Source organism: Saccoglossus kowalevskii, chromosome 4 (assembly GCF_978046115.1).
Source record: "Saccoglossus kowalevskii chromosome 4, keSacKowa6.1, whole genome shotgun sequence".
Taxonomy (NCBI): domain Eukaryota; kingdom Metazoa; phylum Hemichordata; class Enteropneusta; family Harrimaniidae; genus Saccoglossus; species Saccoglossus kowalevskii.
In genome coordinates, this window is record NC_140644.1 from 4439147 (window position 1) to 4511235 (window position 72089).

The window sequence follows — 72089 nt, forward strand, 5'->3', positions numbered from 1 at the left end:
GGTGTGAAGTATATTGTATACCAAACTGCAAAATTTACATATTTGATGGTTTATTGTGTTATGAACGTCAATATAGCATCACTCGAAATACACTGATTTGTTGAACAAACTATGACCTCTTTGCTAAACAAAAATGATTCGTTCATACTGTTGCAAACAAAGCGAAATTATTTTGCACTGGAAATCATAGATAGTAAAATAATATTGGGATCATGATAATTTGTTCTTGTTACATTCAAAATATGCGATTACAAAATGCTCATTTATGCAAATTTAATTTTATATACACAGATCGTGCAACTACTTACACTATATTGCAATTCACATAATGGACACAATGATGGATAGTGAGGAAAGTACTATATTTCAGTGCATATGATTATATTTGTGACGTTACTCCTGAGTGAATTAACTTTCATTGTCACCATGCGATGCGATTGTTATTCAGATTAGTAATGTGTATAACAAACTGTGCTTGTTATAAACTACCACATCAGTTGCTTTGATACGTGGTATCATATTAAGCTTACAGATCCCAAGGAGCGTGTTGCTCGACTTGGCTACCACAATTTCAACCAACCCTGGTCCAACCCCTGTTACCGTTGCTGGGTCAATTGACACTTTTACCTCCTCTGTTTAGCATTTCCTGTGGTCATCCAACTGCTTGGAAGAAGTGGTTCCCCAAAAAATGTGTACATTTGCAATGAATTAGGCATCGTCACTGTAATGGCTCTCACTTTGTTAGGACCAAAGCTAGGACAGATCACATTTTTGTGTAAACCCAGCCACCCAACCACTCCAACTCCCCATGAATAATAATATCGTTTAAAAATAACAAAAGTGGTCCCCAATGCTATCTAGTCACTAACTCTTCATATCTCCAACAACTGCTTTCTGGATCAAAACACCCTATGCTTCCTGTAACTAGCTTCCTGTAAGACCGAGTTTCTGACTAAGGATTTCTTACACTACATATTGAAACTGGATCATTTCAATTTAAATGACAATCAACACGCAACAACTAGCGCATACCATTCTGTAACCAGGGGGACAGGATGTGTAGTCCTCAAATTGTGACACGTCACAGTGGCTAAAATCCGATATCTAACAGTAAACATATGTTTATATTCAATATAAAATAATAAGGGTCCTATTATTGGAAATATCTTCCGTGTTATTTCATGCATATGGTAAATACAGACTGTATTAAATGATGGATTTAAAATTATTTTGTTTTTTTACAAATTGTTTCAGCTTGTAATTTTATCGCCGTTGATCGTAGCTGGGGCACATCCATTTCGAGCCATTTACAATATTTGTTATTTCCGTTTGCTTTAACACACATTTCTGTTTTTTCAGCTTGTTTGGTGCGAAAAGATTGCAGGTCGCTCTCAAAATCACCTTTGTAATTTTTAATTCGGCGCCAAAACGTTCGGTTAAAATGAATATATAGCTGCACATCCGCTGAATTCCATTTTGAAATAATTCGGTTCATATGTTCAGTTATTGGTGGATTGTTATTACCGACAACTTTCATCGACTTGTAGATTACATCATCATCTTTCCAGCACATGAGCTGTTTGAGTAGGACCATTGATTCATCCATATATTCTGTAATCATGACTAAGTCAAATTGTTGTTCAAGTTCGAGTATTTTTTTCTCAATTGATGTTTGGTCGTTGCAGTTATCATCGTCACAACCTAGTCCGTACAATTGTCCATTGTGTAATCGCTTTCTCAATTTTGACTTCATGTTAGTAGGGTTAGTATAATTGTATAAATTAGTTACAAATTCAGCGAACGGGTTTTCATAATTTAATAGCTTGCATGAGACGTCAGCATGAAAATAATAAAACGAAGATTCCAAGTGTTTAAATGGTGAACGAAGTAAAGTTATAAACTGTGCGCGTTTGACCAGTGTATTGAGTACTTTATAATTGTAATGCTTGACATGACTAACTAAATAATTATATCCTGGGAATTTGGGATCACAGTCGTATTTTCTGACCCCTGCTGTATTATTTTTTATTTCCACTATCATAGAAGCCGGTTGTAGTGCAATTGCAGATATCAATTTATTATTCAGACCATAGCGAAAGAGAGTAGCTCCAACAGTGCTCCCACCAGTCTTGTGAGTTTTAACAAATACAAAATTCATTTTTTTGCATGGAATTGTTTGTTTCCTATTTGTAAATGCAATCGTGTTGTTCTTATTATTACCCATGCTGCTCTTTACTCGATCGGATACTAGGACATCTGATGGTCTTAAACCAGTTCTAGAATAGGTTAGGTAGTACTTCTGCAAATGTATACACAGTCCCAATAATGCAATTACCAATATAGTTTTAATAGCCACAGACTTCATTGTATCACACAGCTGTAAATATACATTAAAATTAAAACTCAATAATCAAAAAAACAAAAAAAACAAAAAAAAAACGTATTAATACAAACTGCTAATGACACAGACCGTATATGTATAATGTGTGAACATGGAGGCTTTAATTACGAATATATCAGTTTGTGTTACATGTATATTAAACTATGTATCAAAAATCCATAAAGAAAAGCTAAAATATAAAATTATTTTTTTTTTGGATTTGCATTCGAAAACAATATGAAGAATAAATATAATAAGGATAATACGTAAAGCTATAAGGGCCATCAACAGTATAAATTGGATTGTCAGATTTTTTTTTATTTTGGAATGACATTCATAATCCATAATTGTATGAAGTCATTGTGTAAATTACATTTCGGAAAACACTATACATTTTGGCCATTTTTTGCCGAAGTGACAGTGACACCACATGTGTGATTGAAAAGTGCGTTTTTTTTTCTAGCTCGCATTCCATTGATCGGAATATTTGTTCGGATCACCCATGTACTAATAGCATAAAGTGATAAAGTGTGGGAAGTATACAATTTGCTATGCCGTATGTTCAGTCGACGTTATGTTATGTCAGGTAGCTCCTGTCATATGACAAATGTTGGAACTAGTCTCGTGGTTTGACCAACGTCAAGTTCTCTATCTTGCTCTTTCAAAAGACCAGTGGTGAATTCAAACAGATGTGGTGATGATATTTCATATATGGATAGCAATACTTACCAAGTGTCGTGGCAGACACAATGTATATACTTATTCCATATTATCTATACAGACTATGCTGCAGTTAATAATGACATGGGATTACACTTTCAAGTATTAGACGGAGCAGCGCATTAGTTGCAACAAGCTGTACATCTTTAATGACCTGTTTGATAATTTATTATTAATCGTGAAATAATTATGTCTATACACTGTAAATCGTTGAAATAACTGATTGTCGACACTACAAACCATAATTTTCACAATTATGCATGATGTTCTACAGCCAGAATTAGAGATAATTTTGTTGGTAATAAATGTTCAGGGGATCATTGAAATGTTAATCACATCGGAATCAAGGTAGAGTGATAATGTATTTTGGAACGTACTAAACACACTATTTCTGGATAAGTAATCTTACATATACTTAAATACTGTATGTAGCGTAAAATATGTGGACAGAAAGATATCAAGTTATTGCTTTTAAATTATATCTGTTATGAGTTTTTTTTACTCACACATATCAACTAATACTCAGGTGACCCATAAATACATTTTTGTTATGGTCATATTTACTTCAAATTTAACAAATTTAATTTATATAGTACACATTCTCATATAAAATATCTGCTTACAACTGGGTTTTAATTCGTGTCGAATGGTCATTCTGTGCACGTTTTCGACACAGGTCGACAGTCATCTCAAGTGCCAAATCCATAGCATGTGTCAATAGAGTGGTATAGGTGTTAAGTACTGGCAAACTAAATCATGCATATGTATGTCTCTAAACGCATATATTTTGGTTCATTTAGTCATCTTTTCTGAACTCAGCAACCCTCAAACCCTAATATTACATCTAAGAACAAACAAAAAAAAACGTTGAGATTTCACGTTTTCCCCGTAAATGAGGTGTTGGCTGTTTCCTCTCTCTCCTCACTTGGTGACGCATGTCATGCTATAAACGGGCAACTGTACTCATTTCGCCTAATCTCCCGCTTTTTCGCATTTTAATCAATCAAATATCACTTAATTTTCGACCAGAAAACGACCATATTGCTATCCCTTCCTTTTCTCACTCGCTTATTAAAAACGCTCTCCGCTTGTCCAAACACTGATCACTCACTGACACATGAGTTTGTCGAAATGGCTGTTTTAAGTTTGAGAATACTACGAGTATTAATTATTATCGAAACATAAGGCGGAAATTATTCAACAAGCGGTTGCGAGTTAAACAAGTTAGTGAAAAGCAGAAGCGAGGAAGTTGGGTGAAATTAGTGCTGTACATTCGGTCGGAATAAACATGTCCTTTGTAAAAAATGCAAGATCTATCATTTTGAAGCACGCCAAATACAGAATAAATGGAGTTTTTAATATCGACATCGCTCGTATTTTTTAAATGAGCCAAAACAAAAGAAAAATTACATGCTGCTTAAGCTATGACCGACCGAAGATAATTTACGACATTTTAAAAATCGGAAAAAGCAACCAAAAAAAAAACAACAACAACAACGATTGGTTATGTGAAATTGATTAGTATTCATGTAGGTCCAATCAGTATTGTTGTATCATCTATTTCGTCAACCGAGCGTTACAACCCAGACTTAATCAACGTATTGTATTAGTATTGCCAATTTCATTTCTTGCTCCCTGGTCAATGACTCCAGAATCAATTGAGTATAAGTACGTTATTTTAGAATGATTTTGATTTGGTTTCACGTGATATTTAATCTGATTTATCATATAGCATTATAAAACGGAAATCCTCGGCATGGGTCAGAGTACTAGTATACCCCAGACCACTCGTTTTGATGTATGGTCTGGGTGTGGCTTGTGGGTAAGAATAGAAAATGAAGTCCGACGAGATTATGATTATTTAGTTTTAGATTTTTGACAACAGATTTTTACTATTGAAAACAAAATTACCATGTCTAGGGGTGAATTGTTAATGGGTGAAATGATGTTAAAAACATAAATTGTTCATCGTCTTGCATACACCTTACAGTGTACATCAGTTTTGTATTCCAAGATTAATCAGGGTTTATCTAAATTGCATTGAATGTATACTATACTGATGATTCCCGGAATCCGTTCACAAATGAGGAAACAATTCCGACACGTGGTTTCAAGCACTCATTCTGTGCACAATATCAGATGAACTTACTAAGGTTTTATTGGCACATAGTCTAATTCATAGGGCTCTAAAGTGGTGATCGGTGACCGAACGCTAATAAAAATTGGCCTTAGTTCGCCATTGCAAAAAATACATTTATATTCAATACAGTAGGTAGTTTATCGCTAAAGGTCAAGGTTTAAAATCCAGCCCAGGCAATTCATGTTTGTGTAAACATTGTTTATGTTTTCTTGTAACTAAATCATTTAAAAAAAATATGTTTGTCCATTACAAAAAAAGTCTTATCGTATTGTATAATGAGATAAAGTTATTTTTCTCACAAACCGAAAAGTACTACCGCAATATAGCTAAGAAGTAGCTTCATATTACAATGTTGTATAATGAGATTTTTTAAATCATTCCGCGACATTAAAATTTATATGTCTTTAACATGAGAAATTACATACACTTCACCGGAAACAGTTTGCTTCAAAAATTATATCAAAATGGCAGTAAATTTAATTTGTGATTGATACAACAAACTATTAAAAACGATTTTTACCTTGGTGGATTACTTTATCAATTTGTGTAACAGTGCCAGTGCGCTTCGCTGCCTCGACCCATTTAGTGAGCGTTATTTTGTAACACGGCTGTTCAAAACTAATGTCAGTCCTGGGGAATGGTTCGTAGCATCAGTGGCTGAATGCATCCAGGTTTATCCTGGTGTACACAATTACACTAAAACTATTGTATTTTTTCAAGCGCAAATTTGTATTTATTAAGTCAGAAACAGGTTTCTTCTCACTGGTTCTCAGCCACTGGCATTAAACAAATGAACAACATTACTGGCCCAAACAGTGTAAATAAACAGTATACCAATTAGTACTTCACACATATGTATATCAATGCAAGTACACAACATAAACACTAGAGACCAACATGTGAGGTGTGAGGTCAGAGGTCAAATATAACATTGCAGTGGAAATGAATAGTTACTTGGCAATACAATGCAATACATGATCACGATTTCATTCGTTCATTTGCTGTACCTACCTTTAGGAATGATTTTCAATCATGTGCTCAATGTTAAACAGCTCTGCTGTTGTGTTTTCAATCTGTTAACTGTGTGGCATTACAGTAAATACTTGTTAACTATTAATATTACCCAGTTCAGGAACGTTGCATTGTTTCCTTGCGTTCAAACTGGTAAATCAGTGAAAAATATGTTTCCAACTTTGTACTCCGATCGACGCTCAGCAATGATGACGTCACAGCCAGTAGCGGGGATCGCCTGGTAAGGGTGAGTAGTCCATGCAAAATCATAAATCGATATAGTTTCGATTTCAGCACTGATGGGGTCGCCGGTTTCGCAAATCGATAATTAGACTGGTACGATATGTACTTGGTTCTACTGTACATTCAACTGCTTAGTACGCAATCTTGGTTCCTTCCCATTCCTTACATAAGGCTAACAGTGTTTCCCTCCATATAAAGGGTAAGCGAACGCCTAAAGTTGTGAACATCGTTACATAATATCTCACCATGTGGAATAGTAAATGATAACATTAACAGTGAACAACTGAATTAAACAATATTTGATATATAATCTAAGTAGGATTAATTTTGTTTTCATCAACACTCAAATTACGCCATCCTACATCGTGTTAAGTTATAGATGCAAGTTCGTGGGTACTTAGGCGCTTTTTATTACACTATATACTGTTAATATTGTACAGGTCTGTGAATAGTGGAACATACTCAAAAATACACAAATAGTAAAAGTAAACACGGTGAAAATAAAGGAATGACAAATATTTCAAGAAACAACAATGTTTAAGTTTGGGACTGAAACAGTCATTTTAATTATGAACATTAGCAAAATGGTTATGCAAATTAGTCATTATCTCCGCTTGAATGTCTTTTTCAGTTTGCCAGGGAATCTTTCACACTATGTCACAGAGTGCTTGATTTTTCCTCGGTGTTTGAAACTGCATATAGTTGCCGATTTTGCTGTTATTTCGAAGGTATTTTTTTATTTTCAATTAACTGAGGATTTTTTGTTTGTGTATTTTGACATTGAAAATTTAGTTATCGATGAGAACAACATCAGTGGCGATTGTCCGAAGCATGGCGATGCTATAATCGCGGCGATTGTGACAGCGAAACGAAAATTGTTAAAATGCATTCAGATAAACATGCGTGAAAACATTATTTAGTTTCGTCAACAATGCCGATAAAGCTTAAAATATATGCACCAATATAACAAAAACAAATCGCGGCCTTGTGTTTACGGGCCCTCCCCCTGCATGAAAATAAATAAAAATGAAATTATTTTACAGTATACCATTGGAACCTGTCTCGCTAGAAGTTGTCGACATGTTTGCGAGATGAGTGTGAAAAAGTTGATTTATCATTACTGTGCGTATTCTTTGAGGTACGTTGAGGTATGTAAACAAGGAGCCAGAACAGGAAGTCACACACCGCTTCACCGCACCGAGGCCAGCAGCTCATTTGCATATATCATCAACAGTCAATGAAAGAGCAACGTAAAAACATTGTTAATCACATACGCGTTCCTTATATTTTAAAAATTGTTTTTGAGTATGTTCCACTATTGACAAAGTTCCGAAATTTTAACATTATCAAGCCAAGACTGTATGGATAAAAATAAAGCAGTGATATAAGTGTTAAGTGATATATGGAACTCTTATTTTTGCCAGACATACGCGGTAAAGGGTTAATCTTTTGAGCTAGACATGTAAAATTGGTAATTGGGTTTTCTGGTTTAGAATCGAGGAAGAAATACCTGAGGCAATTCTAAAGCTAGAAACTTCTAGGGGGAAGGGTTCTCAAACTTAAACTAAACGCACATATCCACAAAAGAATAGCCGAGTTATTTAAAATTTAGCCTATATTCTTTCATTTCATTCAGTTCATGTTAGACACTGACAGTGAAGCTGATATTTCTTCACGAGACAATGAGAGCTTGTTTCATAATTGGGTAATCATATTTTCCCAATATGCAAAACAGTCAATTCTACCCAGTTGAAATCCACTTCGCAGTAACACATATATAATTTGCAATCAAGTCAAAGCAGAACTACAGAGCATGCGAAAATATGTTTGATAGTTGCCAAAAATTTAACCAAAATCTTGGGTGAGCAGTATGACAATGGTCAGGGAAACCAACATTTAAATTTGCATGTGCATGGACCCTACAAAGCTAATAAAAGCAACTTACCAAGCCCATCATCCAACTACAAATGTTTACCAAACTTAATTATACATTATAGATACTCTAAGCTATGCTTTGGTAATACTACTTGTTGTCGTGGTGCATTTAGTAAAGTCATACAATATATTGTCTGTGACCTAAAAGGTGTAATGGAGACGAAGTTGATTGTGAGAATCGAATTGCTGTACAGTTAACATTCAGTCATACAACACGTGATACATATTATCACAATACACTCCATAGCCCACTGACCATAGTACTCTCATTAGACAAAAATGCAGTAGCTCGCTTCAAACAAGTACGAGCAAAATTGTGATACATCTTTTTAATTACTGCTGTGGAAGTAATCTTCTAGTCAGGGAGGACATTTATATAGTTCTTGTTGAGATTATTATTTGTTTTCATTGTTCATACATACTCATACCCAATTTTAGAGATCTGGTGGTCTGTGAGTGAAATTATTATTAGAGTAATAACAATTTTAACTATTCTGTTCTTGTGATTTATTGATTTATTTTAATCATTCAGGTGTATTTCCCTTCGTCCATGATTTTGGTTAAGGTAATATACTTTTCTCAAAAAAATGCCACTCTGGCAATGGACAACTAAAAAGAATTAAAGCTCCAAAAAACGTGTAATCACGTTTACTATCATACCTTTACTGACCTGTATTTATTTATGTTTGGTAAATCATGTTGTATAAGCGACCAATGAGTCGTTTTGAGATTTTTTTCTTTTTGATTTGTGTGAGCTATTAATGTGAACAATGATTCTTTATATGAATAGAAGGTAACTATTTTTTACACAACAGTTCGTTTTGAACACATGTATTAGGTATAGTAACGACAGGTTAACACCAGCTGACATTTCAAAACACGATTAATCGCATGCATTATCATGTAATTACAATTTCCAGTCAGATTACGTTATAACATGAATTAAAAAGTTGTATTCAAATCAGATCTACGTGACCTTTATATGTGAAAGACGATAGAGGCTAAATATTGTAACTTATTTGGAATGAAGCTACTGATTTTTATTTAGTTTTTTTCTCAAATTGTTGCAGTTTGTATGTTTAAAGCAGTGGTCCTGCTGGGGAACATCAATTCTGAGCCATTTACAATATATGTTATTTCTATTTTTTTTAACACACAATTCTGTGTTTTCAGCCTGTATGGTGCGAAAAGATTGCAAGTCGCTATCAAAATCACGATTGTAATTTTTAATTCGGCGCCAAAAAGTTCTGTTAAAATGATTATACAGCTGAACATCCGATGTATTCCATTTTGAAATTATTCCTTTTATATGTTCAGTTATTGGTGGTCTACATCATCATCTCTCCAGCACATGAGCTGTTTGAGTAGAACCATTGATTCATCCATATATTCTGTATTGATGACTAAGTCAAATTGCTGTTCAATTTCATTTATTTTTTTCACAACAGATGTTTGGTCGTTGCCGTTATTGACATCACAACCTACTCCGTACATTCAGCAAATGGGTTTTCATATTTTAATAGTTTGCAAGTGACGTCAGCATGAAAGTAATAAAACGAAGATTCCAAGTGTTTAAATGGTGAATGAAGTAAAGTTTTAAACTGTGCGTGTTTGACCAGTGTATTAAGTAAGTTATAATTGAAATGCTGGACATGACTAACTAAATAATAATATCCTGGGAATTTGGGATCATAGTCGTATTTTCTAATCCCAGCTCTATTTGTTTTATTTCCACCATCATAGAAGCCGGTTGTAGTGCAACTGCAAATATCAATTTATTATTCAGACCATAGCGAAAGAGAGTAGCTCCAACAGTGCTCCCACCAGTCTTGTAAGTTTTAACAAATGCAAATTCATTTTTTTGCAAGGAACTTTTTGTTTCCTATTTGTAAAGGCAATCGTGTTGTTCTTATTACCCATGCTGCTCTTCACTAGATCGGATACGTTTACGTGGATATTAAATACGACAAGATGTCAAATTCATCAGTTGAAACACCAAAGAGAAACACATGCCGCAACTGTTTTCATTTAAGTTAAAACCTCAAGATGGCAAGATGGGTGCAACATGCGTTGTGGTCATGCCACACTTAGCTTAAACATTCTAAAAGTGCTTTTTAAGAATCCCCATGCCATCGATCGATCTGAATATTAAGTCAGAGCACGAAGAGCTTATTGTGTATGTTGTATCGTCAGGCGAAAGTATGCTAGCACTGGTTTCGTGGTTTGAACATCACATGCTACAAAGCCATTGCAAGTTCTCTGTTTTATCTTGCCTTCTCTCTGGACGAGTAGTGAACATTAATTCACACTGGTGTGACAATGTGTAATACATATATAGGCAACACTTACCAAGTATCAAGGCAGACCCAATGTGAATATTCCAGATAATAGAATGAAACCTTGCAACAGTTATATAATACACAGGATTACAGTGTTATGTTACAGTACAGTACATAACATTACAGTGTTATGTTGCTGTACATCATTAATTTTTTTATATTTTCAATCATAAAATATTTTATTATGTCGTACATTATAAGCCATTGAAATAACTGGCTGTCGTTTCACAATGTTTTGCTGTTAGATTTAGGCTCTGAAAAACATACTTTTCATAATTTTGCATTTGCAGTATGTGATACAGCTAAAAATATAGATAAGTTTGTCGGTAATAAATGTTGACATCGTGTAGATCGTGGAGAAAATTAATGTTAATCGCATAAAATCAAGGTAAAATAGTAATGAATGTTGGACAAAAATTAAACACGCTGTTCTCTATATCGTAAACGAAAAACTAACTCTACACATACTTATATAGTAATAAGACATAAGGTGTGCTGATATTCGGCTACTGCTTTTAAATATGTTTCTTTTCACTCATAAATATAATTTACTCTGGTGAATCCAAATTCCGTGAATATTTTTTGTAATGATCATATTTCCTTTAAAGTTACAATTTTAATTCATAAAGTTTACACTTCATATGAATAACAAAGCACATTTACAAACATATGACTGTAAAATGATTTCTGGCGATCCGCTCCGATATGAATGCTTTAAAATCACTTTTGGCGATCCAGTCCGCTCGGATTGCCATTAAAATAATTTGCGTGTGCGCGCGTGTGTGTATCTGTGTGTGTGTGATTTACCTTCTTTATGGAAAAATTCTTCTGTGATTGTTTTCGGTCGGTCACTTCTCTTAAATTATAGACCTTACAATATACATTGTAGTTTTGTATTCATATATAACTCAGGATTTTCCTTATTGCGTTGAACGAATGTACTATTCTGTGAAAATGCATATGTAATATTTTTTTGTTCAACACCTTGGTTCATATGGTGAACATTAGTCACTTAATTTAGTCGGAACGTTTGCATGCAACGTTCTGCATTCCAGTTCAAGCCCTTGCTGATGTGATTTCAGAAACAGTATATTTAAACGAATTTGATATACCATAATTACATTTTGAAGAAATTGCAATATATTTGGAACATATCGTTTAAATAACAATACAGTCACTAACACGTTGTTTAGTTGATTTACCGACTTAAAATGCATTTTAATTGACTATTGATAAATGTTCATACAATGCGAAAAAACAACAACATTAGAACAGATCGCACATGTATATTAAGCTACTTGAGTTACGTAATATTATTATTAAATGTTTATGGGAGATTAATTTTTCGTTCACAAATGATAAATTACTTTCAACAAGTGGGCTCAAGCAACATTGTGTGCACAGCGACGTTTTATTGGCATATAAGCTAATTCCTGGTAATCTTAAGTAATGATTGAGGTCTTATCAGTTCGACAACAATAAGATAATTTGGTAATGGCAAATGAAATGTGAGTAAAATCCTGCTCTAAGCAAGTCATAGTTTTGTAAATATTGATTATGTCTTTTTGGGACAAAAATCATATTTATAATTTTTTGTTTATAAAAAAATCAATAACATATTATAGTTGTTATCTTTGCCTATTGCAAAATAAGTTTATTCATTATGGCAGAATACTTAGTTTCAATACTTTTACTGTTTGAATACACTGTAACAAAATACGAGTCATTATTTGACATCATATTTGCCATGGAAACATTAACATGTCATTTTAGCTGTGACAAACCGATTCGCAATTGACGAATCACGCTTTTTATTGTGCCCATACCAAAAAAATGTGTTAATGACGTTTGCTCAGCATCTACAACTTACATGTGACAGTATGCACAATGTCAAAAACATTTTGCAATATCGTTCGACCTCGTTCGACAATATAGTCTCCAAATAACGTAGGCTAAGTAAGTGATGATTGTTTATCTAACAACGAAGTTAAAGTTTTATAATTACAATGTCGTGTTCCCTTAATAAACTATAATTATCCTAATCAGAGTGAGCCCCCAATACTTTATCTACAACCTGACAGCCACAATTATATACTAGTTACAATACTCTGAAGACATCGCAATCAATAGAGTCCACCCAGTAACATATGCAGGCAGCGTATAAGAATGAATATACATGTGATATTCAGTCAGTAGTTGTGTGATATATGAAACGCTCGCTTATTGTTGCCAGACATGCGCATAAAATATTTAGCAATACTTTTTTTTTATTTACAACTGCATGTTCACCACACATGTTCAGGTTAAACATATTAAACAAATAACCCGTACATCTAATGTAATTACAACTGTGTTGTTTTTATTATGAAAATAAAAACATGTGGCACTTGATGGCGCCGAATAGTCTGTACAGGCAATATCTTTGCTATCTGCTCCAATCATGATCCGAAACTGTTAGTTGTGATTGCCATGAAGACCAAGAACATAGATACAACATTGACTTCTTGCAGCTAATATGTGATAACAAAATACCCCGGAACAGGAGGTAGCACAACCTTAATCCTTGTGATTGACATTTTGTGGGTAAAGTGAACATTATTTACACCTGTATTATTTTATCAGTGTCCTATGTTGTGTTCTATCATGTTTCTGTGCTTGTAAAATATTGTTCTAACTTGAACAATATCGAATGGTGGAGTTAATGGACTTGCGTGGGATATTAATTTGTTTTATTAATCGCTTACTACCAGGCGTTTACTTTGCATAAGCGAAGATGTTTGTATGATGTTCCGATGGAATTGTATCATGTATATACGTTTCTCAAAATATTTTTTATCATATCGTAACATTTAACGATTGAACTCAATGTACTGAATGCACATACACACAGTATACCTACCACATGACCTACAAAACTAGTACATACACAATACCTACTCTACATACTGTCCTGCACTGAACGCCACAAGATCATAAAGGTCAATAAAACGTAACTAATGTAATTCTTGTTTTATTGTGCCATACTAAGAAGAATGTCATGTTTAATTATTGTGAATGTATTATATAATCTAATTAGCTTAGTTTTGAATAGACAATTTAGCAATTTATATTGAATTTGAGTCGGGATTTTACATGTTGTTCTCTAGACATGTCATGAGGTCATCATGTGATGCAGCAGAAATTTCTGGGAAAATATTGCGTTATTTGTGAAAAACTCACTCAAAAGCAGTGAGTAGACCATGAATGATGCTGATAAAACTGAACTTGTAATCTAAAACGAGTTTCTTAATGCTCCTTCGACGAATCTTCGACGAATTTATGCACAATAAGAACTCGTCATATTGAAACACTTTGCTATGATTTATTTGCTTTCTATGTGACTGCAACGAATTACAAATTTAAGAAATGTTATGGAAAGTAATTTGAACTGTGTAGTCCCATACAAGAAATGTAGAAGACATGGGTTTTTGATGAATTGTCATTCTAATCTTCTGATCATCGCTGAACTCTGAATAACGTCTTAATAAGATGCATACTATGCATACACGACGTGATGCCAATAACGACGACTTATGTGATGAATGAGAACAGCGCCTCTATTCGAACGGGTAAACATTTTATATCATTTTTATGTTCAAAAAACGTAGCGCCTCTACTTTTTTTTAATTGTCTGAGAAGTTTATCGATGTTGAATAGCGGACCTCTAGTGTCCGAAGACAGTGCTCAATGTTCTCTGGTTCCTAGGGTTCCCCGGTGAAGGACAAGTAGGTAGCAGGTAACTAGTAATAATCACATTGTTCCACTGGGCTGGGATTCGGGTCCTGGATTCACGTGACTAAAAGAGTGATTCGAAAACATACCAATTTTCGCTCTCCGTAAACAAGTCAGTATTATTGCAATAACGCCATTGCCATTCAGTCTGCTTGCTTAGACCTCATATTTGAGATGGTTCTGGCATTTCTCGTTATTTGTGTTCAAAGTAGTAACAAAGGAAACAATAATATATTTGCACAACCTTTGAGAGTAAAATGAAAATCCTGCTTTTTATATAGTACGGCTACGAGCGTGAGCACGGATGCCGGGTTACAATAGAGAATAGAGCAGATAGTGATAACGTGATGGACCAATCAGAATGCCGAAACCATGTCATATTTCCCGGTTGTCAGAAACCTAAACATCGCATGGACCAACTTTAGATTATTTGTTTTTTGTCTATAAGTTCAGAACAATGCCACTCCCACATCCACACAGATTAATAATATTTCAAACAGTGCTGTATTCTATATTCGAATTAATGCTAACTTGTGAAAATACAATGCAAAACTGGCTAGAAATATACGGTTGGTTGACCAAGCTCAGTTGGTCTCAAATCTTATTCCAATCCCAACAGAAGTCATTGCCCTCGGCAACGGACTCAAAAATATACCAAGCCAACCTATCACACTATCAATGCTCAGAGACATGTCTACGCTATCTAGAAGAATGCGTATCAAATATTTGATGCGTAGTAAATCTCAACAACATCCTTTCACAATGAAATCAACACTAGACTCACATATCAGTAGCCACTATATTGAGGCAACCAAAGTTGAGATATCAAAAATAACCCCCAAAAACATGAATTCTGCCGAAAAAATTAGCAATAAATAAACTACATCATGATAACACAATTGTAATAAAACCATTCGACAAAGGTCGTGGCATTGCAAACATGAATACAACTGACTATATATATGAAAGCCTTCGTCAACTTAACAAAGAGCAATACTATACTCGTTACAGAAATGTATGATCTGGAATTAATCGATTACGACACGTATAAATATACAGACCCATTTAACTATTTAAAGTTAGAACGCCCCGGTGGTATTGCTCTGGTCCTACAGAAAAAATATCAGAATATATTTTAATTCCAATCGTTAAAAGGTAACATATATACATCAGAGATACTATTGATTTTATTAACATAAAACCATGGATGTTGTATCAATGTTTCGAGCAACCGCTTATGCAATGCAATCGAATTACAATCACAATGATAGTCTTTTGAAACCAGTACCTTTGAAATATATAATCAAACTCCTTGAAATCATTCTGGAAAGAAATACATTCGAGTTTAATAATGAATATTATACATAAACATGCGGAGTTAGCATGGGATCACCATCTTCACCTGTATAAAGGACAACGCTTCCATGATATGAATATATTAGACGTGAAAACGCACACCAAGACAACGGAAACGTTTCAATATTTGAAACCCAATTGTTGTCACCCTATATCAGTATTTAAATGATTTATTAAAGGCGAAAACATACGGATGCTCGAACATGTGATAATCTTACAAAAAAACGTGATTTTTTATTGAAAAATTGCGTGATTACACAGATAGTGATATCGAAAGATGCTCTTCAATTAATGAACATGACAATCGTATCTCACATTTACGTGAATAATTGCCTAATAATGAAGGGAAAACTACATTCAACTACATTCAACCCATATATACAAGGGTCTAAACTCAAAAGAGCCCTATTAAAAAAATGGAACATAATTTGAAATGAACCGTTAGTCAGTAACATTTTTCCAAATCCTCCCCTTATTGCATTTCGTGTAGAAATAAAAACTTGAAAGATAAACTTACATGTTCTACTCTACGTACTGACAAACTCGTGGAAAACGACACACAAAACGACGAAGAATTACTTTCCATTTAAACTAAATTGCATAATGAAAATAATAACGTCAAACATTTTGAAAGCTAAATAAATTGAACGATTCGGTCAATTACTGTTTCGACTGATGAAGGGTTCAAAAAAGAACCCGAAACAGCACCATCACACAAGTGAATAACCTTATTAGTCTCCGTCCGTCCGTGCGTCCGTGCGTCTGTACGTCCGTGTGTCCGTGCGTCCGTCCGGAGTCATATCTCAGAATCCCTTGGACCGATTCTGTTCATTCCTTGCATGTGCCTAGTACTCTATGTGGTACATATGCACATGCAGTGGTTTAGCGACTCGATTCAAAATGGCCGACTGGCAGCCATCTTATTTTTTGAAAATGTTGTATTTTGGACATGCTTTGTCAGTTGTCATTCAAACTTGGTACATAGATTATACATGTTAGGATACATGTCCATGACGATTTATTTTGCAATTGGATTAAAGATGGTCAACTGGCAGGCATCTTGTTTTGGGTTTTGTATGCGGTATCTTGGACGTGCTCTGACAGTTTTCATTCAAATTTGGCACATACATGTACTTTATACATGTTAGGATGCATGTTCATGACAATTTGTTTCAAAATCTGGTCAAAGATGGCCGATTGACAGCCATCTGACTTTTTGGACTTACTACTATATTTCCACAATGTATGTACCATTTTCATTCGTATTTGGCACATACATCATACATATCAGTGTGTTTCATAATCAGACCAAAGATGGTCGAATAACAGCTGTTTTTATTTTTGGCCATATTACTACTACACGGACACGTGTTTTACAATCTGTTGTATGCACCACTTGGAACTCAAATTTCAAGGACACGCTCGCGACAACCGCTCAGCTTTAATACGACGAGCACAAAGAGAACTTTCAAAAATTTAACGGGGACTGTGTCATTTTCAATGACTTGTTAAGAATAAATTTGAGTGCTGTAACGACATAGGCTTTCTTTGTATTCAGTTTCGTATTCTAATATTGTTTCAGTGTTTACTTCTATTGGGATCACACCTGAAATATTTTAACATGGAATAACACATATGTTACGTATTCAGTTAGCTAATGCAATACTGCCCTCAGTCGGTGAGGTGTTCGTAAATCCACCATCTCCCATCGGTATTTGTGGACGCTTATACATTAACTGAATCTTTGGTCGTACAAATTGACTCTTGTCAGAGAAACGTAGGTTGATAGGATCTTAATTGGGGAGATGATATTTGTGAGATATCACATGACTACCGAGGCAGGAATGCGATATTAAACATACACAACAAGAGGATGTCACTCTGTTATAGAGGAATAACCCTTACAACATAAGAGAACCTTCCAAAACATTTTGTAATGAAGCAAGTGGGCGATATCAGCTCTGCGTTTTAAAACGGTATAGCCCCATTGATACGCAGATTTTGTGGAATTCGTCATCCGCACCTGGATGCATCTTAGTTTTATACAGCCAATCAAGCCACGGACATTTCGTATTAACCATATTTAAGTTATTTGATTGGCTACGTAATATCGGCTGAATGTGCGTATAAATGCAAAATCACACATGACCAACTTCACCCTATTCTCATTGACGCGCATCGTGGAGAGATGGAAGCATATCCCACTTTCTCGGACGTTTCCGACGATGAACTAATAGAAGAAACGCAGGCAGCTGAATATTTGAATCAGCCCAGGTTTCATAATGTCGATATTAAATCGGGTACTGTTCCACAAGTAAGTATTTTCTCACTTCATTGACTACAATTTACTGGTTTACCATATCCTTGTATTAAAAAAGCAAACTTGTTTTACCATATTGCAGGGAATCCAGAGTGAACGGTTTTGCGACCCAGTGTCGGATTATGCTGTACGGGCCGTCGCTAAGGATTCAATACCAAAAAACACGTAACGCGACGTAACATGTGGGCTCTGCATACATTTAATGAATAAGCGATGGGACAAAATAACATCTGACTGAAAATAAAAACTGATGAAAAGGTGAAAATTTACGCTTTTAAATATTCTAAGTAATGAAGTGCTTGATTCAGAAATGAAAAGATTGCCCAGTTTGGGGTTGGGATCAAAAACAAAACAAGCAGAGGTAATTACCAAAGATCAAACCGCGTTACTGTGAAAAATGAAGCTGCAGGAGACTATTCTCTCCGGGTTCTTGTTCGCACTATGGTATTTCTAAATGGCAAATACTTTGCCCTCAGAAGTGGAATGAAACATCGAGCTCTACGTTTTGACCTACCCCAAATCACTTTACACGAGTCACCAGGTGAAACGCCTTATTTTAAGTATGCAGAATACGTGTCAAAAAGCAACCAAGATGGTCTAAAGCATTGCAGAGTAAGACTAAAGAAGGTAATGCATTATGCAAATGCTGAGAACTCCCAACAATGCCATATTAGAATGTACAAGAAGTACACATCACTCTGCCCACCCGAGGAAAAACAACCCAGGCGTAAATATGAAGAATCCGACAAGATATGGATTACTAAGCAGCCGATTGGTCATAATTCCATTCAACTCGTGGTGCCAGATTTATTCAAATCTGTTGGAATCGTTGGAAACTTTACAAACCATAGTCTACGTGCTACAGCTGCGACCAGTCTTTATGAGCATGGTGTTGATGAGCAACTCATAAAGGAACGAACAGGACACCGCTCAGTAGAAGGTATCAAAACAGAACATTATTAATATTTTGCTATCACTGTAAACTAACTTAACTAAAGAAAGTAGCAAAGCACGTTTTTACTTGTTGATTTTTCAAAGAATTTTAAATGAATGCATGATCACATGAAAAACTTTAAATTTAAATTATCTTGACAATGTTTTTTTTTAATCTACATGTGTTCGGCTTCGTCACGGGATGATATCACGACCGTACCAACGGAGTGTCATTTCAAGGCATGATATCGGAAATGACACAAGACGAAGCCGAGTGTTATTTCCGATATCATGCCGAAAGTATGGCAGGTCTATAATATCGCCCATTCCCTTCAAACATCGCCTCAGTTGGAGGTTGTTATTCAACAAAACAAGCTTAAAGTCTATTTTGCGTATGATTTGTGTATTAATTAATAATATCCATAACGTGAAAAGAAAGTAAATAGAAAAATATTCTATCACCGTTTTCAAAAAATGATTTTATTTTTTTGACCAGAATATAAGTATTACAAATTGAGAAAATAAATTGTATAACAAAATTATTACCTCCGCCAAAATGTTTCAGATTTAGTACCTCAAGTAGTCTCTGAATCAATATTAATGTTATTAAAATATGACTATAGTATAGTAAAGAATCATTGGTAGCATTTTATTAAAGCATGCCTTTTATGAAAGCCTGAAAGCTCTTCTCTAAAAAATAGGTCGAATTCACACCAGCAATGGAGTAGCTGCATATTTGGCATAATTCATTGGAAATGGATATATCAGGATAAATAATTTCTACTGCTCACATATCTACAGACTAACATCAGAAAATGTACATGAAGTGGTATTCTATATATCAGCTGTCGACATAGCTAAAATTACCTGTAAATTGAAAGGGCTTGTAAACTATTTAGTACGTCACATTAGTAATGAATGCTATATATCAATAACTCGAAAAAAAAACAAACGGTGAACTATTATATATTTTTTTAATTCCATGACCACATTTTTGTTACACTGCTTTAGTGAGTATGTCAAGTTGAAATGGTCAATGTAAAAGTCGTTCAGTTTCAGCAATTCAAACATGTTCACAGCATACTGTGAAATCGTATTTTATGAAATAAATAACACGTAAATTAAAAAAAAACACATGAGAAACATAACCTCAAACGGAAATCACCTCACTGTTGTATACCTCTATACCTCTGGGTACATTTATCAATTGTTTATTGATTTGACATTATTTTTGAATGTCTGTGTTCTTTGGTTGTGATTACATACGATTGTAATGTTATTTTAGCTAGTTATCTTATCCTTCTTACATTTTACTATGCTTTGAACACGCGCATCTGAAATAAACGAAACGTTGTTCGAATCTAACGACATGTATGTCTTATTGACTGCACCTCTCTTATATATCTTACCAATTTGGGATAATTATTATAATTATTTATTTATATTATACACATACACATACACTTACTTTTAATTTTATTTCAATTTATTATTTATTTGCTGGCAGTTTTTATATGTTATATATGCAATAATTATAAATGATAAATTGGTGAGAATTTGGATTCTCGTAACTAAACTGTGTTTCAACTTTATTTTTTGCCTACCACCTACACATCGGCGAATAGTTCACCATTTTTGGCGAAAATTATATCAGCTGAGCTGCAAGAAAGCGCCATTTTCTTGCTCTAGTGTCACAATCATTTCCAATATTTCAAAATTGCAGAAGAGCAATACATGTCTAACAATTTATTTAGAACTCAATAAATTAACTTCTACAGTATTATATATTCCTTCAAACAATGCTACAATCAAATCCCGAACCCAAATTACCTCAGTTACTTTAATAATAATACGAAATTATTTATTTTGATACATTTTGATCAACAATCGGCACTTACAGCTGAAATTCAATTCTGTAGACGTTTGAGGTCCCATCGTCAACAAAACATCCAGTGCAAGCGACTGCAAACAGTTTTCAGTCTGTGTTCGTCGAACCGGTGGAAGAAATCGTCACACCAGAGTAAGCACGCAAAATAACCGGCCAAATTGGAACCACCGTACAATTATAAAAATCAAAGAGTTATGTTCGTTGCATTTAACGAGGATGCACTATCCGAAAAGCATGTTTTTGCAATCGTTTTTATCGCTGACTATGTAGAACGGCCATTTTGTTTCAGTGTGTTTGTGACCGGTGACGTCACCAGGCGCCCTGTGAATGGTTTAGTAAACCAGTCAGAGGGGATCTCTTTGAAATCTCGTTATACATGCGTCTGTTCAGATGTATGGGATGATAGTTAAAGTTATACAAAATAAGATGTACGTAATAATAAATAATATAAATATATAGTAAAAATAAAATATATATAAAATAATTGTTTGTTTCAGATTTACATCTTACTAGCTAACTTACAATACGATACAACTCTGCAACATATACGTAATGAAATGAAAATAAAGGTACAAACTTACAATTTATGTCGATATAGTTTTAGTAAATCTTAATTCCAAACATTTCCAATTGACATATAATTTGTGTTTTATTCCTTGTTTCCTGTGAGCAAATATGCCCGGTAACGTTTCTAGCGGGTAATTATCATTTGAGAAGAGAACGAATTACTCTATGATACATAAAACACTGTACGCTACAAATGTCATTGGACATAGAGTAACAAATGTAGATAACCACTGTACTTAGCGTGCTGCTTCTTTCACAGGTTCACGTATATCATTCTTCACTACAATATGAATGTCCCGTAATATAACATACCGTTACCCATCTTTGGACATTCATCACTGTGTAATTTTATAAATCATCCGACGATATAACATTACTTTATTTCATCTCATCCATGCTGAATTCCAAATTTTGACGTTAAACTTAATAAAAAAAAAGCTCATGGAATTATTATTTTTTAGTGATTATTGTGGCGCAAAAAGTACAAGCATATTTATATAAAAGGATTAGAACAAAGTTCTTCACATAAAAATGTATCTGTTGCGTTTCAGAGTATAGAGATAGCCAGCCGAATGGAACAGATGAGTTTTGTATGTACAATCAAATAGGCGATTATCAAGCTGAGGGTACATCTTAATCAGAATAATGAATGCCTACCAGTGGAATACTGAATTCGAGAATGCTCGTTTGCGACTGTCACACCATCATGCTAAATTGTCTGTTATACAAATCTGGCGCAGCGGTTTTTTCATTATAGTTATAATATAGTGAAACGTGTATAAACAACTTGCGTTGAGTGCGAGATGGTCTGTGTGTTTGTTTGGGGATTTAATTATTTTAACAATTAATTATTTTATTTCATTTGAAATTGCAGAAGTGTTAATATCAGAATTATTATTGAGTTTTTTTCAAACTTCTGCCAGGAGTTTGTTAAATTAAAAAAACATCGTTTAATTAGGTTAATTAAATCGCATTTTAATTGTATGTGTATTTGATGAAATGAAATGTGTGAAATGTGTGTTGTATCACAAATGCTGTCAACATTATAATAGTACTTCAAATGTTATGCAAATCATAAATTAGTTGACTAGTTATTTGAGATGTCACGAACGAGATATTTCGTAAAAGTCGTTCTGATCTGTGCCCGTTCGTAGTTTGAAAACAAAACATTGAAAAATGAACAATTAATTCATAAAAGGTCAAAAAAGTTAGATATTGAATAGATTACTTGATGATGATGTGAATCATCATGGTGTTAGTGACAATATTTCGTGATTCAGTAAACTAGTTACGGAGTGATTAAATAGTGCTGGCGTCAGAAAGAGAACTTCGCGGGAATATCCTTCGGGTCCACACTTCCGCACACTATTCAGTCGTGTTCACTGACTTTTTATGTTCAACGGATTTCACAATTCACATTTTTTTCGGTTTTTACAGGTTTTGTCAAAATAATATCACTGTTTTCTTCTTGGGGATTTGAAAACACTGCTGCCACTTCTGATGAAGGAAAACCCATGGAATAGTCCAGAATCATTGTGATATTGCTGCCATGGTATAAGTTCAGTCGCCGTCGATTAATTTATGTATTACAAATTGGTTCACCGTAAAAATATGCAAGATTTGGCAAAACCATAATTAATTGTTTCTGCTTCCATATGACAATATAAAATCTGTCCATAGCTTTGGTTAGTGTTTTATGTTTTAGAACAACGGCTTGTAAATAGAGAAAACGCCTCATTTGTAAAGACCCAGGTATACTATAAATACGCTTCTAAACAATAGGGATTATTTCCTTGCTTGCCCCGCTGTAGTAAACAGCTCCAACCAAGATCCAAGAACGCATTTTCTCGAACTTACAGGTCGGTTATGTCGTGGATGTATGTGACTATGAATTTCACAGCAGTGATTGTGTGTACGAGTTGAAATTTTGGCGGATAAAAGTCAAAAACACGAACCGCGGAAAGGGACGCGCTACTAAACTTGAATAATAAACTGCTGTCAATCAAAGTCACGTGATGTTGGACCGCTGAAATAGGATGCTTCATCTAATCTCCACAAATATTTACACAGTTCCTAATGCGTTTCTCATTATCACATAGCGGATTCAACGAAGACAATGACAAACGTGTTCCCAAATTTAAAAGTCGCCACAGAGAGTACGAGTCAGAAATACGCCTCGTTGTTTTAATGGAATGAATTTAGTATTGTTCACTGTTATTGTCCGAGGGTGTGTACGTGGTGATAGAGTATGTTTCGAAAATAACCCAGCCTATGACGGTAAATGGATCGTAAATGAGACTCGAATCACATGATCTCTAGGGTTGCCGAGGACGGTACACTCGTGACGATTTTTATTTTCTCTAAAATCGTTTCTTTAATGTAACTACAAAATCTAGCTTTAACAGTCATGCAGAAATATATATATAGTCGTTCTGTTTCCGTTACAAGTGGCTGTAGTCGGTCAACAGGCTTTTTACGCAGTGTTTATAAACGGCAGAGAAACAGAAACTTTAAACTATCTTTAAAAAAAATAGCTATTATACTAAGCTACACTCGAACACATTTGATATTTACGGCTTTTCTCTTTTTGAAGAATGTGGGTGGCCCTGAAAAGGGCAGTTTGTTTTGTGTGTAACGAGTATATACTTATTTCAATTAGGGTACAATGAACGAACTTGTTGAACAACACAGATTGGAATGATTACCCTTGAGTGACAACAACATCATCGGTAATCATTAACTGACGCTTGCGTTCAATATATCGATCGTCGTTCCAAACATGTTCCAATATTTCTCGTACATCCGACGTCTTATGGCAGCATTATTATCACACGAACACGTAAAGTGCCGAAATGAAAGTAATCTCCAAAATACAGTATTCACACCTTGTAATGTTCGCATAAAGGCATCTACGTCGTGGCAATTTATCCACGCATTTATTTACGTGTGACACTAAGGGTACAATTTTGTGTCTGGTGTTAGAAAAAGACGGACAATGCTGTTAATAGTAGTAACATGGGAGAGGGTGCATGATGTTCTACCGGTGGTCGTAATGTGTGCGACGTGTCTTACCTAGTAATGAACGCGCACACTTGTTATTTATATAACTTCATTAATTGTAAAGGTAGACTCGCCTGCATGTTTAGCGAGAATAACGAACACCTGTTATTTTCAAAATGATGTCAGACGCCCAGTCTGGAAGTAGTTTTTCACATAAATTAGCAACAGCACAATTTCACAATCATGTCACAAATTTTGAGAAACATTTCGCTTATTTATAGTAAAACAGAACAAATAATTCCGACACGCCGACACCACGTCGCGCTCAACTTGACTTTTCGATATGTCGGCATGTTTCACAATGAAAATGGAATTTCATGCAGTGATGCATCGTCTCAAATTTATTACTGAATCTTTGATATCACCGCGTATTAGTAGCAGCATTTATGAGAGTGAAGCGTAAGCGCCGTGCAATGAATATATTTTTTTTATCGTTCACCGCAGCGAGACACCACTCTAAGCATCGTGCATCGTAATTCAACGATAGGAGGATGGAAAATGGCATGATACGATAAATCCGCAGTTCAGTCGAAGGCTATTGTTCATATAAGCATGAATCAATGCCACATCACTTCGTAACACGTCCTTTATTAACTGCGTTATTAGTTTTTTTCGCTACTGGGTGCTTATGTAGCTCAGGTCCATGCTCTATCGAGGCAAGGCTGACTGGACCGTTACACGCATCGATGTTTATGGAGATCAGTGTTATCAGCTTGTAAATAAACTACGGGTTTCTGTAAACATAGGCTGTGCAAGTGAATAACAACACTCATTAACATAGCCCCGGGCAAGTGTGAATGAGAGGTGTGGCTAATGGATTGGGCCTGTAATGACTTAAAGCTTGCAGACATCACTATGTCACATGGAAATTTGATACATAGCGGAGAAAAAGAAAGAAAACGGAAATAGACTGTAGACTTGACGACCGTCCCGGTTTTGGGTGGAGACCAGATACATTTTATCACAGATCTGTGGCGAATTACGGATATTTTATACACTCCAAAATGTTTGATACCTGTACGGAAGACAATGACAACGTATTTGTAATGAGTCTATTGGTCGTTCTTATTTACGACTCATTAATTGAATTCTTACAGGTGTGACTTAAATTGAACGAACGCTATAAATACAGTCACTTTTAAATAAAATGTGACCAAAACAGAAAATACTGATTAATAATGTTTCGTACAAACAGGATAATTGTTTCAAGCTATCATACTTTTCAAAAGAGTGAGTTGACAAAATGAATGAATAAACAAATCTATGTTCATGTTTACATACATCGCGAGTTACGAGTCCAATGTGTTTCATATTTTATTGTAATTGAACTAATTAACATATAGAAAATAAAAATAAAGCTATATTCACTTACCCGTGCATGCATATTCGTTATTCATCAAAGACGTTCTTTCAGTGTTGGCTGTAGGCAAGCAATTTGTTTTGTGACACGTTAATCACAGAAGCAACGCTTTATAGCAGTGATTAAATGTTAGATTGCGTGAGTGAGTACGATTAAAGAACTTTGAGCTGTGATAATCTAAAACATGTTTTTGTAAGTCTTATTTTATTGTGTATACAATTTTTAATATAAAGGATTTAATTACGAATAATTGAATGATACATACTCTTATGCGATCTGTGTAATATGGCGCTTTACTAAAAATACAATATTATTTTATACTTTACCTATCATCGCTAAAGTGGTGTTTGATAGACACCAATTCGGATAATAACATCGGAGAATTACCATGGTATGGTATGCTTAGTGAATACTGAATGTCAGGATAAATTGCTAACGCGTTGAGTATATTATTCAATATTGACTCGTTGTGACATGGTTAATCTCTAGTTTAGAATATTTGCAAGGGGAAAATAAAATAACAATGATACAATTTGATATTATCAGTCGTTGAAAAACACATTATTGATTTATTACATATAATCTATGAAATACATTATCATTACGACAACAATATTTTAACTACGTATTATATTAATTACATCCTACACAAATTTTATAAACCAAAATCTTGAAATATTTTCGAATTACCTCTTCTAGATCTCAATAAATTCTTTTCATTTTATGGGCGAAAAATAATTACATGATTATTAGCTGCGAGGGATTAGAAAGTTATATTGTAAACCAGTTAACAAACTAACCGCGAATATATTTGTTTTATTAGCGGTTATTATGTTATGAAAAAAAAATAATTAGAACCAACGATTAATTCAAATGCGATTAATGAAAAACAAGTTCAATATTACCAAGTAATTTAAATAAGATTATTGGATCGTTTCTAATTACTAGTTATTAGAATATGTATATAAATATTTGCAACCCAACTGGTTGAATCAATCAAATTCTATAGGAACTAACTAACGTACTTAATTGTTAATCTAAATTAGTGTATTTTACAATTCTGTACTTTGTAATTAGACTTATGACAGCAGCTGTAAAGTACACATGCAATTAAAAACATATATGTCTGATAACTAATTGTTGTATAGCCTGTAGTTTTGGTGCAAATATACCATGGATATATATCCCGATTCCCATGTAGTTCACAATTAGAGTAGAATTTAGTTACAGAGATTTTCTTGCTCAGATTTAAATTACTACTTTTCTATTGCAACACTCATACCGTTGACAATTTCCGTCAAAATGTTATTGTATGCTATATTCAAACAACGTTGTGTTTGGTAAAATATACACACGTACATTACTTGCTCACGCACTCATATTCACGTAATAGCTTCATATTATAAATTACTTTGGTAAAATACTAATGCAATCTAGCAAATATATAGGATGGTATAACAGCAATATTCAGTATGCTACAACCCTGACCAACAACCCAGTCGATCACTGCCAAACTTTGAATTAGTTTAGAATCTAAAATAGGTCACTCGCCGACTATCTACCATACAATGCAACACATTGTAACAAAAATTGAAACGAGTTGTGGGAAATATTTAAAATGGTCTCTAGTGTGTTAATAAAAATCCACAAGTGTTTGATACTGTGATTAACTCCATGACACATCACATGTTTTTACATAACAGAGTCTAATCACTGAGTTTGTTTCAGCATAATTGTTGGACTGCACACCCTGACCACCCCTATAGAATAATGGTATGCCCAAATTGAGTTGCATGGTTGTTGTGAAATAATAGACTGCACAGTATATATGGCAGCAATGACCTGCTGCCCCTATTTTTAATTAGTATAGATTTGATACAATGTGCGTTTATTGCATAACCAAAATTAGCATTGTATCTACTCTGACATGGCTGCCGGTTATAGTAAACCGCCACTTTATTCAGTCATTATTTTTTATAATTTACATAGAAATAACCCAGATCAAGTGTTAAACACAGTGTTAGAAATCCTCAGTCAGAAACTCGACCAGATTTGAAGCTGTAATATCCCGAATTCTAATCCCTGTTTCCAATCACCTGTTCCATGTATGAAGACTTCACCTGAATTCACTATCTAAATTAGTAGTAGAATAACAGAATATTCCATGTATCTGTGTAAGGCATCAATCTATTAGCTGTTTGCCGAAGTGTGGAAATTTGCCTTTCAGCATCGATCGATTATTACGATTGCAATTATTTACTGTATATACCCTTATTCAATCTAGCTTAAGAGGTTAGCATTCTATAGCGTTAATTTATTGTATGAGTAACCTTATAAATTGTGTTGTTGTGAATTATTGCATTTATTTTACACAGCGGTTGTCGTGACGATATACGTACGATAAACGATCCCTATGCCATGACAAGTGAAGACTTGTAAGATAAGCACGATACCGAAGAAGTAAATTATTAGACCTCTACTAAAGATAAGGTTTCATCTCGCAAATACAAATGCAATATTATACACACATGGGCAATGTGGTAAGAATATGGATAAGTAATCACTGTATAATTAATGCTTCAATCCACTTTAAGATAAGCTGATACCTCACCAATGTTATGCATATCCGGTTCGTTAATTTTTACTACCACACATATGAAGCTTTGGTCAGTATAACCTTTATAGCTATGATGCAGGGAATGAAATTATTGTTTGACCGTGTTTTTAAAAGAAATGATTGTACTTATTGTAAAAAGAATGTTTATAAATGTTTCAGTGATTCAAGTTATACATCTTTCTACCCGTTTGCTTCCAAACATCGTAGTTATAATAGTATAAAACAAATGTAAACTGCCATTCATTTTGGAAAATACATAATGATGAAATACTGTTGCCAAATAAAAAAAACAATATATCTGCATTAATTGCTTTCATCTTATCCGATCAAGATTATAGTTTAGTAATGATATTTGTTGTAAATATTATAATCTGAGGAATATTTTAACAGCGGAAAATAAATTTCCGGCATTGAATTGTTGTACTTACTATTTCTAATAATTTCATTGTTACAAATAGGAGAACAAAACTAAATGTAAATAAAATTGTTCAGACAGGGATGATTATGTTTTGTGAAAAATCATTTGAAATAAAATCGACGATTAAATTGAACAGGATAAATGATATCGCACAAACAAAACCAGGTTCAGTATTATCCACTTATTTCAAAAGGATTATTGGATTGTTTCTAATCACAACAGCTCAGTTCAAATTGTAATAGAAACAGTCGAGGCACATATTTGTTTCCATGTCAACCTAGGTCAGCTGCATAATTAAAAACGAAGTTCATATTTGGTATCGCATCCTATACATAGATGTAATGGTAAAATATGAAAAATGTATTTCAATTGACTGTATTTTAATTGTTTTAATAGAATTAATTAAGCGGGATGGCAATGAAGCAACTTATTTCAAATATTCGTTTTGCTGTACAACTTGTCACTCTGGTGCAAATATACGATGCGTGCAAGTATGTATTGCCAAGTTGATTAAGTACGCTTACTCACAATTAGACTGCCTTTGAGACTAACATTTAATATTTAAGTATAACGCACTAACACACATAATAATATTAAAACAATAATGAATGGCCCACAGTGCCATTCTCTGAATACAACATAAAGCTTTCGAGGATTTTACTATTGTCGTTATAAAGAGCCACCATCAGAATTGAACAGATAATATACTTGCATACAGAGGTTTACCTGATCGTATAATAAACGTAATAAGTGACACGCAATGAACACCTCTCATTCTGTTACTTGTGATTTATAATATGAAACCTAATTCATGTTTCTATAATATAAACTGTCATCAACATATTGTAATGAACAAAAACGCTGATTCCGTATCTGCAAATGCATGAGATCAATACATAATGCCACGATATTTTGCATTAGGTTTTACTGGGTGCGACTTACACAGTGCAATGTACAGGGCTATTGTTATTTAATATATGATTACAAGATTAATGTATATACAGTTAATAATTGTAATCGCAATAATAAACTGATGCTGAAAAAATTCCCCACTCTCCAGCGAACTCCCTAGCCTTTTACTACACTGATGAAACACCTGAACTTTTTCTTATGCATGGAGTATCGGCGCCGAACCGCATTTCTGCTACTACTGCTAGTCCAATAGGGTTAAATATTTTATGTAGTCAGAGAATTATCTAAACAAAACCTCGTCATACTTTGAACAACTCACTGGAGTCAAGAACCAGCTTCCGGTAAGGTCGAGTTTCTGACTAAAAGTTTGTTGCACTACATATTGAAACTGAATTATTTCTATTTAAATCTTGAAAAGACGCAAACTAAATGATATATAATTGTTTACAGAGTATATGGAATGACAATCATGATATTCATGTTAAACCAATTTAAAATAGGAGAAGCAAGTCATATTATTTTTATTTATACAAAGCGCTAACGAGTGCATTTCACACTTGTGTCGCAAATCTTAATGCACATATTTTAATAAATAGTGATTAGGAAAGATCCAATACTGGTATTTAAATTACTTGGTAATATTGAACTTGTTTTTGATTAATCGCATTTATGTTACTCCTTCTAATTATCTTTTTTTTTCGAGCCTAATAACCACCATTGTATCCACGGTTAGTTTGTTGCATGTGTTTGCAATGCTGTTAACGATTGATTTACAATATAACTTTCGAATTCCTAGCATTTAATAATCATGTAAATATTTTTCCTTCATGAAAAAAATGAATGTAGCGAGATCGAAACGATATAATTAAAATTTGAAAATATTTTACAGATTTTATATATAAAAATTAAAATAATTAAAATACAGTTGTCATAATGACAATGTACTTTACAGAATACATGTAATAAATTAATTATGTGTTTTTTCAACGACTGATATTGTAAAATTGTTATTTATATATCAGTCTGTCGAGTTATTATGAATCGTGATTGTAAACAGGTATTTGACATGGTATTATATGCTAAAAACATGCCTACATGGTTACAAGAAAATATGTTTACCGGACCAATGTGTGCTGCAGTTGAAGGCAATACACCTGTTGGCATCATCTGAGAGGCAGGTATCCCGACTGAGTTCTTCCTCCTGACACATAACACAAAGCCGGTGCAAAAAATACAGCGCTTGTTGTGCTGATAGACGCCCAAGTTGGTTGCCACACTTTGTGTATCACCATTATAATTAAAAAATAGTATAACGCATACCCTAGTGTGTTAAGCTATCAATGGTAGCAAATAAACCAAGCCCCACTGTTTCGTTGAATGAATTATGTCATTAGCCATTAGCCTCTTTGATTTTAATAACGTTGCTCTTGCATATTTTTCTAAGACATACTTGTCTACCAGGGACAATATTCTTTTTCATGCAGTTCTCTCTGTTCGAATCTGTGAAATAAGTGTAATTTTTTTTTCACAGCAATTTTATTCATTTTTGCGATATTATTTTATTATTACAATGTACTATTATCTGTCAACTGCTACTTATCAGTAATATTGACACATAATTTTGCTATTCATTGGGTAGACGTTTTTTTCCATTATTTCTCTTTGCATTTACTGTTATGAAAGCAGTGCTTTTATGTACATATTATTTATATTATCACCTGCTAGGCTGTTTACTATAAAATGGGTCACTGACTCGACTAGTTCGGTAGAACTTCATTTTATCAGTAATGTAACACTGATTTTTATTGTTGATTTGTTCATCTAGCCGTGATGTGCACTTAACAAGTACAATAATGTATTTAGGGTTAGATATTAAACACGACTAGATGTTAACCATTCATTATTCACAACTACAGCAGCGTATTCTCCCCAAACACGTAAGTTGAAAGGTCACCCCGTCACTGTATGTCACAGTGTACCAGCAGCTGTTTGGAATTATATAACTTAATAACTTGATAAACAGTATCCATGTATTGTGACATTTTGGTTCAAACTGCACGTCATTGATATACGATATCATTTCTAAGTTTCTATCGACTTTCACGTGCATGTGGGACATTTTAAAAGTATTTGTTTGAATTTGGATACTCCTTCTCAGTGACAGCGATGAGAAAAGTGCGACATATTGCCATACCACTGCTAATATTACCATTGATATCATTAATTGCAATAGCTCGCATGTATAATAGACATGCAGCGTCATATGGGCGATATAAACAACAAGTTTCTAAAACTATGTATAACGTGCCGCCGAGTCGACCATCGCCTGCGGTGATGTTGATCGCCAGTTACAAGATGAACTTTTTAACCAGAATCCAGATATGTGTTACTTTTTGAAACCATTGTTTGACACACAACGTAAAATTCCAGTATCAAAGCCACGTCAACTTTAAAATAACTGTAGGTTTCCAGATTACTACTTTGATATGATAAAAAACTGTTCACTACGAAATCGAGAAGCAATTGTTTCAAAAATGTGTGTCATCGTGGTTGCAGCTGCCAAAGCACTGTATTGTCAGAGTTTGTGCAAGGTTGTGGGAATTATAAGTACATAACAATGAAAGTATTACGTTTACAATCACTAGAGGTGTTAAAACCATTGGTATTGGAAGAGAAAATTGATTTGAAGATTATTCACCTCATCCGTGATCCAAGAGGAATTGCTTGCTCCAGAACATGTAAAGGCTTCTGCGACGTTCGGCGGCGAGAAATAATTGAGAATCAATGCAATCTGTCGATTTGTTGCACATGATTGTAAACAGGTATTTAACATGGTATTATATGCTTAAAACATGTCTACATGGTTACAAGATCGTTATAAAATTGTTAGATACGAGGACCTTGCATCCGATCCAATCACCATAGCTGAAGATATACATAAATTCTTGCACATGGATACACCATATGAAGTGACATCCTGGATAGAAGAAAACACAAAACACGAGGAACAAAATGTAGAACGTTTAAAGAGAAGTCGTAACTCATCAGCCACTGCTGGAGTAATGTACTTGTCTATCAAAAAGCGAAATGTATTCAATCCGTGTGTACTGATATTATTGAGGTAATGGATTATAAAATGTTGACTTCAGAGACTCAATTACAAAATCTCTCATACAGACTATTTTAAGAATCCATTTTTCTGTTAATTGTTTATCAATTTTCTCGTGTATGTTCATTACGTACTATAATAAAAATACAGCAAACTATTGGTTAGCCATATTATAGGATATGGTCAATACTTTTGACTTTTAGTGTTGTGTTTCCAATGAAATATTTGCAACACTTTGTTCTTTTATCGGCTGTCAGATTGTAATTATGATAATCCATATGATGATTATGCAATGAAGACATTTACCTGTCATAGGTTTAGCAATGTTATTGTTATGTGAACAATACAAATACAGTTAAAACACACATGCAAATATCTCCCGAAAAAGTAGAATATCAACGCCAGTTAACATGAAAAATAAGAATAAGCACATGCCCATCCATTAATTCATTCAGACATTCTACATAATACGAATGATGCTAAACCAATCTGCCTAGGTGATGTATTTGTCACCATGATATCTGATAAATGCTTGAATTTTAAAATAAAATTACGTTTTTCTACAAAACGTAGGCTTAGCAACTTAGTCAGAGTAGCCATAATGTAATGGAGCACATGCAATCACGTGCTTTTAATGTCCATTTTGCATACACGTATAGTTCCGTTTTGTCGGCGAAGCACACTTTTTATTTTTTCAGTACGATCCACTACGAGGAGCTCCGCGGTTACCGGCAGGAAACCACTGGTTTGATTTGATCATCTCTCTAAATCACAAGCACATCTGGTAGATTCCAATTGTCCTTCCGGAGTAATAACCAAGTATAACATGTCAATTACCTTTTTGACAGTTATCACACGGCAATGCACACTGGTTGTTCCCATGACTCGATGCACACTTTTATTTGCAGTGTTGAGGTAATATGAAAAAAAAAACATAGAATAAAGATACTGACATTGCCCATCATCAAGACTGAACATGGACAATTTTCAGTCCAATATTCAGCAAATATAAGGCCTTAAGCATTAACCTACTGTTTACTTCTCGTGCATAGTTTCAATAAATTAATGGCTGGTGATCAGTTTGCAAAATAAAATCTTTACCATATGAATATTGGTGGAAAATATGCAATACCCAAATCACAGCCAAACACTCTTTTTCAATTATAGAATAAGACTTCTATGTGGCTAGTAATTTACGACTAGAATATGCCACTGGAAAATTTTCTTTCGCATATTGCTGCAATAAGCAAGCTCCAAGCCTAACTCCTGATTGCACCTCAAAACAAAACTCATAGTATATAATTATGCAACCTTAAAATTGGTTGTTTACTTTCAAGTGATTTAAGGCACATTCCTGGTTATCTTCCCAGACTACCTTTCCTGGCTGATGCTATTGTAACAAAATTTTAAACAAAATTGCGATAATATCCAGCCATGCCTAAAAATGACCTTACTGACTCTACTGTATGGCTTCTACTTATCTGGCAATACTTGCAAAATACTGTCACCGACCTGGTGACCAATACACCTTAAATTTGTAAAACCAAAGAATCACCTTGAAGGTCTTGCAGTTAATCCTGCCTTCTTTAAACGAGTCAAAACATTATGTACACTATGTCCATGCTCCTCCCACGATTTTGAATAAATTAATATTTCACATAAAAAATGAACAGATTTCGTCCCATGGGTTCCAACTCTGGACGGACTTTTTTTTATCTGGAATTTATTATTTTAACGCAAACTGTCAAATTTCGTATCTTCTCATTGTATCAGTTCCTAGTCCTAGTCAAATTTCAAATTTTTCCAACACTTTGGCTTTGGCTTTAGATCGGTGTATGTTCAAATGTCATAACCTTTGTTGTCGCATTGTTTGTTCAAGGTCAGTATGTCCCTAAACTTATAGTTCCTGTCTTTCCATCAGGTGAGAGTACCACCAAATTTTGCTCTATTATTTATTATTTCATAGACAAGCAATTTAAATACGTGAATATCATTCATTCAGTAATATTAAAAAAAAAACATTAATGTAATACGTTATTCAAACAAATAATAACGTGCACTATAAAACACACCGATAGTCAGTTGTGACACTATACATAGTTCATGTAATATTTATATTATGAATTTTGGATGGAGTTTAGTTAAAATCCACCTTACCAAGATGACACAAAATAAGTGAAACACTGTAGTGTAATAGCATACTAGACTGTCACTAAAATTTCAAGTAGTTCAAGACTTCAGTGACTTCACTTATGTTACGTATCAACCTTCCTACAAAAAGATAACATTGTATCTAGCTGTAGCAATTTTCCACAGAGTAGCAGTGGCAACAAAACATAAGGCAGCTGCAAAATACACATTTAATTAAAAAAATAGTTGTTTGGTAGCGCATCCTAATACTGTATTTTAATTGTAAACACAACGATTATCCGAGATGCATTTCGTATTTCAAGTGCATAATTTTAATTAAAATGCATTCATTAGAATGGCAATAAAGTTACTGCATAAATTCGTTTTGACATATAAGCTGTTGTCCTGGTGTTAATTTAAAGATGGTTTCTACAAGATATATTAAATAGTATTAAAATATAAATTTTGTGAGATTCCCTTAATCCGATTCAAATCCCTTGTATTGATATTCACTGCTGTTTGCTAAACTTAGCAGGTATTGACTTTTCAGACCTCCACGGTCGAGCCACGGCAGGCTTTTTAGCTCATTGTTCTGATGAACTGGGGTAAAAAGACATTTCTTTGAAGATCGGGCTTATATAAAAGTACACATGGATAATTACAAATGCAGTGCTTAGTAATGAGTTGTTATATTAAGGTATGTGGTACATTGCAGTCGACACTCCTTAATGAATTAGACCCAGTTTGTGATAGTAAAACGTTGAATATTTTGTTCCAGAGTGATGCTAACAAAAGCGATTGATGTTTCACTTCATTGTGAGATGGTAGTACCATGTCAAACTAAAGGAATCATCCCAGACACATAGTAAGGAATGGTGTTGCTTGATGACAGAGGCCCGATTGCAGTAAGGAGTGATGGTGGGGGCTAGATCGCTAACCACATAGGGTGTTATAGTATGGTCCTTGTGCGTCGCCAATAGTTCTACTAAAAAAAGATGTGATGAGATCTGTTCTGTGTTGGTTATAGAAAACTGAATGATTAAATAATAAAGATGATGATGATGCTGATGATGATGGCCAAATCGCCAGTATAGACTATTCCATGTATGGAGCTTCCTGGTTTTCAATTTTAGAAAGTGGGTTCAAATGCATCAATGGCGGTATTTAGTTGGGAGATTTATGTCATGTTCTTCCTATGTCCGAGCACCTTATGAAGCATATAATAGCTGAATTACAGTTGGCGTACTTGTATTTAGATGGTGGTATTGTTTACAGTAAAGATGTAGATGAACAGATGTAGAAAAAGTTCAGTTCCAAAGGATGGAGTGGTTTCTGAGGGCGCAGTTAGTATCAGTGTCACCATGTACCTAGTTCCGCTGCGCCGTTGCAAAGATAGATATGTTTGACAGGGATACAGAATGTAAAGCTGTATCTGGTGTGAGCCCCGTTTTATCATATTCACAGGCGAAAAATATTAATATATGTAGGACACAGAAACAAGTGAAATTTGAGTAGCTGTCTTACATAAATCATGTATGAAGAGGAAAAATTGATAGTGTGTAACAGCAGGTATTACTGTAGTAGAAGCAATTTTGTGAATTTCATGAGATACTTATGAGAAAATTAAAGCTGTTATCCAGCTCTAATTCGGTAATCAGTAATAAGTTTCAGGTGGAACATCTATCCAGGTGAAAATGAACCGGAATTAAGAGCAACCAGAATAGTAGAAAGAAGAATGCTGGACACTATAATGTACAGAATCTGATTATTTAATCATTGGGAAACATCATATGATAAAGGGCTGAACAAACTCTACCAATCTAAACTGGTACGCCCAAGAAGGAAGTCTGAATATAAATATAGTGTATGTCTTTATGCATATATAAGTGTAATCGAAAATGGTGATCCCAGCAAATATTTGATTATTGCAGAGAATAATAATGATATTCAATCAAAACATTAACCACTTACAAATGTTTCAGGTATGTGTACATACAAGTTTGGAGAGGCAACAAGTAGATGTTGAGTACAATAATTTGTGTTCTGCTTGTGAGCATTCCTGTACCTAGAAATCAGAATAGTAGAACAAGACCACTGACAATCTACTTGAATGATCATGGTTTTTTTTGATTGAAAACATGTGGACAATGTGGTTTACAGGAAAACACAGACACTGTGATTTCCAGAGCCAAAGAATATAGCATGGAATTACGGGATATTCCCATACACATGGCGAGCCTAAAAAATGAATCCGGAATTAAGAGTAAACCGGGATAGTTGGCAAATCTGAATATCACTTCAATTGCGATTGAGAGTCTTATTGCGGCTCATTAAAATGAACGTGAAATAAAAAGTGTATGGAGCTATGAGACATAGGGTGTTGACTTTGACACTGCCTCCGGATGCTCTGCAATGTGATAGATGTGAGGCATTGTTTAGAAAGTACATATGAAATGAAAATGATATGAAAAACTGACCAGACATAGTGAGATATGCAAAGGAGCTAGGAGACCCACAGAAGATGACCAGATATACCAAATTCCTAATGAAAAGTTGAAAATTCAGTGGCAGATCCATATAAATTTATGTGACGGGTTGGAACCGTGAAATATAGAATCGAAAATGATGGCAAATTAAAGTTATTATTAAAGTTGTATTGAAGCGGGGGAGTCGTCACCTGTGCATGTGACAGATGGCCATAGCGTGCAATTGTTTATAAACAATGGACTACCCATGAGCTTTTACATTTTTAGCGTGTGTTATCGTCGCTTGGGACTCAATTCCCGCTCGTGCGCAGGTGACGACCCTCCCGCTTTAAGATAATATAGGCACAAATGGGAATGATTATTTGAGTAAATGTACAGAATACACTGTAATAAATGTTAAATAATGGCTGAGGTAGGTGTTATAATCATTATATGCTACCATACCCATATAGTTAATATGCTTGGGATTATAAGACTTCTATAAACTTATATATTGTATTATCGGTGTGAACTAGCTAAACTTAGCTTAGCAGACGGGTCGTGTCAATAATCTGTTACAGTAAACGATCTACAGTACTGTTCTGAGATGCTGAATCATTGTATAAAACTATATCTATATACCTTACTATACCTTTAAGTTCTTAGGTGGGCAGACGTACAAAGCATATTTGCATACATTCTCGAACCTATTGTACTTAGTTGACGCTAAAAAGACCAGAACGATGTAACAAAATATATACACTAAAACTGTGTGAGTTAACAACCTTCTAGATATTCTGATGATATCTCATCAGATTATTTGTTATTTTTCCTTCAGCGAGTGGTTTAATGCAACACAGATGGTCGTACATCTGAAAAAGACTTGCAGTTTTTGCCGTAAACATTGTTACATTTGTGAGACCCATTACGATATTTGAGGAGTTTGTGACCTTTTTTGCAACATTGAACTGACTGGGAGAGTTTTTCCCCGTTAACCGACTTTTGATGTTGTTCGAAGTATTTTTCAATCTTGAAAAATCTGTGACAACCTCCGTACTTTTTCCATCGTGTAAAGCAGTCCCGTTGAAATCCACAACTCAAACAGCCAGTCGAAAACACGTGATCGTAATGCTTATGATAAGACTTGACACACCTCGTGCAAAAGTACGCCTTTCCCAGGTCATAATTTTGATGATGTTGTAGTGTTCGTTTTCCAGAAAGAGATAAATGTCCTTGTAATCTTCTGTGCCATTGCCCACAAAACTGGTAGAGCCAAGTGATCGTGCGACAATATGTGTATTCTGAAATCTGGTAACACGCTCTGGAATGTTTTAATCTCTTCTATGCCACATGAACCCTGTTCAACTCCGGCATTCCCCCAAAAAGTTCTTTAGCTTGGACGGTTTGCATAGAGTGTTTCCCATTGGGCATTTCAACAGATGGTGATGTTTTCCTCGATGGAAATATCTTGGTAGAATTGTAGAATCCTGTCCACTCTGAACATCCATCACCTTGTCAACATTCATATCTTCAGCAGGCATATAAACTGTAGCCAAATTTCGTTGTTCCAATTTGACGTGTTCAGTACTTAGTTTGATGTGTAAGTTGAATGTGTGAAGGCCACCGCCTTAGACACCTTTAACTGCTTTGTAATTGGTTAAGTTTTAGAAAAGTAATAAACAGTCTAAGTTGTTGGTCAGAAAAACGAACACTACAACATCATTTTTATATCACTGTAATAAAATTCCAAAAAAAAAATATTGAATTTCTTACACACGGGTGCAAATTTTAGTATGTTGTAAATACACCTTATATCGTCTTTACGACCACCATGTTGATATACTGAAGTGGATGGATACTCTATGTAACTGTTTCATCAATTTTACTTGTTTTATGTAAAAAAACTTGGTTAGTGCGAAAAAACATCGTGTTTGTTATTAACGTATGCAACGTGAATGTTCTTGTGTGTGTGTGCGTGTATGTATTATGTAAATTTAATTTAATTTATTCAATTTAAAAAAAAATATTTAATTTATACAAAATTAATTCCATTGTGACGTCATTACCTTTCACGGTAATTTATGATAATTCATGCTCACACTTGCATTGTGACGTCATAATTCATGCAAATTCATTCGCGGATTCTATTGTGACGTCGTAATTATTCAATTCTATATATAGTGTATCTTAACTACTAATCTTGTGACTTCCAACAAGCTATACAGTGGAAGTTTGAGTCAACATTTGCTGGCTTCAGAAGTTTATATTTCATTCTTTTTTGTCCATTTATCACGTGTGTATGGCCGAGATGCATTAACATTCAATAATGGTTTCAATTCTTTCTTCCATCCATTCTGATGGTATAGACACTACCAGCATATTATATAAGAGAATTCACTAAATTATACTCGACGGATATTGCGTATTGTGTATTGCACAGAATAGGTTTTTTTCACAAAATATTTCTTTGAATATAAGGGCAACCAGAAGACAAGTAACATTTCTCGTAGACAGCTAATAAGGGAAAGCATTATGGTGATGTATTAGTTATCATGAAAATAATAGGATGTGCCAGCATTTTATGCCACATATGCTGTTTTACAAAAAGTAAAAGTTGAAGATGACGAAAATGACCTTCTACTGTCAACAATTGCAATGTAAAATTAATGGGATGCCGAAACTAGATGATTATGATTTTAGCCATTTTATATATTCCAAAAGAATTGCAAATACCAGTCCTACTTTATCTGCGATTACCAAACTGGTGTCAAGGGCGATGTATTGCAGGGTTTGGTGTGATAATTATGACCTGCATGTATATATCAGATGGAAGACTCATGTAATAGACATGGAATTCACTCAACAATCTTTAACAGTGGAAGTAACTGAAACCGATTGGCGAGTCAATTTTAATACTAAGCCTGAAAACCAGATTACTACTTAAACCTTAATGGACTATCTACTGTAACAGTTACATTCTTGGCTCTAGGACGTGATTTTCTGTGGTTAGCATCTGTTGGCAAAATCTGATACATTTTCTGTGAAAAATCCGTGGAGTAACATGTGATGAACTATACTGTATTTAGTAGATGACATGCAACATTCAAAGCTTGCTATTGAGATCAAAACGACATAACCTGGATGATGGAAACAGTTAGTTATTGAGGAAAGGCACCACATGCTTATGTAATTTGATGGTTGTACTTGGAAATTATGAAAGCAACAGGGATAATATATATACTGTATGCTGCAAGTATCGGAGTCAGCAGCATGCTAAAGAAAACAGTTTGGTCACAAGCACTGATTGATTATAGAATGGTGGTAACATGACCCTTTGAGAAGAAAAGACAGTTGAAGAGTTGGAATTAATTATCAGTGAAGCTAGAACAGCCTAGACAGGACGCTTCTAGGTTGATTGCTTAATAGTCCCGTTATGACCATTCAACTCTTTCAGAAAGAGAGGCAAACTGGATATTGCATCTATATTGTATTACTAGAATGATATATTGATCCACTGAAACCAGAAAGTGATCAACTTGTCAAAATTGCTAATGGGTGTAGTGCATCAAAAGAATTTAATATTTATAATGTAGTGATTATTGGTGAAAGAATGTCAAGTGCATTTAAATAAAAATTATCTGGTGAAATATACAAACCTATTCGAAAATATGTGGTGACAAAAGAGTTGCTAAAAACGTGTCAAAATAGGTAAAAACATACTATGCGAAATGGATAAACTGTTTTCTCACATGCTAGTAATTAGTCAAAAACGAGTCTTTGACAGGAAGCATGTAGTATGAGCTGGCATTATTCATTATTCAATGAGTATGAGCTTTGAGAAAGGGGCACACAGCAGTTAGTAAAAAAGTTGAGCATTTTCACTTAATCAACAGACACGATTTACACAGACTTTATTGACCAAAATGCGATGATTAACCTAAACGTATGATTTTTTGTCATACTGCCGAGAGAGAACATGATATTATTGTTGTAATTGATCGCTACATTGAGTTTTCAATTAAGGTTTATGAACTCCAGCGATGATGCAGAAATATTGTCACGAATAATGCAGCTAACATTCAACTGTACGACTTATCATATATTTGTTACTTCAGGTTCCAGAAGATAGAAACATATCCAAGTTGTTGCTGGTGTTACAGACACATTTCCTTTTTAACTGCAAGGAAGGGGTAACCACAATGAACATTTATATTGAACAAATTCAATGGTAAAATAATAGACATTAATTAGCTGCTTGCAGTGTTTCCCCTAGAAGTATGAGAATAATAGCCAAGTGGCTATTGCAACCTCCAAAACATTAACCAAAAATAATTTTCTATAGCCAGTTTCTGTCACATAGAAGCTGACAAATGAAAACCAGGGTTTTACACACACATAAAATTGAGTTAACTATGAAAAAAAGTGGGACCCCAGAGGGGAATAAAATTTAAGCATGAAATATAATGTTTATATGAAACACACAACTTTGTGATGTAACTAACATTTATTAACATGTTCAAGTAATAAAAGTGAACATTAGTATTACATAATAGTCTGTAATAGATGCATACAAGTCAATTTTACATTGGTGATATTTTTCTTGGCGTACCAGTACACACTGGGTAGGTCTGCCAATACAGCAGACTCCGCTTCGGAAAACGCATTTTTCATTGCATGTTTCATATCCCGTGAATGGAAATTTATCTTGCATTGCTGTTTATGATTCCTTGTCGATGCATGTTTCTTCACATTGTCAAGTTTCAGTTTATCACATCCATTAGTGAAGATATTTCGTTTACTTGTTTCTTTACAAAAAATCAAGTTCTAGACATGGATATGATTTAACCCAGTCACCACGCACACCTCGGTTGACGCATGGAGCTATCTTTTTTAGCTCCATGGTTGACACAACTTTCCATTTTCTTGGTACTTTCAAGACCTTGATTTTTCCTCGGTTTATCATCCGTTTTGACATTTATTTCAACTTCGTGATCAGCCTCAGACTTGTCTTTTTTAAGGAGGTGGTTTTACTTGTCCTTCTACGAAGCTGTCAAGCGTACCCTGATAAATTCGCCAAATGACGAATTGGAGAAACTTTTTATTAGCCATTCTGATTTGTTTTTCGCCACTTGGCGATTTGGCGAACGGTAGCGGAAACACTGGTTTGTCTCTCTCTTTGTTTGCCACTAAATGCTGTTACATAATATGATTATATCATATAATATGATCTTTATTTTTACAGTCAGTAAACGTAAACTCTTTGCACTCTAACTTGATAACCTTGGATTGTAAGACTTTAGTATCCCCACTGTGTTAAATGATAATGTCATGGAAGCAAGCCAAATATTCTTCTGTCGTCTGTACAGTTGAATGAGTTTAAATAGAAGTTGTTCACCTCTACAAGTTGACATAATGAAAAACAAATCACTCCACCTACAGATGACACACTTGAATATCACAGGAAGCATGCACACTTCCCAGGAATGATGTGGAAGGCTATGGATTAACATCAATGCCTCTGGAGTTTGAATAGGATATGGTTGACAACATTCCACATTCACCAACTGCTAAACATAATGTGTACCTCCGGGTCTCTGATATGGCACGTTCACGCAATAGCTGTGTACTCTGTTTCACGAAAGCCCAGAGAACATATATATATATCATAACGTTAGGGATAGCACAGCAACCCCCATCAGGCAATTAGACTATAGATCCAGTTAGTATGTTTTCATGACCAAATAAGCATGTTTTTGTAATCATCACAGTTTCTCATTAAATTGTATTAAACAAAATTGTTTATTGCAACGTCAAACTGTAGGACGATTACGCAATCTGATAGTGGAAAGACAAATTGCCGTTTTTTTACAGGCGAACGTAAAGAGAAACGACCGAGTTTTAAGTATCAAATATAACAAATATACTTTATTTATTATATTTACCATTGAATCATACATCATAATATGCGATAATTTTTGTCTCTCTTTGAACACTGGTACATTGTTATTACTGATGAATCAGCCTATATACAAAGTATGTGTGTATTCATAATCATTGTTATTTATTCATAAAGCTACACTTATTCCCAAAATGTCTGTGCCAAAGCAAGAGCACTTCGTTATTGATTGCTTATATAAGTGGCAACAACTGTGTTTGGTCAAACCATGATACAGCAATTTGATTATCATTTATATTATTTATTCCGTAGTATATATATCGGGCTATTTCTCCCAACGTATTGTGCATTGTCTTCATATTCTCTGAGTTAACCAATGTAAATCCGTAACTTTTTTTTTCTGAAAGGGATAACTGATTGTGAAGTACGGGCTTCTCCAATTTATGTTACTGTGATATTTTGATAAGTTGTCATTCATAATCAGTTCCGTTTCGAGGGGGCTCTCTCCAGCATTAATATTTGCATGCTAGTAATTTGATGGCTTTTCATATTGTTTTCCAATTGTACCCCTTCTAGTTAGAAAATACACGGATATACACAGTGTCACTAAACTTCGTCCACGTTGATTATAAAACAAATACATGCTGATATAATCTCATAATTTAATATCCACTGTACCCCTTCACACCTTAATAACATATTCGAGCCGCCAGGCATAGAGTCCTTGAGAACCGAGGGCTCAATTTTCTCTCATTCCTTTACTGCCTTTGCATCTAACTGACATAGGTGGTCGCCTGCTGAAGATTCTGAAATTCAGTATCCACCAACAGTTCTCAATTGGATGCAAGTCTGGTGAGTTGGGGGCATTCCTCTTTACGAAGAAAGCCAGGAAGTTTCCTAAAACACCACCCCTGGCTCACACGGGCGGTATGAGCAAATGCACCATCCTGCATGAACACCATGTCCGAGCGTCGTTTGTACATCTTCTGGTCGGTGACAAGACCACTCCTCTTCTTTCTGCTCTAGATTGGTACCAGTGTCTGTTCTATTATACCTGCAGATAGTATTGAGCGTTTACTGTAGTCACATGTGTCACTATGTGAAGCTCAGACAGCCCGGATGGAACAGGGCATCGACACCACGGTGTGGGCACTCAAGTACACCTGCTCACAAGGAGGCACTTTCTTACGACTAGCAGTGTAGAGCCGGTCATTTTGACTGAAACAAATACAGGGGGCATTCGTTTAAGAACATCCCGTTCTCTGGAGTCAAACTGGCATACTTCCTTGCAAAAGACTTTCCCCTTTTTGGATCTCGTGCCCTCCAACCAATTTTCTTCAAATACCGATGAACAGTGCTTTTAGAGCCTTTTTCGTCAACTTCAAAACCCATCGTACAGTCCTCCCCAAGGATGTGGCAACCTGATCATAAGTTCTACCCACAATATGACGGGCAACGGCTCGGGCATAGAGCTGGGACTCAGAAAGTCTGTGATGTCCAGATTTGACTTTGCCCAGGCAGGGTGTGGTCATGTGGGTATCTCTCAAGCCAGTGAGATATACTGATATATTCTGAACATTTTATGCAATCAGCCCACACATATGAACCAGATGAACAACCAAACGCCAGCTAGCTGACCAGGTGGTGTCTGGTGTGAGAATAATGGGGGTAAACGCCTGAACAATTAGGTGAACGAACTTTTGGGACACGGTGTACATGGGTAGCGCTACAGGGCTCTGTTCTCCGGAACCAGCATCGTAGTATTGAGTGTCTGTCAAAGACAACGACATTACATTCGCCTTTGGATATTTGGAATACGGTATTGTTTCGTATGTATATTTCACAATAGTTGGCTTTCTTGTAGGTTATTCATAAATAATCAAACAGGCCGTCAATTTTGCAAGTTTACAATGGATACCATTTTGGGTAGAAAGATCCGGCGTATGGTTAGGTTTTTTCATATCGCATTTCATTGCTTCAGACACAAAATACATAGCTCTTTAGCACATGCACAAGCTTTAATAGCGCATGCTTTAAAATATTTAAGGATTGGCATTGCATGATATTCTGAGGTAGGCCAGATCCAACATGTTCACACTAATGATGTGTTAGAGTTTGCACGCAATTGTCTGACCAGATTTTACTAACAGGGTTCGTTTTCGTCATCCTTGGGGACATTCAATAGAGTCAGTTACTGTCCCAGGTAGGGTTCAATTTAGCTGAGGTCAGATACAGCTTTTCCTCCAACAATCACGCACGTAGAGAAGGCAACATATGGCTGGTTTACTGGAACCGTGCAAATCGATTTTGGTAAATATGATTACTATTGTACAGATTATTTATTATATCTGTGTAATGTGTATAATTATGTTTGATATCCTGCATTTATATTGTAAACACCATACAACAAAAGCTAAACTATGTCATTCCTCTTTTTGTTAATCTAATGTTGCAACCCACAACCATTAATTTGTTCAAATCGTTATGACGTTCGTGCCAGAACCAACTGAATCATAGCAATTTTGTAATGATTGAATTATTGAGCGCTATCTGCAATATGTAAATTAAATACAACATTCCTGGTAAAAACATTGGATATAAACCTATCAAAACAGACATTTACATGCAGCAACATGCCTTAAGTACATTTGTTTTCACATTTTTTAATTCAAATTTATTTTAACATACATGCTATGTAACAAAATATGAAAAACAAATGGCCCAAATTATTGACCGTTTGGCGAAAATCTAAGATTTTCGTGAAATCTTATAAATCACACATAATATTTGTTTTCTGATAAAACGATCGAGCCACATATTCTACACCCAAGATACAGAGTCATCAATTAAAGTACTTCGTGGTTCCGAAGCTACCTAACTAATAGAAACCAAACAGTAAACATTGACGGAACTGCATCCACATCCAGACAGATTCAATACCCAGGGATCAATATTAGGGCCTTTACTTTTTCTTCTCTACATAAATGATATTAACCACTCTACTGATGCTTTTAATTTCCGCCTCTTTGCGGATGACACAGATTTATTTAAATTCCTGCAAACTAACTCTATTGATCTTTCTAATATTAATAATGATTTTGAAAATGTTGAACAGTGGTGCAATGCTGATAAATTAACAATTAATGTAGAAAAAACAAACTATATGATCCTGAAAACCCGGAAAGAAAAGTAAAAGTGGAGGGACAGCTCGCAATCAATGATACGTTGATAGAGGGCGTGACTAACCATTGACCCATGCCTAAATTGGAATTCTCATATTGAAAAATTGTGAAAACCATTAGTCCCAAAGTGGGCATTATATCTCGCATTCGTCACTATGTTCCCAGATCAATTCTCATCCTACTTTACAACACACTTATTCTCCCACACTTAATGTACTGTATTGAAATCTGGGGAAACACATACCCAACACTTCTTGAACCAGTTCTGCTCTTACAAAAAACAGTTGTGCGCCTTATCACCTTCTCGCACTTTAAAGCACATTCTGCTCCTCTTTTTATCCAATTACGCATACTTGATATTCACAAACTTTGTAAGTTACAAACCTGCCTATTTATTTTCGACCTTAAGCACAACATATATGCACATAGTCTCAGTATGTATGTTAATGATTACCCAAATTGCTATCCCACAAGTTCAGTGTCTAGCGGTAACTTGTCAATTCCTGTTGCTCAACTTACTGTTTCACAACATAATTTTAAATTTGCTGCAGTAAAACACTGGAATTCACATCCAGACTCCCTCAAAACATCAACAACAGAAACAAATTTAAATATGAAATGAAACATTATTTGCTTTGTTAAATTCCTCGATTACCTCCCATTTCTCTGCAAAAAAAAGCAACAAATTTATTTTCTTCTGCATATAAATTCGTTGTACCAGTAGTTCGTTTATATTATTATTACACATAATTGTTTTAGTCATATTTATATCTAAATCATATAGATTACCTTTTAATTTTCGTTATGTAAATATTAATTTTCCTTTCCTTTTTCGATTTTTCAAAATGGCGACAAAAGGATGATCAGAATTACGTATTAGCTGTCTGAAAGAGTTCAGCCGAGATGTGCGATATTGCAAATTTCAAATTAGTAGGGGACATACGGCATCAACATAAACATATTTCCTGTTTAGTAGAAAAAAATTACACTACGGCTTAGCACTGTAGCTACACTTTGTAAGTAGTTTGAGATACAATTGTTTATATATTCATAGATTGTGTGAAATTTCGAACTTCTTTTGACAGCATAGAAAAAAAATTACACTTGTGATGAGATGACCTATATACAATACTCAAACAATCGAAGTCCCATCAGAAATGCATGTGGCAGGTTCAGAGGCATTGACTTACAATTTCACGGGAAGTCAACAATTAATAAAATGTACAATGAGAAATGTCCAACGGTTGCTCCACTACCTTTCCAGTGATCTTGGAATAAACTTAAACTTAACCCTTTCTCGACATTTAATTGTATCATCACTGTTATCTGCATATGTCACAAATCTCATGACATTGAATAGTACAAAAAGAGTCCATTTTGTTATTGCCCGTTACCTCCGAATATCATATTTCTTATTGACCCATATTTGAACTTTCTAAATTTTGATTGGTCAACTAGTTTAGTGTCAGTATCTCATGCCTTTTCACGTCATGCAGTCAGTATAGCGCCCTCTTGAGGTCTGGACCTCCCTCTAGAATACAAATTGCCAGAAATTTTCCATCTGATTTGTACTAACCCATACGCACTTTGGTTTTATTTCGTCAGTGATGAAATATTTAAATACATATAGTTGTTGTTTAAAAATTACATTTTCAATTACTTTATATTATCTAATGTGATAATTTAACAATAGGTAAACCGTAAACAGTATGTTTATAATTTAATAATTAAAAATAGTTAAAACAACTTGAATTACTCTCCTATCTAAAATTAAATGTGTTATGTGGTGATCATAGTTTTCGAACATACTAGCGAAAGGTGTGTAGTTTCATACATGTTTTCGCATTGGCACAGCTTTGAGAAAAAATTGAGGTTTGTTTTTAACAACCCCGATATGAAATAAATAAAACAAAAATAGGCCTGTCTTTTGAGTTTCATACGTACACGTGGTGAGCCCAATTTAACAGTAATTTCTGTGCACAAAAATATATAGAATTTTGTCCCCTCCATAATCATCTCTTCATTTATTATGTCATGCTGCATTCACTCTTCTGTTCAGAAAACAGGATAGAGTATTTCACCATCATCCACTGGTATTTAATTAGGTGTGTTTCTTTCTTCCAATGCCTTGTTTCGCCATCCAAATCTCTCGTTTATATATGGCTTAATTTTGTTCCTGCATTATCCAGCTTTTCTTAGTGTAATGATGTGAATACTGCGTTCTGTTCGGGAACTGTAATGTCATTGATAACAGTAATGTCACTTGCTAACGTAGAAAGAGTATGATCTGGTTCAACTTCATGTAATGCTTGTATTCATTATACATATGCAATTTAAAAGACTAAAACGTCTCTCTTTGAGTTGTTATTTTTTAAAGTAGATATTTTCAACATAAATAACAAATTTTTAGGGTTATTTTTAATTTACCTTCGAGAATAGCCGTTATATTATTTTTCTGAATCTGAAGAGGAGTTCCATATTTCGCTCTAAAAGAATTGCGCTGTACTTCCATTTTGTAAGCACTTCCAGGTTTTGTTCAATCGGTTACCATCTGTAGTTTTCTAGCAAACTATCTTCAATCGCCAGCCGGCTTGAATACATTTTCACCTCTGACAGCTTTTTAAGTATTATGAAATGGCCTTGCCAACTTTGCTGCCACCACGAGGAGCGTCCAATAATTTTCATGGCATCAAAAAAACTCACAAAATTACCCGCTTTGCTTTTAGAATATTGACGATGTTCTGTAATGTGACTCTGCTTTTTAATGTACTTCTCACTTTTATTTCATAATTTGTTATTATCCCTTTCCCAGGCTCTTCAGACTCTAATGTTAAATCAATGGGTGTGTATTACTCTTAAAATTCATGTATCTGTAAGATATTGTCGACATTGTGTGTATAAGTCAGACTGGCCTTCTATTCCATTTAGCCATCGCCCATAAAATTTCCGCACATTTTTCTTCTTAACAAATGATTGACACGTTTTTTTAAACTAACCCCGATTTGGGGTTTCTACCTAGATTAGAGATGTCAAAAGGTTCCAAAATATAAAAACGTAAACACATACTTTTACACTCGTGTGTAGTTACTTCATGCACAATCAATAGGGTGGCTCACAGGAGATTATTTCATAGTTCAGTTCATAAACGGATGTAATTACATAATAATTTAATATGCACAAATACACATAAATAAAATATAAAGAAACACGAAACAAACAAAATGATAACTACGTTGGCTGACAGCGTAATATAATGTTAAATTATAAAGATTTTTTTCACATGATGTTATAGTTGTTTTTCTGTTTTTCAAAGATTTATCTCTCTCATGATTCACATAGATGTGAACTGTTACCGACAAAATTACCTGCGAAATCGTGGTCATTCAATGCCTTCAAAGCTGCAAACAGACACATGGATATCGGCAGTTCGCCAAGCACATAACACACATCTTTCCATGGACATGGTTCCACACAATATGTGACACAAATGTAAGAAAAATTGCCATATTTAACGTCATGCTATGTGTTGCACAAATCAACCAATCAGCGGCTTCCGTGTATTTCGTTTATATCATGTGCATATCCTGATAGGCACTATCTAATCAGTAGTATCTACCAATCCATATACACATGCCTGTTTAATCAGGCCAAATGCTATATGTACGGTATCACCAATCAGTGGCGACAACCAATCTTTATTCATTTGGCGATTTAATCAATTCACATGTTCTATTCACCCACTAGTAGAATCCGTCCAATCAGTGCTTTTGCTAAAGTATATAAGTATGCACATTTAATCAGGTCGCATGTCAGATACCTTGCACTCCAAAGGCGACACATCCCATTGTTATCATAAGAATATCTATATTGGTGTTTACCCACACAGTTTCTGTATATATTTCTTGGTACATTGTGTGGGTCTTTTTAGCGTCAACTAAGAACAATAGGTTAAGAAATGTATGCAATATTTGTTTTGTACGTCTGTCCTCGAAGGAACCCCGAATTTAAGGGTATAGTTTTGATTATACAATGGCTCTCCATCCCAGACCACAGTCTCCAAGTACTGTAGATCGTCATGGAAACTTAACAATTTGCAAAAATGGAAGCCATTAAAATATAAAAAAAATCAACCAATCGACACCCAATAACATGATAATTTCTTGGAAGTCTTACAATCACATTTACAGAATATATGCTTGGGTTTATAACATATGATGATTACAATACCTACCCCAACCACGCTTTACAATGTATTTACACGCTTTACAATGTATTCAGTACATTCACTGAAATAATCATCCCTCATTTGTGCCTCAATTTTCTGATTATAATATTTTTATCATCTATTTCGATTCTATAATTGACGGGACCAACCCATCTCATAACTCTATATGGACTTGCATTTTTAGCTTATTAAGTCTCCTTGGTCTAGCCTGCTTTCTTTTCACTTTCACATTGTTCCATACACGGACAGTCCGGGACACAGATTGGGTCGTTGTTCTATTTCAGGATATCACCTGTGCACGAGCCTCTACACTGTCTCCACACCCGAGGGTACCATCTGCTAGTGAGATGTGAGCAACCCATTCTCATATTTGCCAACTATCGTTGTTTCTCTTAATTCTCTGTCTGTGTCCGCCATGTGTGTCGGAGTATTCGGAAATGTCGTGCTATTGTATCAGTGTCTATGTTTCACTGTAAACCACATTGTCCACATGGTTTCCTTAATAACTCATCAGTATTCCAGGAGATTGTTCCTGGTCTTTGTTCTACCTAAAACTAAATCATATTCCCAATGGACGTTGTTACACCTAGATAGCTGTCCCTCCAGAAACTTGATCAGCTGATCGTAAAGATTCCTTCATATTGGTACCGCCTGTAGTATCTCATGGAATTCACAAAATTTCTTCTACTACAATAATACCTGCTGTCGCACAGTATCACTTTTTCCTATTCATCCATGATTTGCGCAGCCTTTTCGGCTTCACATGTTTCAGTGTCCTGCTTATATTCACCCTTTTATGCTGGGTATATGATAAAACAGAGCAAACATCAGACACGGTTTTTCATTCTGATTTCCTCAAGTTATCTTGATTTATTTTTACAATGGCACAGCGGAACTCGGTACATGATGACAATAATACTAAGTGTGCACTAAGAAACTAAGGGACCACTTCATTCTCTTTAACCAAAATACATTAGACTGGAACTGAACTTTTCCAATTCTTCACTTACATCTTTACTGTAAACAATAATACCATCTAAATATAACGGTACACCCACTGTAAGTCAGTCATCACATGCTCCATAACCTGCTCAGACATAGAAAGTGCCTAATAAAACTTAATGCATTCACCACCTATATACATTCATGGGTAACAAAACCTACAACTTTATCTATCTGAACCCAGTTTTTAAAATTGAAAACTAGCAAGCTTAAGACAAGAAATCATATATATAAGGGGTTTGGTAAGCATCGTCAACATTTAATCATTCAGTTGTCTACAAACAACATAGAACAGATCTCATCACATCTTTTTCACTAAAATTATTGGTGACGCACAAAGACCAAAACGCGGTTCAATGATACCGGATTTGATATATGTTTCAACCTTTTTGCCTGCCCCATTCCTTTCCAAAATTGATAGCCCTCTTTGGAGAGCATAATAGAGGGTTTATCGCCTGTATTTGACCAAATTAGTACAAAACATAAAATTCGTAAAAAATTGTATCGGCGATGCTGCCACATTTTCTTTCTCAACAGATCTGTTATACTCCACTAAGTAGATACTCTCGAAACTGCTTTCTTTCTAACAGTAGTTTTTTTTTCCAAATTTTCCTCACTTCTCTCTTCACCAATGGCTCAATGACTCTCAAAATACTACCCTACTTAACATGTATGGTGTTTTGTGTTAAATTCAGCAACCGCACGATACCACCCTGTCAGATCATGTGATTAGCGTTCTAGTCACGAACATCACTCCTTAATGTAACCGGGCTTCAGATGCAAGCAATACCATTTCTTACTGTGCTTGAGATGATTACGTTAGTTTGACAATGTAGTATTATCCAACTGTCAGGTGGTACTACACAATGTAGAAATGTCTGCTGAGATGTACACACAGCCTAATTTAATTAGCAACTCCATACGGCATCTGTAATTATTCATGTGTACTTTCTTATAGCCAGGTATTCAAAGTGACCCCAGTTCATGAGAACAATGAGCTGAAAACGCGGCCGTGGCTCTACCCTGGATACAGCTGTGTCAGGTCTGACAAGTCAATCAGATAACAGTGAACATCAATCCAAGGGATTTGAATCGGATTATGCAAATCACACAAAATGAATGTTTTAATACTATTTATTATATCTTGTAGAAGCCATCTTTAAATTAACACCAGAACAACAGGTTATATAGCAAAACGAATTAATGCAGAAGCTTTATTGTCATCCTGTTGAATGCATTTTAATTAAAAGTATGCACTTGAAATACGTTTAAGTTCATCTCGGATAATCGTTGGGTTTACAATTAAATTCCGGTATTAGGATGCGCTAGCAAACAACTATTTTTTTAATAAACGTCTATTTTGCAGCTGCCTTATGTTGCGCCAACTCTTTGTAAAATTGCTGCAGCAAGATACAATGTTGTCTCTTTCTACCAAAGATGAAATTAATAGGAAGGTTGATACATCAGTGAATTATTTTATTTTCATCAACTACTTGAAATTATAGTGATAGTCTAATATGCTATTACACTACAGTGTTTCACTGAATTTGTGTCACCTTGGTAAGGTAGGTTTTAACTAAACTCCATCCACAATTCATAATACAATATTACATAAACTGTGGATGCGTCACAACTAAATATTGGTATGTTTTATAGGACACGTTATTATTTGTTTTGAATAACTTACTTTTTTTTGTAAAATTAGTGAATGGATGATATTCACGTATTCAAATTGCTTCAAATTCACCAGAAAGAGACAATGATACAACACACGTAATGACGTTAATCAAGAAAGATCCAACTCACATTTGAACGTATACCAATCTAAGTGAAATGATATGATGTTATTACAAGTATGCATTAAAGTATGCACGAAGAAAGTAAAGTAGTTTACTTAGATGGGTATACGTTCAAATGTGAGTTGGATTTTCTTGACTACCATATGTTTCGATTTTGGGAGATTCATGTAATACATCTAATTTCTGTTGATACTAGACCAGCCAATTATTCACTCTCAATTACCACATATGATGTTGGTCCACAATACTTTATATTTGGCATGACTAACATTTCTCCTAATTCAAATGAAAATTATGTCATTAACAATCGACAATAATTAGGTTTGTTCCTGACAAATGCATCTACATCTGTCCTTTGTCATAAATTTAAAAAAGATCTGTTCTACTTACATGCCATGTCTACTTTCTCGTTTGACAACAGTGAGTGGGGCAATATTATGTTTCACATCAACATAGATTTAGTCTTCTAAGGAAATGTTTTGAATGAATTGCTGTTGTTTTGGAGACCGTAGTGAACATATAGGTTCAAGTAATAGAAATATGATTCAAACTGACACCATTGGAAACGGACAATGCTGATGAGCAAGCCATGTGGAGTAAAATTATTTAGTACGCTGTAATTACAGTTTACACTGTGGTTCGAAGTGTAATTATATTATGGCTTCGTACATAGGTTGTAGCTAAGACTTCTGAATTCGGAGAAATACATCAGATGGCGGTTTAGGGAGCGCAGCAGTCAGATTATTCTTAAATCCATATCTGTAGAGAATGCTTGCAACAGTGCTGCCACCCATCTTTGCTGTCTTAACAAATATAAAATTAACTTTTTGCTCACACTGCTATATTCTTTTGCTGTATTATCTGATAGTTATACTACCCCTCCTCGTAGATTAACGGGAAATAGCGACTCGTTTTGGAGCCTCGGTCTGGTAAAAGTCCGAGGCGCGCAGCTATTTCCCGTTGGAAAACTGGTTGTCCCAAATTGATGTGGACGACGCCGAAGACTTTAAACTGAGCGATATTCAGAAAGAATTCCGTTTTTTGCCTCCAGTTGACAGCAAACAAAGTCACCGAATGCCAGCAGTCACGCATACCCAAGACAACTCGCAGCACTACAAAATGGGGCGTCAAAACATGGAATGAGTGGAAAGAGCAACGTAATGTTAAAGTTGAGTATTATAAATCTGATGAAAAAGTGTATCAATTGGATGAAAATTAGAGTCAAGATGGCCACCAGTATCCGCCAGACTCATTAAGACAAATGTTATGTGCCATTTACCGCTATCTGCGCGATGATTGTAACCTCCCTGACCTATATTTTATGGACCAGGGCAACCACGACTTCTTAAGTTTCAGAAATACGCTGGATGGTGTCATTAAGACACTATCTCACTCTGGTATTGGTATCCGAAAAAAACAAGCCAAGCCATTTGCGCTAAATGATGAAGAAAAGCTATGGGCAACGCGTTTGGTACAAATACCGCATTAGGCTTGAGTTATGCAACCTACTTTTACATGTGTAAAATATTTGGACTGCGTGCCGCTAATGAACATTCAACACTAACGTAGACCAACTCACCATGCACAGCGACGATATGGGGGAGTACATGGTATTCCAGGTAAAACCATCGAAAACTGACCAGGGAGAATTCTACCGCAAACCAGTGAAAAAATTTAAGAGTATTAAACACTACGCCCAACCAAAAAACTCGCGCTGTGTTGTAAACCTGTTTCGGACATATCTGTCATATATCCCAAACAGCGAGCCATTCTATAGAAGACAACTGAAGTCAAAGAATGGCGAAATAAAGTTCTCTGCACAAAAGCTTGGTGTTCATACATTGCAGGGATACAGTAAGCAGATGACTAATCTCGCTGGGATAAAAGGTTATCATATTGGGCATTCAGGAAAGGTACGTATTAGAATTTGCATGTTCGATTTTTGAATGTTCGATTTCCCCGCTGACGAGAAATAGTCATAACTTTATGTCGAAAATAATCACTAATCGTTAACTCCATTTTTTCATGCAAACTGTTTGGTGGAATATCATTGAAATATTATATTCACTGTCACGATATGTCGGATTCATTTCACGCGATAAAGATTTAATGCAAACGGCTTTGGCGTGTTTTAAATAAGCTGAACGATTACACGTACTATAACAATATATTGGTATTTTAAATTGCTATGAGGTGGACTGTTACAATGTATTAATATGAAAGTACAATAACTTGTATTTTATATTAATTAAACAGGTTACACAGACAACCACGCTGTTCCGGCAAAATTTCGACGAGCAGCTAATAGCAGAAAGAACGGGTCACTGCAGTCTAGCAATTAGAAGCTACAAGCGGACGAGCGACGAGCAGACGGAAGCGGTGCCAGACGCATTGCAGCCACCCAAACCAAAAACGGCGAAATAAGCGAAAACGACATATCCACCACCCCAAAAAATCGAACTGTCATAACCGATTCTTCCCAAGTGTCCGTGAATTTTGTAAAAGGAAATATGAAACTTAAAATACGTTTTTAAAATCTATCGTATACTCGTCATTGCGAATTTAAATAATTAAATGAAAATACCACCTTGTTCTTTGTTTTCATTCAGTGGCCACCAGTTATGTTAATCAGCTTTCCACTCCTGTTGTGTTCATGAATATTTAAATTTACCCATTCATTATTAACAGTCCCGGCTTGTTAATCCATTGATAAAAGAGTACCGTTAACAGGAATGCATAATTAATTAGGTTGAAATTGTCTGCTAACGAAAGTAAGAAACATAGTTAGAACAATGGAGACGAGACAGAAAGTAGTATAACTTGACTTAACATTCTCTGAATATAACCCATACTCATTGCCCATCTAGTAAAATAATAAATTATATATAGTTAAACAAAAACTATTCTCGTTAAAATGAAATGCAAATAGTGTATTTCAACCAAAACTTCCTTTTTTTTTCTTTGGCAACCACGCTCGCCCTAAATTCTGGTAGCTGTGTTCATATATCGTAGCCATGAACTCTACGCTGCCGTGCACGCTGTACAACATTTCCAGGAACATAATCATTGTTTTTGTGCTGTTTTATTCAGATGCGCCGAACCTATGAATGTTAACAGCTGGAAATGGTTTAAAACATTAAAATAACACAAAATCAAAAAATATATAGTTGGCTTGTTGAGTAAAATATGACCGATTAATGCATATGGCGTTAGTTCTAGATCTTTCCAATTATTCAAATTTTAATGACAGAAATGTTTTCTTTTTCTTGAGAAGATGATGGTCTACCTGGAAACAAACTAAAATGAATGTGTAGCCCATGGTAACATTAATTGTCATCACTTATTTATCTAGTACGCTAAGCTTTGAGGAAATGCTGGTCATGTGAAATGAAATAAATACAGTATGACCCCACAACTGACGCCACCCTCCAATACAATGTCGTCAGTATGTAAGTAGGTAAACACATCGTGCTGCCAGCCGAATTTAGAAAAAGTTTGCATACAGAAATGCAAAATTTTGAAAGTTTAATTACGGAAATATTCAGAAAATTCGGTGACTACGACAATGTGAATAACATCGTCAATATTTCACTTGTGTGTCATGTGAAGCTGTCAGGATCGCGTCCACTTCAATCGCTGGTAGCACCAGTAAAGTGGATTTGCCTATACCTTCGGATACATGTAGAGATTTATATCTCGGAAACCACATGTTTCTTGAACGTTAGAAAATTAAAATCAAACACACAATTGCGCGAGGTATCCATTAACAAGGGCACAAAAATGGTAATAAAACAATATGTCGCCACAAATCAATAAACAAATCATTGGATGGCGCTGATATTGTAAGTATTTTCATTCATTATAAAACAGTTAGGGTTAAAAAAATCGTCTTTAAGCGCATTGTTTGAATCAATTACTATGGGGATTATTTATTACGGAGGGGCTGGATTGTGCATGAATGAGGTAATAATGTAATACGGGATGTCGACACGATATTAACGTATAAATGGAAGCCATGACAGATCCGGAACTTCACTGTTAACGCAACAATCAATTTAAATGCGAGGTTGTCACGACAATGACTTGGGTCATATATACAAATACATCTACAAACTTTGCAATAACTTTGCAATAACTTGCAATCACTTTGAACAAAATTGCATGGTACATTAACAACTTAAAATAATCAACTTGTTCTTGAAAATTAGAAGGCATTTGAAAACTTTCGATTGATTAAAAATTTTAAAAAATTCCACGATTTTCCACTATAAATGATTGACATCACATTAAGAAAAAAAAATGCAGGAACGTTGCTTTATATATTTTTCATGTGTGTGATGAAAAAAATCAACAGTTTGTTTTCTCCCATGCAATTACTAAACACGCTCAAATGTGCTTTACTTTAAACATTTGTCGGTCACCTAACCACACAGCTGCATCGTTTATATGAAATTAAGCCAAATTGGCGGCTATTTCACGTTTTTGGATGTTTTAAAATTGATATCGCTTGCACAAGTACCTTTTAGTATTGACCTATTCCTCTATATATTTGGAGTGAGACTACGGTAATTTAACAACAATTTACGAAATATTTATTCACATTTTCGAACTTTTAACTATGGGATTTGTTAATATGATATAACAGGTAACAATCCCGAATGAAACTACCAACTTTGCAATCGCTTTTCACAACTTTGTAAGTAGTTTGTTGTCGATTTTTCGTTTGACTGTTGCGATAATCTGCTAATATATGTGGCATTCTCGGAACATTTACTTAATGTTTTCGAAATGTAACTGCATGGTTTTCATGACAATGACTTAGGATAAATATACAAGCAGCGCCGCCAACATTTCTTCGTTTGTTCCAACTTTGCACTCTGTTTTCTAACATTTTACAGTCAGCTCATGTGCACATCTATCGGCTGCTCTCAACTGGCTTTTATAAAATTTGTCGACTTTAAAACTGCGTGTTTCTGTATGTGAACAACTTATGTCATATAAACAAATACATCTACCAAATTTGCAATCACTTTGCACAACTTTGCAATCACTTTGCACAACTTTGCACGGTGCGTTAACAGCTTCAAACCACCTACGTGCTGACAGCATCAACAAATTGTTCCATTGATTAAAAATAAAAAAAAATTCCATGATTGTCCACTATAAATGATTGTCATCACGGTAAGAGATAATAGGCCAATGGCCTGTTGCTCAACGGCTATTGGTGTTATTTCCAGTCGTAAAATAACAAGCAGTCTGTAACTTAAATTGAAAGTATTCTTCAAAATTAGAAAACTGATATAAGTATCTTTATGAAATAAGCAAATATGACAATTTTTTACTTGGCTACTAAATTTCCCAGTTGGACACCAGAAATTCAAACTTGGTTGCCAATGGACACCAGGGAAAAATCAAACTTTGAGGGCTGCTAAAAATATCTAAATAAAGATATCGTCAAGAAATGAAGCACCTGAAATCCTTCAACTATCGAATGTTCTGAGAAGTTTCAAAGCCATATCATTTATCATTTTTTCAGAAGTCAAAAACATAAAGTTGATAGCAACGGACAGTCAGCAATACTGTAAACATTCCCGACAGTGGCATGAGATACGAAAATAGAAAAATACTGTTTCTGTTGTGCATGTTCAAGTACAATGATTGTACAGGTTTTGACTGCAGTGTTCTCAAGAAACTGAAATTGATGGGAGGAGCTTGGTCTGAGAATGTTAAAGTGGGCGTGGCAGTACCAGGCAAGCCAACCCAGGCGTAAAGTGTTTAGCCAATGTGAGTGGAGCAAGATAAAGGACATGTATATAAATACATTTGTTTTATTCCCTAGAATAACTAATGTATATATATCATGCATAGTGTATGGTTATTATATTATAACAATTATCTTAATTTGGTGATTAGTTATCTCAAACATCAAGTTGAATTCTTCTTCCAATGCTCATTGTCATTTCCTGCATTTTTTTTTCTGATGAGTAGTTGCCAACTCATTAACATGACTATAATTGGTGGTATGGAGTAAAAAATAAATACAACAAAGCTTATGTGGAATAAACATTAAGAGAAATATAAATTTTCTGTTACGGTTATTTACATTTTTCACTGATATTATACTGCCGTTAAAGGTTTTCCGGTAACATTACAGCAATACTGACATTGAGTTCAAACGACGTTGAGTAAAACGGCCATGATGTACGACATGATGTATTGACAACTAATTACACATAAATATCCACGAAATACTACTATTTTCTTTATCGATAAATGCATGGGTCGACATATTGCTTGCTGCCGAAATTTCCTCCATTACGTGTCTGCAACATTACAAACGAGTTGACGATTTCTCGTGTTGCCTGATTTTATCCTCGCCGTACGATGTAAACGGCTAACTTAAGCAACTGTTAGAATGCTTTTTGCAAAATGCAAAATTATTTGAGCGAACTGAAAAATCGACAGAACATTCATGTAAAAATAGACGAAATAGTAACATTCTTAAACCCGAAATTTCCCGTTCGACACATTGTTTACAAAAATTGAAAGATGGCGCCATTTTGAAAGGTCAATAAAAACGCATGGTTCATGTAACACGCCGTTGATTCGATTGTATCAACCACTCAAACTCAAACATTTGTATGTTATAATGATCTGTAAGATTTATTTAATCACAAGAAAAAATGTGAACATTTTGATAAACAAATATCACAAAAAAGAAATGAAGGCAACGTAAATATATACGCTCTAAGTAAGGAGTCCATGCTGTCAATACGATTATTCCGTGTTTTGAGACAGGGTCTATATCAGCCGACTAAAATACAGTAAAAACCACCTACTGACTCCATCATCTGTAACAATTTGTATTTCTTTCTTGATGGAGCGTATTGTACGTATACATTTACCGAATAGCTGTTGAAGTTGGGACGTACCGGTGAATACATTGGTACTCCCTTAGCGATAATACTATTTTGATTAACAAAAACCAACAGTAACTTCTGCAAATACTATAATACTATAATACTATATAAATTAAGATCTATTGTTCGTGATAACCACCGGCTACAAGCTCAGATACATTAAAGTAAATCATAACACGTTGTGGTCTGACATAGATCCTACAATAGCTGTTGAGCACATTCACCGTCAATTGTTAGGCCAACTCGTCGCTGGGCAATCCACATGTACCCATGACATCAATGTTGTATTAAGGACATAGTCTCATCTCGACATAGAAAATGTTGGTAACAAAACTTAATCAGCTAATTTGTCACAGTTTCTGTCGAAATCTTAAAACACAATAATGAGAAAAAATAGCGAACTTGCTAGAAAAAATTGCATCATGGGAAAATGCGCATGCGCATAAATTGTCCTAGGTAGGGGCAGATCATGGATACATCAGGGGTTGTCATTAAATGAACAATTTGAAGTAATTATATGACAACTAACACTTTTTCATGTTTATTTTATTTAACTATAATTTATTGTGATAGACAAAATTTCAAATACAATCAAACATTAAAATATTATGGTTATCCTTACTCCAGTAGAAAAATATCAAGGCCAAGTTGAGCATCTCAGTTATCAATTCTGAACCCAGCAAATTAATAATAAAATAAATTCAATGAAAATAGTTAAACAAGATTCAGTCTACTCAACAAACACATTGTCTGGAGATATTCACACAAGGTAAGATCCTGCCAATTTTTTCCAAAGATAATGAGCATTTTTTGAGATAACGGCAATGCATATTAATAAAAATATGCGAAATATTGTTAAAACAATTATAAAAATAATAAAATTGCATGAACCTTATTCAGCATTAAAGTGAATACATAACTCAGATAGACAAAATATTACTGTATATTCAAATGAAAATAAATTATTTGTGCCTTGTATTACTGTACTGTATGAATATTGAAGATAAATGATAAATGATGCCTTCTAAAACACTGTTGCAGCAAAACAGCAGTGATGCACGGAGGGCTCCTGAATGTGTACTAAAGTATTATTATTAAATAAATAATAAGTCTGTCTTATTTCAGGATCACCCCCCAACTATTGATTGGTCTAAGCCCTTCCTCCAAGACATGCAAATTAGTTCACTCGTGTAGTGCCATAGTAGCATAGAAGAAATATTAGAGTTTTTGGGGGCTAATTTGCATAATATTTGGCAGATCGACTTCTCATGAACAAAGTACCATCTACACTCATCAAGGCATCCACACACCACAAATCGAGTAAAACGGTTCGGCGGTTTTTGAGTAGAAGTCGTGCACAGACAGATAGATCCTTTTTGATCAGCGGGTAAATAAAAATCAATAACGACTGGACAGTAGTAAACAGAATCAAGAAACCCCGCGGGCAGGCCAACACCAAGTGGAACGGACAATGGGGGAATCGAACCCCCCAGCCCTGTGCCATCGGGATAACAGTCATCCGTTTGACACATTTCTCGGTTAAAAATAAAACGATTACACGATTACAAAAGACGGTCATGAACAAGTAAACAATGAACAAATGACGACGTGGACGACATTAAACGATAAAATTCACAAATGGTAGTGAATGGCTTATTTGTACTTGACTGTGACCCACCCACCACTCAATTGTAATTTGGCCAGCTGCTATTAGACATCACTCAGCATGACTAGTTGGAAGACAGCCATGTAAAAATAGTGTGAATAGAATAAACGTCTGTAATGAACGAGGAAAAAATAAAGTTTTTATTTTTCATCTTAACCATCAATATACAACAAGTTTACAAAAAAATTCGAGTAAGAATAAAGTAAAACGTTGAACCAATAGGAGATACAGGTTGAATTATCTCGCCTGGAAGAAAATAAAAAAAACAAGTGGTAAGGATTATATATTGTAATGAATGATTTGAGTAAGGTGTTGAGTAGAGGAATGTTCAATATGAAGAACATTGTTGAAATGATTGGACTTTCCATAAATGAAATCTTGAGGCACATTGTAAATAACTAGTGAGAGGATGCTGAAAGCACTACCGTGCATTGAAGCATCCTCTCAATGAAAACACAGGTTATGCACATTTACATTATAATGAGGTAAATTAGTGTTGTAAATGGAGTGTCATGATTAAATCTGGTATGATGTGCATGAAACGACTCATGGTGCAAAAGCAGATAAGTGTTGACGGAATACCCAAATGATAGGTATCACCACTGCCGAATTTGGTCATATTGCCGAAAATACTATATCTTGTTGTTTTCAATAAGTATATGTACAGCAACAATAAACTGTACAAAACCAGTAGTTAACTGTTTACAAGACAGTATTATAGACCCATATCATGCAAAGTTACAGGGTGTTGTACAAATATACCCCCTTACTTTTAGGCTATTGTATGTTCATCCAACTGTTCATTCAGAATGAATAAGAAAGAAAGTAGGTGCAAAAAGACTATATGGAATGTAATTGTACTTCATAGAGTTATCAATGATATCAATTCCATCAGACTGATAGAACCGGTAAAAGTAATGAATTTATCGCATGGCAATGGTAATGTGTCATCTGACATATAACCGGAGTGAATTGACCATGTGCAAAAACAGCATTGTTGGTTTGCATAAGACAGCCCACACACATGCTATAAGGAGTAAACTTCTTGTATCACCAATGACAGGGCTGTAAATGAGTCAACATCAAACCAGAAACATAGAATGTAAATGCATGGACCTGTTTGTACAGAATCCCAGTTCATCCCTCATTATTTATGTGGATAATGTTAAAAAGATATCAAACCATTATGAGGCCAATGAAAAACAAATTTGGTGTTTCCAGTATTTGAGTAAAAAATATTGGGTAGTTAGGCAGGGATTTTATTATTTTAGATTTATTTTTCCCCAACATGTTCAGTCTATATCAAATACAATCATTTTAAACATTTTTTTTACATGATATTACTATCAAATATTGTTTATTTTAGAAAAAGGTAACTCATTTCCATAAAAATAAAATTAATAATAAATGACAACACATGTCATTGTTTAAGGTTGAGGTGAGTGGCATGAAATGTTGATCAGTGGCACCATTTCAAAAATGGCAGCTGGCAACAGAAAAACCTTCACTGATGTACATGTGTATGTAGTGAGCGCAAGAAATTGGCCCCTATCAGTTTCTGCCTAATAAATGACAGTTATGTACATTCCTGCTGTGGCCATTTACCTACAATAGCAACAATAAAAGCACTCTGATGTACACATTGCAGCTCTTGCTGTTTCTTGCATGTGACAACAATCCGTCTAAATCACAAGAAACTTGTAGTGAGCCAAACAATGATCATAAAAAAGGAAGAATGAATACAGCCAGCCATGTCACTGTGGTGAATCAAATGTAATTTCTTGCATGACTTTCTGCTCAATATTATACAGTGTGTATAGCCTATGCCGAATAATCAATGGTGTGGTCACAAATAATCAAGAAGATTAATCATGATCACATACTTCATAGACACTATAACATTACATTAATGGGCAAAGACTATAAATCATATCCATGCCCCTAGACATGGCTACATCCGAGGTCATCGTTTTGCCAATGCCATTCTTGCATGTCATTGTTGCTGGTTGCATTGGACTAGACTATTAATGTACAAGTATTTACACATATCGGCCTTAATTGGTTTTATATGCTATTTTATTGAGATGCACCGCGACAACTGTGGCCGTGAAGGACTGGTAAGTTAGGTAATCGCTGTCATCATTTATATACGTTGCAATATTTATTTTTGGTTATTAGTTTCTCTGATTCATGACATCATGTGCCAATAAATCCTGAAAATTGGTTTTGCTAAGCGATGAGTCGTTTAGTAGAAAACACTGAATGATCATAGCATGGTGTGCAGAGTTTTAGAGGTAAAGCAATTGTTAAGAATATATTAAAATTTGTGGAAAAGGGCAAAGGGTCTTACCTTAGTACAATGTCTGTACGACGTCCTTGGCCAGCTGGCAAAATAATCACGTCATCGATAGATGCGTGTACGTGTACTGTAGAAAATTTCCATGACGCTGCATTGCATGCGTAGAGTCAGCGTCACGATTTCTGCGTATCAATTTTTCTCCGCTTTTTTCAACAAATAATTTACTTTTTTCTCATGGGAAAACGTCGTTAATATTATTTTATTAGCCTGAACTTTGTCTTGACAGCGCAAATTATACCCAAATAAACGTCTTTGGATGATTTCTGGCACCCAAAATTGATTCTCGACTCAGTCCTAATTACGCGTTTAGGAATGACCTGGTGATCCAGAATTGACCTCGAATGAAAATACTGCCGCCTACGGTGGGTCCCGGGATCATTGCGTCCAGACTTGATTCAACAGCTCAAATATAAGTTTGAATCCAAGTACGTTCTGTACACTTTTATGAAAGTCTGTGATTTTAGTTCTTGTAAAAACACAAACCGCAGATATTTTCAATCTTTGATGTACTTTTGGGACTTATTTAATTAGAATGTGACCATACAAATTTTCTGTATCTATTCTCTCTTTTTTCGTGTTGTATTATTAAACCATTTTAACTTTATATTTTCTGTGTCTGAGTATATTTTTATCGAAGTTGGAACTGACCCGAGTTGACTTCTTCGCCCCCCTGGTATGATCTCCCATTGTCATGACCCCGTGTACCAGCCATTTATTAGGAAATAAGCCTCCAATTTATGATAACTGATGCCGGCCCTTGTGAATATGTGAAGCTAAATTATCTTTATTTTATTTGGCAACGCTATTTTACGCTACATTTTGTCACTCATATTCACTAAAGCAGAATTCGTGCTACTGTTTAACAAGGTACATTAACCGAAGGGGTGTTTGGGGGATTGCTTAGCTACAAAGTTCCTCCTTGCTCCCCGACGGGATTTTGTTGCAGTATATAGATTGGCTGTCACCACTGATTGTCTTGTCGAGACCACTGATTAGATAGTGCCTCTGAGCAGATGCACGTGACACATGATATAAACGAACTGCAAGGAGGCCACTGATTGGTTGATTTGGGCATCGCCTGCTGTGCATGTCATGGTACAGGGGCTGGTGTCGACATGAACCATAACATGATGTCTCACTTGACAGGTTATTATGTTACATTTGTGTCACACATTGTGTGCAACCATACCTTTTGTGGGTAGGGGGGTTATGTTTGCGACAAACTGTCAATACCAATGTTTATGTTTGCAGCTGTGAAGACGTTGAATAATTACGATTTCGCCTGCAGTCGACTATAGCTAACTGCGTCGGCAACAGTCTACGTGTATGTGAATCATGATAGTGTAAAATCGTTGAAAAACAACTAACATGACCTGCGAATTTTTTTTTAATTTAAAATACCATTATTTTGATATATATTACCACAGTCCCTCTATCCCCGGGTCTGGAAATGCTTCGCAGTCTATCTGTTGTCGTAGGGATGGTTGCCGGTAAATAAACAGTTCACACCTTTGACAATTAGCCATGAAGCTGAGCGTTGTCGTTTGACACTGTGATCACAAACTTTAAACAGAACAGAACATATTACCTTGATTTATAAAAATACGAACATCTGAGTGAAAAACTAACCACATTCCCAAAAGGTTAATGTTCAAATCTATTCACATAGAAAAAAAAATATTGAACGCAGTTCTCTTACTATAAAAGGGGCCAACCCGCTAACTCGCGTCGAGTAAGTTCGTAAATCAAAAACAAAATAGCGCCCGTAAATAAATTCTCATCGGGGCGAAAAAAAGTCTGCCAACTAAATTTCTGGCAGTGCTAAAGAATTGATACTGTAGGATGTTGATCTTAGAGACATGATGTCACCAGCATTGTAAACTACATCACAAATATATGCTTGGAAACAAAAATAATGACACGAAAATTCGAATGGAAATGAAACGGCGAGTGGCCATCTTTATTTTGAACGGATAAAGTGATGCCTAAATACGATATGTATACTGTCTATAATATTGTGACGTAAATTGTAACTGGGAAGTACTTGGAAAAGGGAACAGAGCCCTGGATGTATGTGTGGAAAGCACACACGTTTGGATACTTTGCGACGACTCATTGCACATGTTTATTTTTAGACTGCTGATACAGTAGCTGGATTGGGGTGTCAGCAAAATTTGATATACATACGTCCTGTTTCCCCTTTGGGATAATGGTATGTCCCAGATAGTGGTGTGGTGATTGTGAAATACTTTGGACTGTGCTGAGCCCAGCCTTGTTGGCAATGAAAATAAATATGACATCATTGACCCAAGTCTCCTACTTTAAATTGGTAGAGCTTGGATTAAGAGTGGTTTATTCCACTACCAAAATTGGCATCCTCTGTACACTGATTTGTCGGCTATTTCGAGATAACCAATCATTTCGTTATATACATTTTATTATTTGCATGGCCATAAATTAGGTAGGGTATTTAAGTTGAGACATAAGGGAAAATCTTTAGTCAGGAAGGTGACCTGACTTGATCCTGTAACATCTTGTGATGCTGATTCCTGACTCCAGTGAGCTGTACCCTATACAGGGGTACATATGCAGACGTGCTGTGCAGTAATCCCTGCTGATCAACAGGAACCACTGAAGCTCACTGCCTGAACTACTCCCGTTGTACCAGTGCTACCAGTAGCAGCAGATAGCAGTGCAGTTGCCGATACTCCCTGGACACAGAGCACGAGTTTAAATTGTAGTGCAGCTGCTTCGCCAGTGTGCCAGATACGAAGGAACGCAACATTGCACATTGCTGTCCAATGGAGAGTGGAGTGTTCCCTGCAGCATCGATCAAGTCTCTAATTTATTTTATTTTACAGTGTATCCCCCTCCTTGCTGGTTCCAGTGACCAGCATCCCTGTTATTTGTTTATTAAAGTACAGGAAACCGTATTTATTGTGTTGTGTTGATTTGTTATAATCGTTACTGGTATATTTCTTTCTCTGCACAGTCTCAGTTGTGGTGATATACATTCACCAAACGATCCCCACCCTGTGACAGCGGACGAGCTGAGAGGGAGGAAACTTATAAGATAAGCACGCTACCAAAGACAAAGACTATTAGACCGGTATTAAAGACATGCTCCCCGATCCTGAATACGGTGTAGCCCCATAAAGGCCCCCCGCATTTAACGTCACATTGGTGGCAGCGGTGGGATACAACTGGTGCAGAGGAGGTGAACCAGAGAAAGCAGATCATGGCGACTCCAGATACCGATCCAGATATGGCAGAGCAGATTCCAGTAGAGAGTATCCAGATTGAACCAGTAGCTGATACAGAGCAGGGAGATCATCAGCAAATTTTTGTTGATACATTAGGAGAAATAGAGTTTGCACAAGCAGCAGCTGGTGATATTGCAGAGTTTAAAGAACCAGAGGAGACTGAAAAGGAGGGGGTTGTGCAGCCAGAGAGTAAAGCGGATGAGCTGCCGCCACAGGTGAACTGAACTGTTGACTGGCAGTAGAGTTACAGTGGAAAAGCGGAGTAAGCCAGCAGTAGCCGAGAAAACAGATATACCATGGAGGCTGGACACAGCCACACCACGGTACCGATCAGCATTGAGAGGGAGACCAGCTGACAGAGCAGATGACCTCTGGCTTGGGTACCCCCGGGCACAATCAACTGGCAGACGGCTGACAAACCCCACCTCAGATTTATTTGGGGGAATAAAAGAGGATCCAGAGCCAGTTGTTAGACCAAGGCTGCGCAAAGAAAAAACACTGAAAGGAGAGGAGGCTTTCCGGCAGAGGGGCATGTATCCTGTGACGAGGCCTAATATAATTCCAGAAAAATTTAATGGGAAAACACCATGGAGAGATTACAAGGCCTATTTTGAGCAATGTGCACTTGTAAATAATTGGGATATGGCACATAAGTCCAGGTATTTGGCAGTGAGTCTGTCCGGTCTGGCGCAAAAAGTGCTGACCCAGGAAGCAGATGGTGGAGAAATACCGTACCAGGAGTTAGTCACCAGACTGGACAGGAGATTTGGTCCCGGTGGGCAAGCAGATACATATGCGGCAGAATTGCGGATTAGACAGCGCAAGAAAGATGAAAGTTTGCAAGAATTGGGTGAAGCTATACGGGAGTTAACAGAGATGGCCTACCCAGGTATGGATCCTGCTTCCCAAGAAAGGCTAGGCAGGCAGTATTTTAAGAATGTCATCCCTGAAAAGGAAATAAGAGACGGTATATTCAGAGCAAATCCAAAAACATTTGACCAGGCGATACAGGCTGCATTGGAGACTGAATCACACGTGATGTCAGAGAAAAGGAGATTGGCTGAGCGGTGCCCCAAATTTGGCAGGGTGCTGAATGCTGAAGGTGACTCGGAGATGGTAGAACTAAATGAAGGAATAAAAGAAATGGGGGTCGGAAAATTCCAACCAACCCAGATAGGAGAGCAGTCATTCGGTGGAGGGAAAGATAAAAGACCAAGAAGGTGGGGCCAGATGGGAATTGAGTGTTACAGATGCGGAGGACGAGGGCATATTAAGAGAAACTGCGCAACTCCACCAAACGGGTATGCGGGAAACGAATCACGACCAACCCCAGGGGCCAGGGCTGGGTCGGGAATGCAGACAGGCCCAGGCAACCCCAACAAGCAGTAAAAATGGTGCAGGGACGGAGGGGACAGGGTACGCAGGCAGGGGAGACAAAACTAGAGGAAACAGATACAGCGACCCCCCCCCCCAGCAACTGAAAGTAGACCCCTGCCTACCGTACATGACTATACAAGGGCAACAAGCGGTATATTTGTGGCAGGCAGAATAGGTGGATTGCAGGGATATTTTTTAATAGATACAGGGGCATCAGGAACCCTGTTGTCAAGAAAACATTATGAGCGTATACCTGAGATGCAGAGACCTGCATTGGAAGCCATGACGACTCGGATCCGGCAAGCAGACGGTACCTTGATGAAACAGCATGGTGGAGCTAATATGGAGGTACGCATAAGTAAATACAAAACCACAGCCGATGTGATTGTAGTGGATATGGAGACTGATGCAATATTGGGGATGGAATTGCTGATTACCTTAGGCTGTGTAGTGGACATAAAGAATCTACAGCTGAAATTTCTGGATGAAATAGTCCCATGTTATGACTGGAAGGCCCGTACTCTTTGTGCCAGAGTGGTGCTGAGAAAAGCAGTTGATATTCCTCCTGGCAGTGAAATGTTAGTTCGATGTGATGCTAACAGAAAGATCCCAGGCTCTCGGCAGGGAATGGTGATACCAACAGATAGAAACCCGATTGCGGAAAGAGGAATAATGGTGGCAAGAGCATTAGTATCAGATTGTAATGGGGTAATACCAGTACGGTTGTTGAATGTAACCCCACACCCGATACATGTAAAACAAGGCACTGCGGTGGGGATGTAGGAGCCGCTATCAGAGGGGGAAGGTGTGGTTACAGCAGAGAGGGATAAAGAAAATGAGGTACCACTGAAAGAAAAGCAACTGCCAGAATATTTGCATGATATATGGAGGCGGAGTACAACAGAGCTGGATGACGGTGAAGCAGAAAAGGTAGCGGCATTGTTGATGAAGTATGCAGATGTATTTTCCAGGGGTGATGATGATATGGGGTGTACCAATCTGGTTAAACACTCCATTAATACAGGTGAGGCAGCTCCTGTTAGGCAACCCTCAAGAAGACTACCAATTTGGCAGAGAGAGGAAGCGGGGAAGCAGGTGGAAAAGATGCTGAAAGCCGGTATTATTGAACCAAGTTGTAGTCCCTGGGCTTCACCAATTGTGTTAGTAAAGAAAAAAGATGGTGGGACAAGGTTTTGTGTTGACTACAGGAAGCTGAATGATGTAACAATTAAAGATGCGTATCCAATTCCCAGAATAGATGACTCTCTGGACAGTCTGTCAGGCGCTTGCTGGTTTTCTACCTTAGATTTGGCTAGCGGTTATTGGCAAGTCCAGTTAGATGAAGAGGCACAACAGAAAGCTGCTTTTGTGACCCGTAGTGGTCTGTATAGTTGGAAAGTGATGCCCTTCGGCCTTTGCAATGCGCCCTCTACGTTTGAGCGGCTTATGGAGCGAATAATGGCTGGATTGCAGTGGGAAATACTCCTGTTATATTTAGACGATATTATTGTATATGGCAGAGATATTGATGAGGAGTTGGAGCGTCTGGAAATAGTGTTAGGCAGATTGCGGGCAGCCGGACTAAAACTCAAGCCAAAGAAATGTGACCTATTCAGAACCAGTGTAATGTATTTGGGTCATATAGTGTCGAAAGATGGGGTAGCCACGGATCCAGACAAAGTTAGGGCCATAAAAGAGTGGCCAACGCCAACAAGTGTGAAGGATGTAAGAAGTTTCTTGGGGACAGCGTCCTATTATCGCCGATATGTAAAAGGATTTGCCAAGATAGCAGTACCTTTGCATAGATTAACGGAGAAGGATAGAGTGTTTAACTGGGATACCGAATGTGAGATTGCTTTCCAGGTGTTAAAGGAGTGTCTGATGTCTGCCCCAGTACTAGCGTATCCACAGGAAACAGGAGAATATGTGCTGGATACAGACGCAAGTGAAACAGGTATTGGTGCTGTCTTATCACAGGTCCAGGATGAAGAGGAAAGGGTGATAGCGTATGGCAGCAGGTCGCTTAGTAAAGCGGAAAGGAATTATTGCGTCACAAGGAAAGAATTGCTGGCATTGGTGAATTTCGTGAGATACTACAGGCAGTACTTGTATGGCAGGAAGTTCATCATAAGGACTGATCATGCAGCTCTAAGGTGGTTGTTGAATTTTAAGTGTCCAGAAGGGCAACTCGCCAGGTGGATCGAAGTCCTTGGGGAATATGAGTATAAGGTAGTACACAGGCCAGGGAAAATCCACGGGAATGCTGACGGGTTATCAAGGAGACCATGCGGGCAATGTGGTTGGCAGGGGAAACATAGCGCTGTGATTTCCAGGGCCGGAGAGTATAGCAATGAATTGCAGGATACTCCCACTTGCATGAGGGACACAGAAAAGGTGAATATGGGAACAGGAGTAAAGGAAAAAGGAATAGTGGACACCAGGATGGTGGACACAGAAATGGAGACCCAGATACGGTCTGTCAGAATTCAACCAGAGGTGAGCGGTGATCAGATAAGGGAAGCCCAGGAGGCTGATGCGGATATAGGGCCAGTAAAAAGGGCGAAAGAGGGCGGAGTCAGACCAGGTTGGGAAGAGATTTCACGGTTGGCGCCCGCCGTGAAGGCATACTGGGGAAGCTGGAAGCAATTGAGAATAAAAGAGGGCATTTTATATAAGTATAGAGAATCAGAAGATGGGAAATCGGGTTGTTACCGATTAGTCCTACC

At 35.8% G+C, this 72089-nt stretch overlaps 1 protein-coding gene and 1 pseudogene across 1 annotated transcript; one reads left to right on the top strand and one right to left on the bottom strand.

The window, feature by feature from the left end:
- Positions 1-1225: 1225 nt before the first annotated feature.
- On the bottom strand, positions 1226-2365 carry LOC102800847 (galactosylceramide sulfotransferase-like). Its single transcript, XM_006817229.2, has one exon. It carries the CDS (start codon positions 2363-2365, stop codon positions 1226-1228), a length of 1140 nt encoding a protein of 379 aa, XP_006817292.2.
- A 30457-nt stretch (positions 2366-32822) lies between these two features.
- Positions 32823-56202, top strand: LOC144356271 (uncharacterized; annotated as a pseudogene).
- Positions 56203-72089: the final 15887 nt, after the last annotated feature.

Coding starts and splice junctions, on each gene's coding strand:
- LOC102800847 (XM_006817229.2), bottom strand. CDS start 2,365: ATGAAGTCTGTGGCTATTAAAACTATATTGGTAATTGCATTATTGGGA.